At 35.7% G+C, this 54,985-nt stretch overlaps 1 protein-coding gene and 1 long non-coding RNA gene across 2 annotated transcripts in view; both read left to right on the top strand.

The window, feature by feature from the left end:
- Window positions 1-3,749, top strand: part of LOC138171718 (uncharacterized) — a 66,573-nt gene extending 62,824 nt beyond the window's left edge. The window contains exon 3 of the long non-coding RNA XR_011170957.1: window positions 2,201-3,749. This is a non-coding gene — a long non-coding RNA (uncharacterized lncRNA). The remainder of the gene's footprint in view (window positions 1-2,200) is intronic.
- Window positions 3,750-5,468: 1,719 nt separating this feature from the next.
- Window positions 5,469-46,349, top strand: TMEM170B (transmembrane protein 170B). Its single transcript, XM_069101355.1, has 3 exons — window positions 5,469-5,796; window positions 35,777-35,947; window positions 38,833-46,349. Exons 1-3 carry the CDS (start codon window positions 5,469-5,471, stop codon window positions 38,961-38,963), a joined length of 630 nt encoding a protein of 209 aa, XP_068957456.1. The 3' UTR covers window positions 38,964-46,349.
- The last annotated feature ends 8,636 nt before the right edge of the window (window positions 46,350-54,985 follow it).

Genomic DNA, 54,985 nt, shown 5'->3' with positions numbered 1-54,985 from the left:
TCTATCTATCTATCTATCTATCTATCTATCTATCTATCTATCTATCTTGTCTGTGAACCTTTGCATTCTTTCTCCTCCTTACCTCATCCCCTCTAGAATGCAAACTTGCTAGCCAGGACTATCTCATTTTAGGACTTGTATCCTCAGTCCGTAGAATACTATCTGGCACATAGAGGAACTTGATAAATATTTGTTGACTGATTGATTCAATGCTATAAAATCATCAATCATATGGATAGAGAGAGAGGCAACATGACTCATAGTCATATAGTCATAGAAGGCTAGCCTTGGAGTTAGGAAGACTGGGGCTCAGGTCCTCCCTGACAAATTCTAGCTATTAGAATGTAGGCAAATATCCAAGAAATGGATTTGATTAATGACTGCTATAGGAAAGTCTCTGAGATTTTAAATTACAGAAGAGGTATCCATCCAGTGTGAGAGGACAGGGATGTCAGGGGAGGAAGTTTCTCAAAAATTTCCAAATCAGAAGTTCCCCATACTGATGAAATCACAAGTTGACACCAAAACCAAGATGGATACACTGAACTTGAACAACAATCAACCAAGTTGAGCTGACTTTCTAACTCTTTTTCTCCTCCCCCCAAGGTCTGAAGAAGATGGTAGTAAGATAAAAAGAGGCACTGTGGCATGGTAGAAAGACCCCTGCAATAGAAGTTGGGGTGACACAGTTTCCGGTCCTAGTTTTGCAACTAACTGAGTGAACTTACATATCATTACACCTCTGTAGACTTCAGGTTCCACTTGTGTAAAATGAGGGAGTTAGGTCATCTGATCTGATTAGCTTATTGTACAAATGGAGGAAACCGAGTCCCAGAGGAACTAGCAGAGCTGAGACTTGAACTCTTTTCTTCAGACTCCAAATCTAGTGTTACCAAGTCTAGTTTCTTTGGGGCTAGATAATCAATAGAAAGCCTGTATAGAATTAATTACAATAATTCTTTTTAGGGCATAGCCACTCAAAGTTGGTAAAATAGTTATCAGCTCATAAGAGATATGATTGCTTAAAATGCTATTTTATAATAATGGTGTTGAGACATTTGGTTGAATTGCTACAGTATGGGTTTCTTTACTTCCCTATCACCTATTTTGACTGTCAGAGTGAAGAGTAAACACTTTAGAAACAGGAGGGTGGATGACTAGTGGGTGTAAATGTAATGTTCAACACATTTAACCATGGGCTAATGTCCAACATATCAAGAGGACGTCTGATATTCAATGTTAAATTTGAACAAAAAAAGTTATATAAACACACATAAATTCAAATTCTGCTATCTTGAATAAGTCACTTCATCTATTCTGTCCTCAGTTTCTTCATTTGTGATTGTAGCCACTTGATGATTTCTGCGTTATATTCTTTCTATAATTTCCATGCACCTATGAAAAGGCATAATAGTGAATAAAATCTTGGTTTCCATGGTGCAGTGGTTAAAACATGATACTTAAAAATTTTAAAATAAATCAAATTTAGTAAGGCCTATAAATGAAAATAACTGTATATCCTTGTATTCCAAACTATTGGGCACTAGGGTAAAAACTACTCTTTTGAGAATAACAGAATGTTGCAAGCTGGGTCTATTGGAGCTGCAAATAGCAATTCTAGCCTTTAATGCCAATTTTGTTGTGGGTAATGGGAGGAAGGAACCAAAAATACGTTTATGTTTCGCGGGTCACATGTGATCGTGTGTGTGTGTGTGTGTGTGTGTGTGTGTGTGTGTGTGTGTGTGTAGAACTGAGAGACCAGGTATATATATATACATATAAATAAAATAAGCCAGGACATTATGTAACAAACTTTAAGGAAAGAAGAGAGGTAGTTTCCAGATGTTCATAACAGAGGGAATGTCTGGTCAGTAGGAAGTAGGACAAAGGAGTGTGTCAATTCCTTCTCCTGGTCTATATGTTTGGGGAAGTGAGAGAAGCAGCACAGGGCCATAGAACTGGAGCTAAAAGGGACCTCTGAGACAACTGAGTTCAATCCCTTCGTTTTGACACAATCCTAGGTAGATCAGAGGTGGTGGTCTGAATTCTGGCACACAGTAGCCAGAGTGGGTACTCTTGCTCCCATGTCATGATCAAATAAGATCATATTTGTAAAGTCCTTAACATAACAACTGGCACAGAGTAGGTAATTAATGAATAACTGCTATTCCTTCCCTCTCCTTCATATTGCTTTGGTCAGGGTGTGAAGAAGATGTCCCTTCAGGAGAAAATGAAGTTTCTGTGAATACCAGCAAAGAGAGAACATGACAGGAAGACTTCTAAGATCCTGGATTTAGAAATGGAAGTGACTTTAGATGTCATGTAGATGTCCCATTAATATCACAGTTGAAAAAATCCATTTTCTTTGGGATTTAAGTTGCATTTAGTTTTCTCAGCTACATGATGCCTGTCAATATGGAGGGAGTTAAAGCCTCATCCAAAATAATATCATAAAATAATAACTTTTTAAAAATTTTCTAAAAATTAAGACCATCTAGTTGGCTGCTTCCTTTTATACTTTTCTATGAAATTTGATGTAAACAGTTGTTTCCCATCTTGCGATGAAGATACAGCATGAAATGTAAGCAGACTTCTTTGCAGAGGTGAAGTGAGAAGTCAGAATTTCATCACTTGGCTGTTGATACAGACAGTTATAGCTGTAGGAGTAGAGGCCTCTTACTTCAAAAGTAATTGGTAGTTATTTGTAAGTAAACTCTCAAATGGATTCCATACTCAAGCATCTTTGGAAAACTACACCAAATAATATTATTAATGTACACATGTAAAATGCTGGTCACTTATGTTGGACACATACCAAAATCCATTCATTGTCATGTCCAACCTGAAAGAACAAGAGGGAGAGATAGTAGTGAAGCATTGTAAATGGTTTTTTAAAAAGAAGACAAAAGATGGATCATGTATTTGGTCAGTGATGCTACTAGAAAGAAAAAATGTTAAATATGTAAAAAAATATTATCTTGCACCCTTTTGAGTTGTCTTATGTAAAATAAGAATGCACTAGAAGTCCTCTGTGAAGTATGTGTTATGGTGGGCACGTAAATATTTTATAAAATTTTACTACATTTGGTTATAGTTTGCTTTATTTGGGGGTGGGGAGTTGGGGTCATATACAGGATCATTAAAAATAATTAAAAAACATTTCAATCCCAAGTTTTCTGTTGAATCACTGAGTTTTAATACTGGTTTGGAATTGTTAATGAATATTTAAAATAAATCTGATCAAGTGTTTCCATGTGTGTATAAGTGTGCAGGCCTAGCCCCAGGTACTTTGAGTCACAGAAGTTCACTTTCTCATTGTTTAACCTTTTTATAAGTGTCTGAGCAGATAGTTATGTGGTACACATATACAACTGACATTCCATACTATCCTCCTGATTTACCCTCATGTACAGTTATGAAAATGTAATCCTGGAAACTAGCCCGACCTCCCTGGAAATAAGTGATTTTAGCTTGCACTGAAAGTTACATAGGATCATTGTCAGAATGAGTCAGATTGGGTGCAGGTTTGTCAAACTATCCTTTAAAGATATTTTATTCTCTGTTGCTACTTCCCTTGTAAAATGAACAAAAAACCCAGAAGGTTGCACGTTAATGAAAATTAGTCTGAAAAAAAAAATTACAGATGAGGAAACCAAAGCAGAGTGATAAAGTGATTTTCCTAAGGTTCACCGAACTAGTAAATTATATTTCTTGGAAACGAACTCGGGTCCTCAGTTCCAAACCTTGTCATATGTAGCAAAATAAGGAGTCCAAAGGAGGCAGTGGAAATGGAGCCTGGAAGAGGATAGGGGCCAGGAAGGGCTAGTTATGGCTTCTATGAGGACAAGGGGAAGAGCTATAGCATCAGGGGGTGTAGCCAGAAGCTGTTGGGTGGGAGAGGGTAAGAGACCCTTTGTTATTGTTGAGAGTCACACATAGTCTAGGTTCCTGGCTAGGCAGAGATGGTAGGGCAATCTGCAGCACTCTGATGTAAAGGCAACCCGGAGAGGATCATGCCTACCAGGAGAGCCTAGGGGTCGCAACCTAGTAGGCAGGTAGGGCAGCCAGTGCCAGAGTAGGCCCCCATGGGGAGGAATGGCACCCCAGAGATGTTCGCATATGGGGGGCCTCTCCATGCTAGTTCTGGCTTTGCTTTCCATTACATCACCAAGTCAGCTGAGGATCATAGGATTTAGTGCTGGAAGCACCTTAGAGATCATATAACCCTTTCTCTTTACTGATGGGTCACAGGAGAGTACCAGTTTGAATCTAGGTCCTTTGACTACAAATACACGGCCTTTCCCTAGTTCAGGGTCCTACACTTCACATATAAAAACAAAGTCAGATCTTCAAGCTCATCTTTATGGGTTAAGGGAAAGAGGTCTTCGATAAACGCTTCTGCTGCACCATTAGCATAAAAATATGACCCCTGCCAGGTAAGAAATCCAATGAAAACGTGCAGACACCTAGCCCTTCCAGAAAGAACACAGTGGAAAAAATCCTCCGCTGCTCAGGTTGTCTGCATACCCCCCCCCCCCGGCCCCCAAGAGCTTTACGGGAAAATCTTTATTGGAAACATCTTTTTTAGGGTAATGGAACTGAAACCCCTATGAGCGTTACACATTCCCAAGGGGCGCTGGACTGAAGAGGGCAGCTGTTTCTCCAAAACTAGAATTCGCTCACCCCAAAGTCTCAGTTCTAGCTTCCCACTCCTTTTCCACTCAGCGTCCATTTCCACCCCCCACCACCTGCTTCCTCATAAGTAGGAGGGATAAGTGTCAAAGGCTCTGTGTGTGTGAGTGTGCGTGTGTAAGTGTGTGGTGCACGAAGGGGCGGAGTTTCCTTTCAACACCCAATCAGGGATGAGATCTAGCTGGTGGCGCTGGTGACGTTTGCCTCTGCCACCTCCCCTACCCCGCCTACCTCACATACACGCGCTGTCGCGCGCGCTTGAGAGAAAAGAGGCGAGCGGGTTGTGGGTGAGAGCAGAATGAGCATGCGCAACAGCCTCAGGAAGGCGGGGTTGGCGGCGCTAGGAATCCGTACGCGCGGGCGCGCAGGTGCGCGCACAGGGGGGAGGGGGAGGTCGCCGGCCTTGGGTGGAGGGGGCGGTTCCTCGAGTGTCAAGGGCCGGCGGGCGGGCAGGCGGGTGGCAGGTGCCGCCGCCGCCGCCGCGGCCGCCGCGTCCACCTCCTCATTCTCCTCCTTTTCCTCCTCCTCCTCTTCTGCCTCCTCCTCCACCTCTTCTAGCTCCAACGGCGATGAGCGGGATCCCGGCGGTCACAACACCTGCTTGCTGCCTGTCACCCGGAGCTTCCCCGTCCGAGTCTGGCCTCCTCCTGGTCCCGCAGGGCCCCGCGGCGCGGCGCTGCCCCTGAAGAGGAGCGGCGGCCTCCCGGCCTCTCCCCGGTCTTCCAGGGCCTGCGCTCGGGGGCCCCTTCCCTCCCCCGGCCCGCCCGCCGTCCTCAATGTCTCCCCGGCGGGGAGGGGGCTGCCTTGGAGACGCGCTGAGCAGCCCCCCCCGGCGGCCCCTCCGCAGCAGCAGCAGCAGCCCCGGCAGCAGCAGCAGCCCCCGCGGCGCCCCGGCCCCGGCGGCGGTGGCGGCCTGGAGGAGTCGACCCCCAGCCGCCGACCCCCGAGCCTCGCAACCCCCGCCGCCCCGGAGCCGCGGAGAGAGCGGCGGGCGCCCTCCGGAGAAGATGAAGGCGGAGGGGGCGGATAACTCCATGATCAACCTGTCGGTGCAGCAGGTCCTGAGTCTTTGGGCCCACGGGACAGTGCTGAGGAACCTAACGGGTAAAGTCAGCGCCCCCTGTCCCCCAGACCGCCCGCCCCCGGGGGAGCCCGGGTGGGCCAATCCAGAGGGGGGTGGGACCGCAGAGGGCAGTGATGTCCAGCCCCTTGGCTTGTCCGTGACCTATCTCCCTCACCCTCCTGCCACTTTCCTCTAGGACAAGGGGTCTTCTCCCTTGATGGCCTTTAAAAAAAACCATATATATATATATATATATAATATTTATTTTTCATCATTGCATTCCTTTGTGTTTTATTTGGTGCACCTAAAAACATTCAGAGAGAGGTACATAGGCTTCAAAAGACTGTCTTAGGGGTCCATGAAACAACAAAAAAAGGCTTAAGAACTTCTTGGGTTTGTAAAAAGCAGTACCTCCCCCCTTCCCTTATCTCTTGCCTTTCTCCCTCTCCCGAGTTGGATGGCAGATATCCAGTCTTGGAGAGTAATAATAATAACGGTGATAGTAACATTTAGGTAGTGCTCCAAGGTTTGCTTTATTTTTATCATCTTATTTGATCCTTACTACAGTCCTGTGAAGTTAAGTACTGTCATTATTCTCCTTTTAGAAATGAGGAAACTGGCCAGCAGAGGTTAAGTGAGGGTCACAAAACTAGAAACTCTCTCAGGAAGGATTTGAACTCTGGGCTTTCTGACTCCTAAGTCTAGCACTGTCTCCATTTTGAGTGAGATGCATTACTACTCTATCTGGTCTTAGTAGAGTAGAATCTTAATTATCAACCCCAGTCCCATTGACTTGGCCCCTGTTCATTTCCTTAAATTGTGTAGAGTGGAGTTTGTAGCCCTCCTCTTTGGGGTCTCTTAAGGGTAGTTTAGTCTCTGTAGTACTCCTGATAGTTTTAGTTATACGTGGAACTTATTATTAGTGACTGAAGCTTAAAATAAGTAGCTTTTTGTTTCTAGACATCTTTTCTGAGTCGTTGTTGCATTTGGGGGGGATGTAGAGGAAGAAATTATTATTTTTTTTTCCAGATCTTCTCAAGAAATATAATGAATTTAGATGAACAAAGCAAGTTGTCAGGTTGCTTCAACAATTTACCTTGCTCATGATATAGATGTCTGATTAATTAGAATACAGTGGAAGTAGTGCTGGGCCCAAGGTCTAATGAGCATGCACATAAGCTAGAAAGGGAACAGATTTAACTATGTGATTGTGGTATGTAATTTTCTTTAGAAGTATATTTTAAGTTCACATATAGGACAATGAAGTTTGAGTCTGTCTTATTCTGAAGTGCAATAACTTAAGCTAGATACTTTTTTTTTTTAAAGCAATTGGGGTTAAGTAACTTGCTCAAGGTTACAAGGCCAGTTATTTCTGGGTGTGGTGCTAAGTATCTGAGCCTGGATTTGATCCCCAGGTCATCCCAACACTGGGGCTGGTGATCTTACTCGCTGAGCCACCTGGCCGCCCCCAAACTAGATACTTTTGCATTTCAATCCGGAAGTAGTGGTGGAGGGTCTTTCCCTCTCCTCGCTTTGAAATGTAATATTACCACATCATTTTTGCTTTATGCATCCACAGTTTTTAGAAATTAGTTTGATAATAGAATAATGAGTATAAATATATAATAAACATATATGGGAACAAGTTTAGTTTTGTTTTGTGAAGCATTTACTGTTAAAGTCATGTTTTTTGTTAATGTGCACATCTTTAAAAGCATATTTTTTTATTACTAAACGGAGACATAACTGTAGCTATGTGCTTAGCAGTATGAGTGACCTCAGATCCAAAATGATTTTAAGTATAAGAAGTTCAGTTGCTCTTTATGGCTACTCAATATCAGCAATTCAAAGAATAAGCTTGAACATTTAGGATTTAATTCTTGATAATATTTTAGGTGCATTCTGTTTTTGTAGAACGTTAGTATTTCAGAATGTGGGGAAAGGTAGTATAGAGAGTGCTTTACTGATTCTTGAACAGAAAACAAACTAATAAATTTAATATTTGATATTATATGGAATGAAATTCCAGAGAATAGACAGAGGAATTTGAATTGAATTATAGATAAGTGTGCCTTAAAGGAAGTTAGCAGTCTTCAATTTGAAGTTAATAAATTGTTTTGGATTTTAGGTTACCAATTTGGCTTGATAGCTTCACTTTGAATCTGTGGTGTTAAGGGATTGTCTTTGGGCAAATTGGCATTCTGATAATAACTGGTTTTTATAGTCTTAAGCTATATTCAAATAAGACCTGCATGCTATTTTTTATGATTTAACTTTTAGTAAAGAGCCACAACATAAGAAAAACCATATGAACCAAACCATTACAGATTCCTTCTTCTTTTTCTGCAAGGTTGATATGAATGTCAAATGGATTGTCTGCATGCGAGGTTTAGCTATAGGTAACTTCATTTTTTGGAAATTAACTGAGGAACAGGAAAAGAAAAAAAAATATGTCTCAGAACAACCAAAACATATGATCAGTCCTTCAATGGCCTTCAACTCAGAACCTGTTTAATCTTTTTTTTTTTTTTTTTTGCTTTTTGGAGGGGGGAAGGCAGTGTAGTTGGGGTTAAGTTACTTGCCCAAAGTCCCACGGCTAGTAAGTGGTGAAGTGTCTGAGGCCGTTAATCTTTATGTACAATTTTACCAAACTTTATTATGTAGTTTTCATCAGACTAAAAGTAGCATATGAGATGACTCAGGATATGGGCTGTTTTAGGCCAACATACCACTAACAGTAAGAAATGACATGTGATTAGTTGGTAGGGGACACTTAGATTATAGATTTAGAGCAGGGAAGGTCCTCAGAAATCAGCTCATTCAGTCCTCTTTTACAAATGAAGGAACTCAAGTCAAGAGAGGGCAGGTGACTTGCCCAAGGTCACATAAAGACATACAGATAGGATTCAAGTCAAGAAATTCAGTATTTTTCCCAGAGTACTTGGCTGCTTCATGATTGCAAATGTCAGGGATTAGGGTCATTAACTTTGGACAAATAGACTTAAAAATTTCAATAGGTATGAAAGTATATTTATGCACTGCAATAATCAGTATTTGAAATGACCCCGAGTCATCAAGGAAAGGTAAAATTAGATTTAATATATTCTGTTTAAGAAGGCAAAGTAGTATATAAAACATTTTTAGAAAGATTTTCATCCCAAAAGGTTAGAAAACAAACTAGCTAAAATTGCTTATTCTGTAAGTATTTGGATTAGAATTGAAAGGAAGAATTTACTAAGAGCATGTATTTATATACATTCATGACTCTTAGTTTTTAGCATATCTGAAGTGGTTTAAAATATATTTAGAAAAAGTAAATTATTTATTGCTTTGTCTCAACACACTTAAAACATTATGAGTTCACATTTATGGAGCACTTTCCTTACAACAATGCTGGTAAGCAGGAAGGCAAGTATTATAATTTTTTTTATACAAGAGGAAGCTGAGGATCAAAGAAGTAAACTTCCATTCTCTCCAATGTCTTTTTTTCCCTCAATAACTGGCTAATTATAGTATAATTACTATCACACAAAGCTGCGAAATTAAAAGGTTGAAGAGATTGAGAACCATTGGATTCTATTATGTGAGTATCATCGGTAATATAACAAAATAGTTTGTTTATTTGAAGACTATTCATAGATGTCTCAGTCCATGTATCAAATATAAACACAATGGCACTAAACTTGTACAATATGGAAACTACTACATTAAGAAATACTAACTTAAAATATTTACATAGGCATGGATGAATGATAAAAAAGTATTAAGCACTTACTCTGTGCTAAGCATTGGGGATACAAATAGAAAAGCAAGATAAACACTAGTACTCAGTATAGGTCTATAAGGAACTCTAGTTGTAAGTGAAGGAATTGTGGAAATTTATCTAGCATTTTACAGTGCTACTTGAAATTTTCCCCCTTAAAACATCCAAAATAAATCTGGTTAAGTTGTAACATCCAGGGGTTGTCCATTGTATAATTATAACCCTGCTTTAATAATTCTTTGTTTTAATCCTAACACAATAAAAATTATATGCAACTTCAGGTACTAGGACTGTGATGAGCAGTGTCAATTTCCTAGTTCATAGATGACACCAGTTCCTTTGAAAATGTTCTCATTGTTAGAAAACAGTAGCTTTCAAACTGAGTTAGGAAAGTCTGAATCAAATCAATTGTAAATCAGGATACTTTGTTTTTAAAACAAGGCTCTTAATTTGATGTCTTAAGTTATAGTTTAGCATGTCTTAAAATTAGGATTTTTGAATAAATATAGTTCAGTAACATTATTTTAGCCATGATTAACTCTCAAAGGTTTTCAGTGGGTTACTACCTGAGCTGTTAGTGGCACTGATGAAAATATGGTTCTTAGAAGTATATTACCAAAAAATGTCATTGTGGTTGTGTTTTGGAATGGTCTATTAATCAAACAATCTGGTTAATATCTGGACTCTAAATGTTCTTAATATACATTCTCATCCACCAATGTAGATTGTAACTCATCCATATATTCTTACTTTGTTATGATTCACATTCATGTTTTTCACATAAATCCTTCATAGAGAATCTACTCAGCATGGTAAAGAACTTCCTCGTGAGTCATTTAATATTTTATGAATTCCAGTGCATCCCTTGGCTTGTCTGTTGATTCTCTTTCACTTTATGTGAGTAATTCAGCTTCTTTTTAGGTCAGACATGGCTCTGGTGGATATTTTAAAATGTTATTTTGTGTGTAGAAATCTTCTTTGGTAACATGCTATCACTGACTTGTAAACTACCTTGAGTCTTTCCGTATCAGACAGCTAAGTATTACAGTAGATAGAGTGCTGGACCTGGCTTAAGAAATACCTAAATTGTAATCCAACTCCAGACTAGCTGTGTGACCCTGGACAAGTCACTCAACCAGTGTCTACCTTAGTTTCCTCATTTGTAAGAAGAGGTTAATAATAGCACCTGCCTCCCAAGGCTATTATCTGGATAAAATGAGATAATATTTGTAAAACAGTTTTAATGCTATTTAAATACTAGTTATTATTTCCATTGTAATTTTGATTCTTCTGAGATTGTAGTGTTTTATCATTAAATCTACAAAACATACACACACAGACATATACACACATATACATATATACACACATATGCACATAGTGTCAAAACAGATGAATGCTGGTGGCAGGGAGCAGTTTAGGACCTGAAACCTCATCTTCATATTTTTTTATTTACATAGTTAATTAATTAATCACTAAAACTGAACCTTGGTTCCAGTTGATTTTTTTCCCCTTAATCCCAACAGAATGACAACAGATGACAAAGTTAGCATCCAAAAACATCTGGATTAGATTGATTTACACCTCATATTCAGTTCTTTGCTAAGATCAATGTACTTCAAAAATACATTGTAAAATTATTTTATTAAACATTTTTCAGTTAGAAAAAAAAATCTGTGTTTTTCTCCTTCCCCTTCATCCCCTATCGGAAAAAAAAGAAAGTAATAACAAATATGAATAATCAGGCAAAACAAATTCTTTTCTTGACTTTGTTCAAAAAGCTTCTTAGTCTGCACCCATAATCTATCACTTCTCAGCCAGGAGGTGAGTAGCATGTTTCATCATAAGTCCTCAGGAATGATGGTTGATCATTGTTCATAAATGGTTAAGTGACTTTTCAGAATAAGGTAACTGATTGACTTAGGGGTCAGCAAACTAAGTCTAAGGACCAAATCTAGGGAAGCTAGTTTTTTTTATAACCCTTCAACTTAGAATTATTTTTATATTTTTGAATACAATAAAACTTTACTTTAAAATGTTAAAAACATTTTTAGCTTTTTAGGCCTTACCAAAAAAAAACAAAACCAAAAACAGGCTGGAGCCATAATTTGCCAGCTCCTGGGGTAAATCATTTGACTTTCCATTTAACTGCATTTCATAATCTAGGTAATATTCATTTTTGACCCATATGTTTTTTCCAATATGCAGAATAATCATTCTTTTTTTTTGTGTGTGTGGGCATGATGTTAATTAAGGAGGTCAAGTCATGTTGCCAGGGTTTGTTGCAATCAGCAGACTGTACTTTGCAGTCAGAAACATCGATGGAATCATCACTTGAATCTGTATGATAGACTTCTATAGGTTATGTTGGATATCTTTCATGATAATGGCAAACACCCTTCAGCATGCCTTCCTGTTTGTATGCTTCAGTTCATATTAATAGTTAGAAGGTTGTTGAACAGTTATTTCTATGGTTGCATTTATCTCATAATGTACCCAATAGTTATAACGGAAAGCAATAGTTTACTATAATATATTTCAGAAAAGCATGGTTTCATGAGTCTGGGCAGTCTGTTGAACAGCTCAGAAGTCAACCAATCTATAACCTAGGGGATAGTCTTTGAGAATAACTGCAACTAAAATATATAGTTACTGAACTATATTTATATGAAAAATCATAATTTTAAGACCTAGTAAGTTGTAACTTAAGGAACATCAAACTAAGGACCTTGCTTTAAACTTAAGATACCTTGTTTTAAAATACAGGCTTTCAAATTTCTGATCCATTCAGACTATCTGCCTGAACCATCCAGTTTGAAAATTGTTGCTTTCAAGTAATAATGGGAATCATCTTCTTAAAGGTTCCCTGGAGACCTAGAGTCTTTACATAATTTGATTTTTTTTTTTTAGTCAACAGAGTGTAAGCCCACAGGAATCTTGCATTCTTTACATTTTTTTCAGTTGTGCAACTTAAAATGTGCTCTATTTTAAAGAATAATATGTGATAGTATATTTTCTTCTCCTATGTTCGTTAAGGATAGAGTAAATATAAATATAAATCATTCCATAATGAGTTTATAGAGGTGTAAGGATATGGGTCAGTAGTTTCTAGTGTAATTGAAAGAACTAGAAGATTGCTGAGATACTTCAGGGATCCTTAAAAGATCTTAGTTAGTCTGTAAGCATTTATTAAGAGCCTACTATGTACCATACCCAATGTTAAGCACTGGTGATAGAAGATGAAGCAAAAGACAGTTCTTGCCCTCAAGAAGCTCACAGTTTAATGAGTAAAAAGTGGAGAATGGAAAAGTGCTACAGAACTGAAATTTAGACAAGGTGTTTTTTTTTTTTTTAAAGAGACTGGTGCTTGTTCTTGACTTTTGTTATTATTCTAGAATATATTATTAAAGGGATGGTCTCTTAACATGTAGAAAGAAATGAATTGCTAAATGACTTGAGTCAATACCCGATTAACATAATTTTCTTTTCTTTTTTGACAGAGCTATTATTAGATTTGTAGACCAGGGAAATATCATCATAAAAATATTTTACTTAGATATGAACAAAGAATTTGACAGTCTTTTTTGTGGAAAAAATGGAAAGACATGGTCTACATGATGGTACAGATAGGTGGATTCAGGACTTGATGAATGACAGGATCCAAAGAGTAATTATTAATAGGCCTATTGTCACCATGGTGGAAGATCTCTAGTAGAGTTGTACAGGGGAATATCTTTGATCTCATAGTGTTCAACACAGTGATTTGATTAAAGGAATGGATGGCTTGCTTATCAAATTTGCAAGTGTCATGAAGCTGGTAGGTATATCAGTAACACTTTGAATGACAAAGTTCACATCTAGAAACCTCTGGACAAACTAGAATGATGGACTGAAATTACCAAGATTAAGTTTAACGGAGATAAATATAAAGTCAGAAACTTAAATTCAAAAGAATCTACTTCCCTAGTACAAGAAGGGGAATCATTGCTATGCAGCACTTTCTTTCAAAAATAATGACCTCTTAGTACTTGGAGAAAAGACTGTTGTCCATAAAAGTAGAGGTCCACTATACTCTACTCTGGTCAGACCACATCTGGAGTAGCCATTCATTAATAAACTAGGTGGGCAAGGTCTGTTTTGAATTTATTTCATAGTAGAATTAGTTGAAAGAAATGGAGATGATAAACCTTAAGAGGTTGTCCTGTGGAAGAGGGGTTAGACTTGTTCTTGGCTCCAGAGGGCAAAGCTGTGTAGGAGCAATGGGTAGAAGTTGCATATAGGCAGATTTTAGCTGATAAAGGGAATAGCTTCATAGCTATTGGAGCTGTCCAACAGTGGAATGAGCTGCATTGGTCTTTTTACAATTTTATTGGAATGAGCTGCATTGGTCTTTTTACAATTTTATTGGAATTATTTTCATTAGGTTTTCAGATTTGAAATCTCATTATAATGCCTTTTTAGTTTATATATAATCTGTCACCTGCAACTGAACCTCAGTTCCAGTTGATTTAAAAACAAATGCCAATAGCATGCGAAAAGTTTTTTGTATGTGTTTCTTGAAAACATAAAGACATCATTGCCTGGCATGTCCTGTGTCATGGCTTTATTTCTGTAGTGATTAAACTTACAATCACATTCTGGTATTTAGTTTGGGTTTTGATTGTTTAATTATTGGATGTATAGAAATAATAATTTCAGTGTTTATTGTGGGATAAAGCTTACTTCAATAAACCTGACCTGTTATGAAAGCAAAAGCAAAAGAAATATTCCTTATTTAAATACTTATACAGATATTCTCCAACTACAAATCAGGTTCTAAAAGGTTTTTTTTTTTGGTAAGTCATTCATTTGAATTTAGAATTTTTTTTTCTTAAAAAGCTATATGACAGAAGCTTTTTTTAAAAAAGCGCAATATACCTGGAAAGTATGATATTCTGCTAATAGTACTACAGAACCAATTACTTATACATATCAATGTTTTGCTTGAGAAAATGCATTTAGTCTTAAAATTTGCCATACTAGAAACATGTCTACCTTTGCTGAAGTGGTATCAGAGACTTGATATACTTATTAGCCTGTAGCATCAAGTATTACACCAGCTCCTAGTTATTGGTGATGACATTCAAGGACAGCATACAGTCAAGAGTAGAAAGAGAAATGGGGACAGAAACTCTAGGGAATCAATGGATAAATAAACAATATGGTGAAGTGAAAAAGAACAGTGGTCTTGCAGTCAGGAGAGCTTGAGTTCAAGTTTTAGTCTTGGTTGCTCTGCAACTTTGTGCCTCAGATTTTTCATCTGTAAAATGAAGGTTAACTTCACAAGATTGCAAGAAAAAAGTACTTGTAAACTTTAAAGAGCTATATAAATGAGTTTTTCCCTTTTCTTATTACATGTAAGATTTCCCCTGTTGTAAGATTCTTTTCCCAATATCTGTAAAACCATACTTTGTATACTTCTGTTATTAGTTCCATTTCTAAAGGTCAGTAGCATCTTCGTAGGTTCTTTGTAGTTGATTTGTCTATGATACTCAAAATAAATTAGTCATTCACAGTTCTTTGAACAGTATTGCTATTACTGTATACAACACTCATTTCATGTAAGCTTTTTCATGTTTTTCTAAAATCAACTGATTCTTCATTACTTAGAGTTTTCCCCTTTTTAAAAAAGATACCTTATGTGTGTATGTGTGTGGGGGGAAGGGTTTGCAGCCTCTTAGTAATAGTAGCACCCCCATTCTGTTTTATTAGTTTAGTGACAATTCACCTTTTTAGGTTTAGAGACTGATAACTTGGTTTTCTTTTCTTTTTTTTTAATTAAAATTAGCTTATAGCTTAACTATTTGCTTTTAAAAACGAACTCCCTTTTATTATAATTATTTGCTTTCAGTTTTCTTACCTTTTATTTTCAAAATTTCTTTTTGTGTTTATTTGGGAATATTTAATTTGTTGGTTTTCTAGTTTTGTAGTTTCATGCCAATTTATTGATCTGCTCTTTTGTTCTTTTATTGATAAAAATTTATGGTATATATTGGTATGCTGTCTCATTGTTGCCATTACCTTTAATGAAATTATTGATGATTTTTATGATTTGTTCTTTGGCTAACTCATTCTTTAAAGTTATTTAGTCTCCAGTTAATTTTTAATCTGCTTCAGAGGCCCTTTACTGAAAGCAATTTTTAATACATTTTGTTCAGTAAAAAGATGCATTTAATATTTCTGCTTTTCTGTATTTTTGTGTGGTTTTTAATGCCTTTATACATAGTTTTTTTTTGTAAAGGTATACAGTTGGGAAAGAGGCATATTCCTCTTAATTTGACATTCTCCAGAGATCTATCAGATCTAACTTTCCTAAAATTCTGTTTGAATCCTTCATTTCTTTTTTTGTTTATCTTTTGGATTGATTTACCTAGGATTCATAGTAGTAAATTGAGGTTCTTTGCTGTTACAGTTTTATTATTTCTCTCTGTAATTAATTTAACTTTTCCTTTAATAATTTATATTTGTAGAAATAATATATAATAATTAATAATAATTTAGTAATGCCAAGCCATTTGGCATATATGTTTAGTATTGCTATTCATTGTCTACCAGCCCATCTTAAACTATGGATCTACCACAGTTTAAGAAGCACTGAAGGGGTCACTAGTGGAAAAAGTTTAATAAACCCTTTCTTTTTAGCAAAACAATGTTTTCTTGTTTATCTCATTTAATTAAATCTATTTTTGCTATTTCTTTTGTCTGAAATCTAGATTGTTACCCCTGCCTTGATTCAGCTGCAGTAAATAGATTCTGTCCTACACCCCTATTTAAACACTGTGTTTATCTTTCTGTTTCAAGTGTGTTTCTTGTAAACAATCTATTGTAAGATTCTTATTTCTAATCTATTCTGCTATCCTCTTCCTTTTTATGGGTGAGTTTATCTCATTCACACTCACAGTTATGCATGCTAATTGTGTATTTCCTACCATCCTATTCTCTAATACTTTCCCAACCCCCATCTTTCAGAGTATTTTTTCCTTCTTACTAATCCCTCCCATGATCTACCTTCCCTCTCATTCTACGCCTTCCTCTTCCCTTTCCCTTAACCATATTCTTTCCTCTTTCCTTGTTGGATGGGATGTATTTCTGTACTCAGCTAATTTTGTATGTGTGTGTTTTCCTTCCTTTGACCAGTTCAAATGAGGTTCAAGTGTTATCCTCTCCCTCCCTCATTCTTGTATGGACTTCTATTTTTGTACTGCATGTATATAAAATAACTTCCCCTCTTCCTTCCCTTCCCTCTGGGAATGTTTCTTTTCACCACCTTTTCCATTTTTTTCCCCCCTAAAATCATGAAAATAAAACAGGTATTCCCAGGCCCTCTGTCTAAAGAGACTTCCTCTATGAACTCTGATGATGATAGACTTCTGATAAGCTATATGTATCATCTCCCCATATAAGCATGCATATAATTTAACCTTGTTTAGTCCTGTATGATTGCTCACTCATATTTACCTTTTTATGTTTTTCTTGACTCCTGTGTTTCTTACATTTTCTATTTAGCTCTGGTTATTCCACTATAGGCTTCTACACCTGGGCTGGAGGCTAGAACTGAGTCCCTGGTTTGCTCCAGGGATTAGAGCCACTTGGCTTCTGTTTGCTTTTGAACTTGTTTCTTGATCAGTACACAGATAGGGCTCATTAGTGATCCTTTCTTCCACCCATTTTTACAGATTCCTCCCCCCCACCTTCACCCCCCTGACATCAGTCCAGCCAGCTACTAAGGTGCCAGATATTCCTGTACCTTCCTATTCCTGTACCCTATGCTTGTTCAGGTATTTCTGGTGATCTTTTCCTGTCAAAATGCTCCTCTTCTTGGTGCACATCATTAGCTCTCTTTAAGTTCTTAGGCACAGGTTCACATTTCCTGACCAGATTCCATCCTTGGTGTCTACACATCTATCTATCTGTCTCCCTAAGCTTCTTTGGTCCAAAAAATGACTCACTATAGATTTTTCTTGGTTTTCCTAGACAGAAATTAGTCTGGTATTTCGTCTAGCTGTTTGTGGAGAAAGTTTGGTGGGGGAGCTAGGCCATACTTCTTTGACTCTTACTTAACCATATGGACTCTGCCTCCCCTTTTCACTCTCTGTAGAAAGGATTTCAATCTCTCCTATCTTTTTGTCATAGAACTAAGCATAAAAACCTTGTTTTTAAAAACTTTTTTTTTAAAAAACTATGTTTTTATAAAGGCATTTTATTTCCTATGGACAGCTACTGGCAATTTTATAGGACATAACTACTGTAAATGATGAGAATTGATTGTATTCATAGTGGCAAGTGACATCTTTGTTATATATTTCATTTGATCCTAAAAACTCTGAGGTAAATACTTCAGTATAATAGTTATGTAGCCCATATACTACACTAGTATCCACAAACTATTAAAAGAGCCAAAGGATGACCTCAATGGAAAGAAACTGATAGGAATTACACAGAATGAGATAGCATGGAAGGGCTATGAGCTCCATCTTTATAAGTTACCACTGATGCTATAACAGAAAAAGAAAAGGGGAGATAGAGTCAAGATGACCAAGTAGGGTCTGACGAATTTTTTCATTGACTAGTTCATAAATAGCATATCAGTCTTAAAAAGAGGCATTCTTCATTAACAACCTTCGATTGTTAGACTGAACTGTTAAGTGATTGCATGTTTCATTTAGAAGAATTTGTAGTATTCTAGGTTACGATACTATCCATAAATGGGGACATCTAGAGGGCCTCACTATCCATAGGTAAATCCTCTTTCATTTAGACTTTTCAGTAGCCACAGTAAAAACAGCTGTCACAAATTGGGACAATGATCTCAAGCCCTACACTTTATAGGAATGTTTTTATATACATTTATATTTAATAAATATAATGAAATATTAATTGATACAATAATTGATGCTAATAATTATAGTTTATTATATACTGTATATACTCTATCCCATTTCCCCCCAAATAAGTGTATGTACACACGTATACATTAAATTCTTGAATTTCACCTAATTCTATATTTACCTCATATATATATGCATATACATATATACACATTTAAAATACATACTCATAAATTAAACCTACCTGCAAATAGACTTGCATATGTTTGTGCACACCTATTAATACATGCTTTTTAAAGAATACATACACAAAAATAAGACCATTTAAAAATAAATATGCCTGTTTGTTAAGGGGTCTATCAGTCTAGGTGCTCAAGGTAGGGAAAAGAGATTAAAAGTTTAAATCAGAGGGTCACTGCTATAATGGAGTTTGCTATTTACTTCAGTAGAGTGACATGGCATACACATGTATAATTCAATTAAAAATATATGTATGTTTCACTTTTGCATCTCCAATACTTGGTACAGACAGTTCCTTGCACAGTGTAGACTCTTTTTTTCACCACATTTAAAAAAAATTTATACAAATATGAAAACTGAAATACATAAGTAAAGAAAAAAGAAACATTATAAACTTAAATATTAAATTAAAATATAAAAGAAAAAAGAAAAATCATGTAATGTTTACAGCAGAACATAGAAGAGGATTCAGAATAATAGCGATAACTCATCATTTCAAGAAAGCCTATATTTTAAATATTGTGTGTTATGTTGAAAGCTGTTCATCTTTGCTTCCTTATGGATTTTCTTTTTATTCTCTGCTGTACACTTTTTACTTTGTTCTTTTTTCCTCCTACCTCCCCCCTACCAACCACCCCAAGGCCACAATTGAGCATGGATATATTTATATATGGGTATTGATTTATACATACATGTATACATATATACACATACATACATATATAAGCATATACTTTCCCTAAGAGATTCTACTCCTAACCTTGTTATGTTGTGCATATATCTCTTTTTCCTATCTGTCCTAACTCCTCTACTTTGCTTCTGCCTGCTACCTTAACCTACCCCCACACCAGCAATCCCTCCCATTCCCCTAAATCTAAACATCCCTCTGTAACCCCCTTTTAACCTATTCCCTCCCCCTCCTCTCTAAAGATTCCTCCTTTATCCTCTCCCCCCTCTCTATTCCTTTAGAATTTTATTTCTTTCTAAATTTAGAAGACTTTTATACTCTTCTAGATGTATATGTATTTTCCCCTTTTAATACCGTTCCTAATGAAAGTAGGTTTCCAGAACTGATAGCCGCTCTTCCCCATCTTAATTCCTCTGTATCATTTTTTTCCTTTTGCACCTCTTTGTATAAGATAATTACTCTTTTAGCTGTTCTTGAATGATTTTACTTTTTGAAGTCACATCATACTTCGCTCTACCCCAATATTTCTTATAAGCTACTTAATTATTAGCAACAATCTTAGAAGTAGGTTTTACATTTTCCACACATAAAAGGTAAACATTCTATTCTCATTTAGTCTCTTGTAATTGACCATACATACAGTGGTATGTACCTTATAGTTCTCTTGGCTATTGTTTGTCAAATTTTCTATTGAGTTCAGGTTTTCTGTTTTTTTTTTTTTTAACAGAATCCTGAAAGTCTAACCGTTGATCAGATGTCCATTTTTTTTCCATTCAGAATTGTGCTTAGCTTTGCTGGGTATGATATTTTAAGTTGGAGACCCAGTTCTTTTGCTCTTCAATATATATTGTTCCAAAACCTGAGATCTTTTAGTGTTGCCAGTGATAGGTCCTATGTGAGTCTAATTGTGGTACCATCATAGGTAGATTGTTTTTTTCTTGTTGCTCCTTGATCTGAGGGTTTTGGAATTTAAATATAGTATTTCAGTGAGTTTTCCTTGTAGGATCTCTTTCAGGTAGTGATGGGTGGACTTTTTTCTATTTCTACTTTTTTTCCTTGTTCTAATGCTTCTGCACAATTTTCTTTAATTATTCCTTGCTTTATTGTATCAAGATTCTTTTTTTGATCAGAACTTTCAGGTAGTCCAATTATTCTTACGTTTTCTCTTCTTGATCTGTTCTCTAGATCAGTTGTTAGTACATATCTCTTATAAGATGTTTCACATTCTCTTCTAATTTTTCATTTTATATATATGTGTGTGTATACATATATATATATATATTCTTTTTTTTCTTCATCTCTTATAACTTCACTGACTTCCCTTTGCCTAATTCTGATTTTTAAGGAGTCATTTTCTCCCTTAAGATTCAAGATCTCTTTTGAACTCAAACCAAGACCTCCGGCTTCCTGTAAGTGCTCACAGCCAGGGGCTTTCTGCCCCACTGCTTCTGTACTCACCAGAGTGTGCTGGTTCTTTCTCACACCATGGCTTAACAGCAGCACAGCTGAGTATGGGATTCCAGGTCAGCAGAGGTTCCCTGGATCTTCCCCAGCTCCTAAGCCCAACTCACTGTCCTGGGGGTAAAAGTTCCTGTGACTAGGGCTGAGTCAGCCTCTTAAAGCAAGGGGCTTGTCCCTTGTTGTTAAAGCAAACCTTAGCTTGGAGGTATTTACCCTTCATCTGGAGGAAATCTCTTCCTGGAATTTTTCTTCAAGTCTTCTTGGATTGTCCCAGGAAAATACCTGTTCTGCCCCTACTCTTTCTTGTTTTCAGGGCTTTATGTTCACACACAGGCTCTATTTTATCATTTTTATGGAGGAAAATCTTGAGAGTTTGAAATTTTCTGACCTACTCTGCCATCTTCCTAGAATTTTCTCAGCCTTTCACTTTATACTCGAGAGTAGACTTCACAGAATTCCTGATTCTCCCCCCAAAAACTACTTTCCCCTTTAAAATTTTTTAAATTTACTTTTAGTTTAGAACATCCAGTTCCACAAGTTTTTGAGTTCCAAATTTTCTCCCCCTTTCCCCCATGGGGTCATGCAATCCAATATAGGTTCTACATATACCTTCACATTAAACATTAGTCAGGTTGTAAAGAAGAATTATGACTAATGGAATGAACAATAGGAAAGAAGAAACAAAAGAAAAAAAAGAGAGAAAGCAAGTAGTTTGTCTCAATCTTCATTCAGACTCCATAATTCTTTCTCTGGATATGGATAGCCTTTTCCATCGTGAGTCTTTTGGAATTGTCTTATAACCTTGCATTTCTGAGAAGATCCCAGTCTATCAAAGTTAGTCATCACAGATATGATGTGACTGTAAGTGTGTACAGTGTTCTCTTGCTTCTGCTCCCCTCACTCAGCATCAGTTAATATAAGTCTCTCCAGGTTATTATGAAGTCTGTCTGCTCCTAATTTCTTATAGCACAATAGTATTTCATTATATTCACACACCATAACTTGTTTAGTCATTCCCCAGTTGATGGGCATCTCCTTGATTTCCAATTCTTTGCCACTGCAAAAAGAGCTGCTATAAATATTTTTGTGCATTAGGGTCCTCCTCCCACTTGTATGATCCCTTTGGGATATAGCTACTAGAAGTGGTATTGCTGGGTCAAAGTGTATGCATATTTTTATGGCCCTTTGGGTATAGTTCCAAATTGCTCTCCAGAATGGTTGGATCAGATCACAACCGTGATAGTGTTCTGATTTTCCCACATCCTCTCCAGCATTTGTCATTTTCCTGTTTTGTCATGTTAGCCAATCTGACAGGTGAGATGTGGTACCTCAGAGTTGCTTTGATTTCCATTTCTCTAATCAATAGTGATTTAGAGCATTTTTCATATGATTATAGATACTTTAATTTCTTCCTCTGAAAACTGCCTTTTCATATCCTTTGACCATTTATCAACTGGGGAATGACTTGTATTTTTATAAATTTGACTCAGTTCTCTGCACATTTTAGAAACAAGACCTTTATCAGAGACACTGGTTGTAAAAGTTCTTTCCCAATTTTCCACTTCTCTCCTAACCTTGGTTACATTGGCTTTGTACAAAAACTTTTCAATTTAATGTAAGAAAAATTATCCATTTTGCATTTTTTAATGCTCTCTAACTCTTGTTTGGTCATAAATTCTTCCCTTCTCCATAAATCTGACAGATAAACTATTCCTTGCTCTTCCAGATTGCTTACAGTATCAGCCTTTATATCTAGATCATGCACTCATTTAGACTTTATTTTGGTATATGGTGTAAGATATTGGTCTATGCCCAGTTTCTGCCATACCCTGAGGAATGAGATCTTTGAGAAGAAGTCTCCTCAGGGATTAGTGATTCTTGTCGATTAACCTTATCTTTGTAAAAATCTGCACCTGTGAGCTAGGTGACATGGTTATCACAAAGGTTTTTTTTTAAGTTTGATTGTTTGTTCCCCAAAGATTGCTCAGATCTATGAGACTTACAAGGCCCACCCTGGAGGGTTCAGTCCACAAACAACAAACATCTTCTAACTCTAAAAGAATCTGTGTAAATGTGGTCATTTAGATTAGGGACCCTCCTAGCTCCAGGTAGAATTTCCTCCTTTAGAATGTGAACTCTGAAACCCAACAATGGGGATTAGGAGGCAGGAGGCTAAGGAGATGTTGGCTTGAGTTAGAATATAATAATCTTTGCTTTCTGTGACCAATATGCACTCCCTTCCTACACTATTCTGGGCGCTGTGGAGGTTGTGCCCTTTCTTGAGAAAGATAAATAAACTTTTCTCTACTTTCCTAAGCAGTCTCCGAACTCATTTACCATGCCATTGCACACAATACTATTTTCCAGTTTTTGTCAGATAGTGAGTTCTTATCCCAGAAGCTGGAGTCTTGGGGTTTATCAAATAGTAGGTTACTGTAGTCATTGACTATTCTGTCTTGTGTACCTAATCTGTTCCACTCTATTTCTCAGCCAGTACCAAGTGGTTTTTATGACTGCTGCTTTATAATACAGTTTAAAATCTGGTATGGCTAGGCCACCTTCCCTAGCATTTTTTTTCCATTAATTCCCTAGATATTCTGGACTTTTTGTTCTTCCAGATGAATTTTGTTACTTTTTTTTTTTTTTGCTTTTTTGGAGGGCAATTGGGGTTGTGACTTGCCCAAGGTAACATGGCTAGTTATTGTTAAATGTCTGAGGTCACATTTGAACTCAGGTCCTCCTGACTTCAGGGCTGGTGCTCTGTTCACAGTGCCACCTAGCTGTCCCTTGATACTATTTTTTTAGCTCTATAAAATATTTTTTTTGGTAGTTTGATTGGTATGACACTAAATAGGTAAATTAATTTAGGTAAAATTGTCATTTTTATTGTATTAGCTTGACCTAACCATAAGCAACTGATCCTTTTCCAATTATTTAGATCTGACTTTATTTGTGTGAAAAGTGTCTTGTAATTGTGTTCATATAGTGCCTGGGTTTGTTTTGGCAGGTAGACTTCCAAATATTTTATAATGTCTACAGTAACTTTAAATGGAATTTCTCTTTCTTGCTGTTGGACTTTGTTAGAAATATATAGGAATGCCAAGGATTTATGGGGGTTACTTTTCCCTTTCACGTAAAGAAATACTGTTATTTATTTACTTTGTATATATTTATATTAGCTTCACATTTATGTATGTGTTCATGTTTATTATATGTATTTATGTCCCCCATTGCAATGTAAACTCATTGTGAATAGAGACTGTTTCTTTTAGTTCTATCTCCAGAACCCAGCAGTGTTTATTAGCACGTAGTAGCTTATAAAATACTTGTTGATTAATTGAATTGTATCTTAAAGGAAGAGAGAGTCTCAGAGGTTAGAGAGGAACCTATTTTAGTCGTGGGGGACAGCCAGTACTGAGGCTCAGAGACAGGAAATAAAGGTATTTATAGTTGATCCTAGCATTTTTATAAAGTCCCTGAGTTAATTGAGTTGGCAAATGTCATAGTCATAATTGTACTTCGGGAGAACTCATTTGACAGCTATGTAAAGGATGTATTGGAATGGAGAGAGACTTGAATCTGTAAGTCTAATTAGTAGAGTATTTTGCTAGTCTTTGTGAAAGAGAGGTAACCTAGGCCTGAACTAAGCTAGTGTCTGTGTAAATAGAGCAAATGGGGTCATATGTGAGAGAAGTTTCAAAGTTATAGGAATGACAAAATTTGACTTCTCACTGGGGTGGAGAGTGAAAAGTTGGGGAGAACACGCAGGTTATGGATCTGGAAGTCTGGAAGAATGGGAGAGCCCTTGACACGAAGAGGGAAGTTTGACAAGAAGTGGCCTTGGTTGGGGGAGAGAATGAATTCTGTTTTTTACATAGTGAGTGTAAGATGTTTTCCTGGATGTCCAGTTTGAAATATTCAATAGGCAATTGTTGATGTAGAATTAGATCTTAGCAGAGATCAGGGGGAGTGGGAAAATGGAAAGAGGCCTTGGATATGCTCTTTTAATTCCTGTCAATGTGCTTGTTGATTCTATTTCTGTTTTCCTCTGATGTAGTAACCAGAACCAGGGGCTGTCAACAGAGGATTTTAGAATTGAAATGAATCTTGAAGATTATTTAATACAACTCCCTATTTTAACAAGCATTTATTAAGTATCTCTTATGAATAAATATTCCTTTGGGTCAAAATATTAAAAAAAAGGATCTCCCATTTTAGTTATTATTTTAAAAAAGGAAATGAAGTTAATTTGCTATGATGTATCTTAAAAGAGCTCATGCTGATTCTTAGCAGTAGGTACAGGGGGAAAGGAGGAAAACTATATTTTGGAGATATTTTGTCCATATCAGACTTAGAGAAGGAAGAATAAAATATAGACTAACACAACAGTACAACTAGGTCTCAAATAGTACTAATAATCTAGTTCAATCCAGTAAACCTTTTTTAAGCACCTACTATGTGGCAGGCACTATGCTAAGCCCCAGGGACACAATTAATTGAAAAAAAAAGACAGTCCTCACACTCAAGAAACTTCTAATTTAAAGGAGTGAAAAGCACACAAAAAGAGGCAAAAAAGGGGGCAGGGAAACCAGAAGGTACCTGGTAGGGGGGCTTCTTGTTTCATGGAGTTGAAACCAGGCAGGGTTGCAAATGCAGAGTACAGTGAGCCAAAAAGTTCAGTTTCTGTATTCTATAAAGGAAGGCTTTTGGGAGGTGTATGGTACTCTACCCTCTCTCTAGCCTTCCAGTCAAAGGGGAGGAGAAGGCTGGGGGAGTGATATCAAGGCTTGAGTTAGCATGGTGATGAGATTTTTCTTGTTTTTCTTCTGTCCTTTTCTACTCTTTGTGACACCATTTGGTTTTTTTTGTTTGTTTTGGGTGTTTTTGGCAAAGATCCTGGAGTGGTTTGCCATTTCCTTTTCTAGCTCATTTTACAGATGAGGAAACTGAGGCTTACAGGATTGAGTGAATTGCCCAGGGTCACACAACTAGTAAGTGTCTAAGGCCAGATTTGAACTCATGAAGATGAGTCTTCCTGACGCTGGCCCCATGTTATTTGAGTTTGAACTATTTGTAATTACAGTTATATATTAAAATATGTTAATGGTTCCAACCCAATGAAAATATGCAATGAAAAATATAAAAATAAATTTAAAAAATTATTTTAGTATAATATAATGGCAAATTTATTACAAAGTAATGAAATAGTTGTAGAAAGCAAAATTGAAAAAAATTATTCAATATCAACTACAAAATAGTTTAAAATTACTCAGCAATATGTATTGTTTACAATATTTTATCAACCATCATAGAGTGATCTGCCATCTCTTTCTTTAAATCTTGATAAATTTGCTGGTAGGTAAACACATCTTGGCAAAATTGAATGCTCACATTTTCACACAGAGCTATTGTAGTTGTGTGACATGGAGCATTATCTAAAATTATTAATTCTTTCAACAAGATAAAATAACAACAATATCATAAAGACAAACAACTTTGAAAGACTTAGGAACTCAGATCAATAATCGCTAATCACAATTCCAAAGGACTCATGATGAAATATGCTACCCATCACCTGAAAAGAGGTGGTGGACTCAGAGTGAATATTGAGATAACATTTTTTTTTTGATGTGGCCATTGCAGAAATTTATTTTGCTCGGCTATACATGTTTGCAGCAAGGGTTTGTTTTTCTTGCTTTCTCAATAGGCCTGGAGGATGGAGAAGGAGATTTAGGAGGGGGAAGAAATAAAGGCTGATGTTTCTTTGAAAAAAAAGGAAAGAAAATTTTAAAAATTATCAAGTTTCCTAAAGCTAGGTACAGAACATGAAGGCAATCTGAAAGGGGAAAGCATTAGCAGCTGGAAGGACCAAGAAAGGTGAGATAATCTCTTAAAGGAAACCAGGGAAACCAAGAGGCACAGGTGAGGTATTGAGGACAGACCTTGCAAAAGGGACTGAGATGAAGTGTCATATTTGAAGAACTGCAAAGTAGGCCAGTCTAGCAGTAGGCAATCTGTGACAAGAACATTTTACTTTTCTGAATTCTTCTTTAATAACATAATCTAGAATTTTTTTCAGGAATCAGTGTCAAGTTTACTGGCCTATAGTTTAAAGAACCTAAGTGCTTCCTTCTTTGAAAAGAGTGACATTTGTCCATATGAAGTCCAGGATGGTGAGCAAGAGCAAAGAACCTGAAATATAAAGAACAACCAGGTCAATAGTAAGTGGGGTGGACCTTATTTTTTTTTTTGTCACAGTGTTCTCCTGGAGACAGCATAAAATATATCCTAAGAAAAACTGATTTTATTCTTTCAAAGGAACAATTATAACTAGAGGTTCCATTTCCAAAGGACTCAGTATCATGTAAAACAGCTATGGCAGTGTCAAAAAAGCAAAGCCATAAATATCTCTGTGATGAATTTAAATTGTTTTTTTAAAACACAAAAAATTATTTAAAATTGACAAATTGAGTAGTATATAATGATTATACAGTTCTTGATATATAAGGTTAAATGATCTCCCCTTCAAAAAGAACACTGTGCAAAAGGTATAAGTAGAAATATGTAATTAAGGAATAATAAAAGCAAGTGGTAAGGACCTGTAAGAATAGAGTCCCAAATGATGATAGGATTATAGATTTAAAATTGTCAAGGAACAGAGAGATCATCTAGTCTAGCCCTGCTGCCTCTCCGTGCCGCCCCCCTCTCCCCCCAAACCAAGTTGTAGAGGTAAGAACAAAACTGGGCTTGAGGAAAATAAGACAAAAAGCATTTAAAAGCTATCTTCACTAAAGATGTGAGACAAAGAATGGGCTCACTTTACTGTTTGTGGCAGATGGTGTAATGTTATTAGATGATAGAGAAGGCAGAACCACACAAATGGTGTTTTGCTCTCTATTACCTAGAAATATGATCTTCGGACTTGAAAAGTTAGAATAAACATGATTAAGAAGAAACTAGGATGGAAGGAACACTGACTGACTACCACGGAAGTACTGGATTCTTGATTTTATTGGTGGAGCTTGGGCAGAGGGACCTATTGTGGTCTAATGCATGAGCTTCAGAGTGAACTGGGTTTAAGGTTTTGTGGAAGAAGAGAGAAAGGAAGGAAGGAAGGAAAGAAGGAAAGAAAAAAGAAAGAAAGAACCTAGTCAGTGAACCCCAAGTTAAGCAGGCAGCTTCTGGCCATTAAATTTTACCTTGTTTTGGAGAGGAGAGGGAGAGGATGAGCTGAGTTATTCAACTAGCTGGGTCCCCATTCAGGCAGCTCAGTTTCCTCTTAGGTTGTGTTTGTCCTTCTTTTTCGAAGAGGACCATGGCATCAGGGAAATGACATGACTTACAGTTGACTTTGATCTGAGTGAGGGAGGGCTGTGCAAGGACAGCAGCCTCACTTTATTCTTCAGAGCCATCTGGACAACCTAAGCTCCACTTAATGGCTATATTTTGGGGCCTCCTGGCCTAGAGTTTTTCAGGGTCAGAGAGAGAGAGAGAGAGACAGAGAGAGAGAGAGAGAGAGAGAGAGAGAGAGAGAGAGAGAGAGAGAGAGAGAGAGAGAGAGAGAGAGAGAGAGAGAGAGAGAGAGGGAGAGAGAGAGAGAGAGAGAGAGAGAGAGAGAGAGAGAGAGAGAGAGAGAGACAGAGAGACAGAGAGAGACAGAGAGAGAGAGAGAGACAGAGAGACAGAGAGAGACAGAGAGAGAGATTAGAGCAGTTACTGTTACTCCATCATCTTGGCTCCCAGAAGTTCAGATAAGGTGATTTTTAAACATCTAGATTGTGGGCTGATAGCTCCAGGAGTAGCTGTTGCTGCTGCTGCTGCCGCTGCCGCAGGCCCTGTACTTGTCTCTTACCCAGCTCTTCCAGACCCCTGTTCTATAGTGAGAGTTCTGGGAATTGCCCCTGCCAGGGTGTGTCAGTTTGAGGCTTTGCTGGTGCAGCCCTCCGTGCTTCCCCCCTACCCAGTGCAACATTTCCACACTTTGCTGGACTGGAAATCTGTTACACTGTCTTCCAGTGGATTCTGTCATGCTCAAATCCATTCAGATTCACTTTTTAGAGCTTACTGAAGGAATTCGTGGGTGAGTTCAGGTGAGTTCTTGCTTTCACTCCACCATATTGGCTCCCTAGTCTGTTATTCTTACTGTATGCCCAATGCATTTCCCTTATTGGTCTGGAATAAAAGATCTTCACAATGCATGTGAAGTGGCAGCAAATTAGTCTTTTCCATTAGCATATTACAACCCATTTGTATCCACTATGCATCTTTCTGCTATAATTTTAGTTGCTTTTAATTTTGATTTTCCAAGATCATGATGTTCTATGATTTGCAGTCACATAGCATCCATGGTAGAACGTTGATGTTAAAGAAATGAACTGTTCCAGCAGTGGGCAGTTAGAGATCATTGAAAGTACTATGCAGATTCCTCAGTGAGAAGCAGTCAGATAATCTTCCTAATTATCAATTCTAGGTCAAGCTTATTGTTATTTTTGCTGTCCAAGATATATACATTGATGAACTATTTTGGCAGACTGCCCCAGAACCTAGGCTTTTAACTGTTCTTTCTTTTTTTCCCAAAGAAAGAGCAACCTTTTCTTCCCTCTTCCAGACCTCTTTCCCTCTATCCCCCAGGCCTATTGAAAAAGCAGGGGGGAAAAAACAAAACAAAACAAAAAAACCCTCTGTTACAAACATGTATGGCCAAGCAAAATAAAGTTATGCAGTAGCCACATCAGAAAAAATGTTTCTCAGTATTCATTTTGAATCCATTACCCTGGGTAGCATGTTTTATCCTGAGTCCTTTGGAATTGTGATTGGCAATTGTGTTGATCTGAGTTCCTAAGTCTTTCAAAGTTGTTTGTCTTTATGATATTGTTGTTATTGTTTAAATTGTTCTTCTGGTTCCGATTACTTTACTTTGCATCAGTTTGTACAAGTCTTCCCTGGTTTCTATGAAATATATCCCCTTCATCATTTCTAACACCACAATAGTATTCCATCACATTCACATACCATAGCTTTCAAGTCATTTTTTGATGGTTGTGCACTCCCTTAGTTTCCTATTCTTTGCCACTGCAAATAGAGCTGCTTTAATAATTTTTGTTCATATAATGCCTTTTTCTTTGATCTCTTTGTATTTTAGACCTAGTAGTGGTATTTGTGGGGTCAAAGGGTATATGCAGTTTAATAATTTTTGGGGTATAGTTCCAAATTGCTTTATAGAATGATTGGAATAGTTCATAACTCCACCAATAGTGCATTAATGACCTGTTTTCTTATAGCACCTTCAGCATTTGTCATTTTCCTATTTTTATTGTAAGCTTGGCCAATCTGATGGGTTTGAAATGGTACCATAGTTTTAAAAAAAATTTACATTTCTCTAATTATTAGTGATTTAGAACATTTTTCATGACTTGGTCATTTGAATTTCTTTCTTTGAAACTGCCTATTCATACCTTTCACCATTTATCAGTTGGGGAATATACCTAGATATTTACATGTTTTCTCCTCTATTAGAATGTATGCTCTGTGAGAGTAGGCACTGTGGGGTTTCGTTTTTGTTTTTATTCATATCACCAGTACTTACCACATGGTAAACTTTAAATAGATGCTTGTTGATTTGACTATATTATTGATATAGCCTCTACTATTATATTATTATATTTAATGTAGTATTACAGCTGGACTCAGTGCCTTACTTCTTTTCCCTCTTCAAGCTTTCTTTTACACAGCTGCCAAACTGATTTTCTAAAATCACAAATATGACACAGTCTATTTCACATTATTTCTATGTACATCATAGCCCAGTCACACTTGCCTCCTTGCTGTTCTTTGTAGGTTGTACTACACATCTTACCTCGATGCCTTTTTACCCCTTATCCTTAATGCTTGGAATGCATTCCCTCCTCTCCGACTTCTCTCATTATCTTAGGTTTCCTTAAATACTTAGTTCAAAGTTCAATTTCTATATGAGGTCTTTCTATATATACCCTTTCCCCCAACATTCTAGTCTCCCCCCTCTCACCCCCCATCACTTAGCTTTTGTTTATGTAGGTACATATCTTCCTTAGCTAGATTATAAACCTCTTGAGGGGAGAGACTTCTCATATCTCTCTTTGTTTTGACAAGATGTCTTATCATTAGGAAAACAATTAGCATAATCAAAAACAGAAACAACATAAAGCCTCATGATTATTATTTCAAGTGATGCAGATAATAACTCTTGGCAAAATTACAACACTTATTTATGTTAAGCCCCTTTCTCCCCCAAAGTCACTCATTAAACCAAAAGCTCATTATTATTTGTAGTGGAGGAATGCCAGAAGCTTTCCAAGTACAAGCAAGAGTAAAGCAAGGATGTTCTCTTTTTATTCTTTCTTATTATTTGACTTATTATATAAAAGAACAAAATTAAAATAGGAATTGACAAAGAAGAGACAGAATTGTTACTATTTACAGATGGCATTATGGTATACTTAAAAAAATTCCAGAAGTCTTCTAAGAAACTAATAGAGAAGGATGAATTGGTAGAGAAATTTTATTACAAGTTCTTTATAAAGTGTATAAAATGTCTAGAAGCTAGCATATCAAGACACAGTATTTACATGATTACAACTAGAAAACTAGAAATAAAAAAGCTTACATAACTGCAAAGATAGATACTATTTTTGCTTAGACTGGGCCATTATAAAATGGCAATACAAATTAAATTAACTTGCATTTTTAATGCTATATTAGTTACATTTCCAAGGGAATACCTCATGGAACTATAAATAATATTAAAATTAATTTGGAGGTACAAAAAAAAAACATTTCAAGGAAAATGAGTGTATGAAGGAGACATTACCAGACCTCAAAACTGATACTGATTAAAAACAGAAAAGTTGGAACAGACAAGAAAAAGAAGAAACCAAGAACAAAAGCCCAATGTTTCATAAAGTTAGAAACAATTACTGAGAAAAAGACTGACTTTTTGACAAGAATCCATAAAGAAACTGGAAAACAATTCTAGGGAGGGATGCTTAATTTCGAGTCTGTGAACTTATTTTTTTATTTCTGTTATAATTCTGTGTATTTTTATTTTATGCATTTAAAAGCAATCTAAGAAATGATCCTTAGGTTTCATCAGACTACCAGAGGGGAGCCATAATACAAAAAAGGTTAAGAACAAAGGTTAAGAACACCTAGCTTAGACCAATCTCTTATCCCATTTATCACACCAAACTGAAAGTGGATTTGTAGCCTGAATTTAAAAAAAAAAGCATAAAGAAAAGGTCATAGGATCATAGAAGCTTAGATTTAGATCTCGAAGGAGTTTAGAGTTCCAATTCTCTTATTTTGCAGAAGAGAATACTGAGGCCACAAATTGTGGTGACTTGATAGTTGTCACACAAGTAATAATTAGTAGGGCTAGAATTTGAGTGTAGGTTATCTGGCTCCATTTCTCTGACTTAAAGTGTGCTTCCTACCTTTCCTAACTATGGTTAATAGAATTCTTAAAAGAAATAATAAAGGAAAAAATACACAATTTTAATTACATAACTTTTGAAAAATTCATGAAGACAATGAAGATCGAATAAAAACAATCTGTGTAGTTAGGAAAATGGTTACATTATCACCTATAAAATCATGGAATTCAAAGTATATAGGGATTTGATCCAAGTGTCAAATAATGACAGCTAACAGTTAAGCACTTTATAGTTTTTTTTGTAAGCAAAACAGAATTGCAGTAGCTCAAAAGAAACGTGAGATGCACAAATTTAGAGCCATCTCCACTCCAGGTGTTCATATAGACTATTTGTGCCTGACCTGTTGTCGTGCTTCCCAAGTTCATATTGGTCTGCTTACCCACAGTTGGACACATCGTACCTTTATCTCGACTTAGGAAGGTAATTTTGGTCCGCTTTGAGTAAAAACAGGAGGACAACGACTAACCAACTTTATAATTATTATCCCATTTGATCCTCAAAACAACCTTGGGAAGCAGGTATACCCATTTTACAGATGAGGAAACTGAGGCAAACATAAGTGACATTCCCAGAATCAACATAGCTAGCAGGTGTCTGAGGTCAAATTTTAATTCAGGTCTTCCTCACTTAAGATCAAAAACTGTTCCCTTGATAAAGGGTTCCAGGGCTATGAACAAATACCTTTCAAAGGAAATGCAAATTATAAACAAGCATTTGAAAACATACTCCAAATCAGTAAGAATATGAGAAATGTAATTAAAAGCACTCTTAGGGAGTGCACTTAAAATCACACATAATGCATGATGAAGACTAGTTAAAGAAACTTTGGAATAAAAAGTTATTAGGGGTACTTGGTAGGCCTTCTTAAGCCTTTGAAGGGATGGCTACTGGGCTATGCTGGAGCATTTTTGGTGTGAGAATTTAATGCCTCAGGAATTGGCAAATGATATAAATCAGGCCTTGATTTATTGGGCCCTTTGATTTTCTGAGCTAGTGGTGTCAAATTCAAATAAAATCATCAGTAATGCCACATATTGACCTAGAAAATCACATATCACCATTATCTATATTATATATTTATTGTGTTGAACATTTTCTAGTTAGTTACATTTTATTCTAGTTCTTCCCCACTAGGGAGTGGGCCTATGGTCCTCCTGTTTGACATCTCTGTTCTTGGTGATCATGGCTTTTACTACAGTTTCTGTAACTGGTTTGTTTGATGTTGAGAAAAGAGGGGAGAAAAGGAAGTGTATTTTATGACTAAAAAAATAATTTTGGTATCATTTAAGAGCTATATATTCTGATCATCATACAAGCATGCCCACTTAAAAATACTGCATTTGTCATGGAAGACACAAATAAAACAATGACAAATGCCAAGGGTGCTGCGCTAGCAATAGGAAGCAAAACTGCAGTTGATAGAAATAGATAAAGTGCCAAAATCTTAATTATATTGATGAATTTAAAATATTTCACACAATCTTTGGAGGTTTCTTACAGTAGTAAAAAGCAGAATGCCATTGATATGGCAACCATTCTTAAACTCTTAGAACAAATAGCTCTTTTTGGTTTTAATACTTTCTTAGCATTTGAATTACTGGGTGATAGGGGATGATCATTTTTCTAACTCATACTGCATGCTGCCAGATTGCTTTCTGAAAAAGATGCTGCAAGTTTGTGATTTCATTAGAAATGTACAGGTGTGCCTGTTTTCTTTACAAATGTACCAGATTCAAGTTTTATTTCTTTTAATTATTTTTGTCAATTTGATGAGTATGAAGTAGTACCACAGAGTTGTTTTTTATTTTTATATTTTTCATTATTAATGAAATTGACCTTTTCCCAAATGCTTATCAATATGTCATCTCTTTTTAAAGTTTCTTGTTGCCATTTATTCGTTTTATACTTGAATTGCTAATTAATTTATGGAATTATGAAATAGGTCAGGCACATTTGTTTTTTGGATACTTGCTGGGAAAGACCATGATGGCAGTGGTCATTAATGCTTCTTCATTCACACTTTAATAAAGCACAGAGGGTACAGGGTGAACAGCTCAAAAAGTACAGAGACAGTTGACAAAAGGGTGAGGGGTACTGAAGCAGATGGTATATTGGAGGGAGATGGGGTCATGGAGTAAGGCAAGGCAGTATGGAGAAGAGAATGAGAGGGGGAAAATCACTTATGATGGGAGCACTGGAGCATTATGGACCCTTAGAAGACAAAAGAGTGCTCAAGGGGCAGGAGTTTGGAGTCTTTTCTAGGGTAGAACAAATTTCTTCTTATGGTATTTCCTTCACAGTGCTCTGAGGAAAGTACTTTGGCAAATCGTAAAGCACTTTTGTTCTGTGAGGTTTGGATTCAGTCAAGGACCTAGAGGGTCACATATCACCTCAAGGCTTCAGGTTCCCCACCCCTGTAGGGTTTTGGTGGGGGACAGACTTAACTCTTACCCACATCTACCACACCTGGGATTAGTTCGTTAACATAGCTATATAGTCTCAAAGTTATCAGCAACCTTGGAGTTCTGCTTATTTTACTGCAGGTATCTGGAGTTTATCTAAAGTTTACACATTGTAGGACCAAAAAAGGCCCTGACAGCCAGGCTTACATAGCTTTCCCTGTTTTAGCACATGGTCTAAGGATGGAATTTTTGGGAATTTGGGATTTTGGGGAAACTTTGGGGAATTTAGGGAAATATTATTTTCTGTAGGTTTATGAAAAAATCTTTTGTATTTGTTTGGTTGGATGGATGGCATATCTATTATTTCATTGATATATTTCTTTGTTTTCCCCATATCCATATAGTTTTGATAATAACCACTTTGTAATACTTTTTTCTTTTTCTTTTTCTTTTTGGAGAGGAGAAGGCAGGGCAATTGGGGTTAAGTGACTTGCCCAAGGTCTCACAGCTAGTAAGTGTTAAGTCTAGGCTGGATTTGAACTCAGGTCCTCCTTACTCCAGGGCCAGTGTTCTATCACTGTGCCACCTAGCTTCCCCATAATACATTTTAAAGTGTGTATTTTAAACCTTCATTAACTTTTCTCTTCAGTGTGTCTCATGACATTCTTGTGAATTGGTTTTTCTATATAAATTTTATTAAGATTTGGTCAAGTTCATTACTGAAGGCCTCTGTATTTTGATTGACATCATAGTAAATATGTAGATTGATTTATGGATTGTTGAAATTTTGCTATCCAATAGCATTGACTGTCCCCCCAGCTATTTGTCTTTTATTTTGTTTTTTATACTTGTTCTTTTATATTCTGAAGTAGGTTGATTTCCAAATATTTCATCATTTCTATTTTTGTAAAAAGAGAACAAGAAAATAATAAAAAAATCTACTTTTACAGTAATAGAAATTAGTAAATAAGGATGTATATGGTAATAATAACTAACAGTTTAAAATTTGAAAAGCGCTTTACATATATTTTTATTTGGTACTTTTGAGTTAATTTTGTATCTTCAACTTTAAAATACTTATTTTGTATCAGATCATTTAGCAACATTAACAGTGTTTTGATTTTCTTTTCAGAGATGTGGTACTGGATTTTTCTGTGGGCTCTCTTCTCTTCTCTCTTTGTCCATGGTGCTGCAGGAGTGTTGATGTTTGTCATGCTACAGAGACATAGGCAGGGAAGAGTCATCTCTGTCATTGTGGTCAGCATCGGATTTCTGGCTTCCATAACAGGAGCAATGATAACCAGTAAGTTGGTTTGTGTAAAAATACAATTTAACCTTACAATTTTTTTTTAAATTTTTCTTTTTTTTTTTTTTTTAAAGCAATCGGGTTAAGTAACTTGCTCAAGGTTACAGGGCCAGTTATTTCTGGGTGTGGTGCTGAGTATCTGAGCCCGGATTTGATCCAGGTCATCCTGACACTGGAGCCAGTGCTCTTACTTGCTGAGCCACCTGGTCGCCCCTTAACCTTACAATTTAAAAGATTTTGACATGACTATAATGTTCAGTTTTAATGTCCTTCTAATAGTACAGTATTTTACATATAATTTATTTTTTAGCTCTGGAGTAGGGTTGTTGACCTCCCAATAAACTTTGATCCTAGGGGAAATAGGAACATTGAACTGGGGCTATGGCTGTATATATTTGTTATTCCTCCAGACCAGAGATGTTTAAACCCGAAACCTGAAACTTTAGGGGAGCTCAGTAAATAGTTATGCTTCTGGGAGAAATGTTAGATCAGGAATTCAAGGATTTGTGCCACTGATAACTGTGTAACTCAGAATGAATCACTTGTTTCTGTGAAAGATACAAATGCACATAGAATTCTTCTTCCAACTTTTGTCTTAAAATTAAAGTTTCATGTTATAATGGGAAAGATAAATTAGCTCATTGAATTGTAGGGACTGTCAAAAAAAAGCCTTTATGTTATTTGTTCAAATCAGATATTTATTGAATATCTGCATTGCAACACATTATGCTAAACACTACCAGGGGTACAAAAATAAGACACAGTTCCCATCCTAATGGATGTGAAGGAAAGAGGCAGGAATAGAGGTAGGAAAGAGGCTCAAATAACTACAATGTTAGGAAGAATGTGATAAGTGGTAAGAGATTATTATAGCATGCTGGAATAGTTGATGGCAGTGAGGTTATATCCTGGTACGGGCAATCAGGAAAGACTTCACTAATTTGAGATGGACCTCCAAGGATGGCTTAGTGTTCTACAAATGAAAATGGGGGATTAATGCCACTATAAGCAAGGGAAGCAACGTCTGCATTGCCTCAGAAGCAGGAAAACATATTTGAGAATGGTGGAGTTAAGCCAGTATATGACATATTTCAGCATAGGGAGAATAGTTAAAGTTTGGTTGGAGCTATATTGTTTAGTGTTCTTGAGTGTCACACTAAGAAATTTAGACTTAATTGAATAGAAAGTGGAGAATCATGTTGATATATTTTTAACTTATGTAAAACTAAACTTTGCTTAGTTTTGTTACCTGAATTCACCTCAGTATGCTGAGTTCCTTGAGTCACCTCTTCAGAAACTTCATTGAAGTTTCAAAAACATACTGAACTTGATCATGTTTTACTAAATTACTATTGAGCTTATACTAATGCTTGAACTACCGCTAGATAGCGAGATACCTTTAATAAACAAATCTTTGGAAAAGTGAAAACTGCTCACTTAAATTCTTATCCTCTAAAGGAGCCCCATCTTATTTTTGTCTTGAAGAGGCAGGGAATATGGTTACCAGTTGCTCCGAGTTCTTTATTGGATTTTTTTTAAAAAGCACAAAATATTGTTTTCAGACTTCAGTTTTAATTGAATTTGATGCTTTAGGAAATTTTAATATAGTAATTATTCTTTCCTTGTGTAACTTGGAGAGGGCATAGGCCTAAGCAGTGGCAGTGTGAGGGCTAGCAACAACCTAGGTCATTTGACTCTTAATTCACTGCACTGATACAATACTTCTTGGTTATGAAGTTCTTTGTATGCATTACTTTAATGGGTCTTATAACTCTGCAAGGATTAGAATCCTCATTTTTGTCAATGAGCAAACTTAGGATCAGATGAGTTGACTTGCTGAAGGGTCACACATAGATATCAAGTAAGTCACAGAGCAGATATCTGAACAAAGAACTGCCTGACTCAAAATCCAGTGCTCTTACTGTGACACTCATGTGGTTAGTGGAATGAATGTTATAGTTAACTAAGCTGTCACAGTATATGTAAATTATCTACTTTTAAAGAAATATGTGATATGAAGTATTGTGATACTTAAAATTTACTCATATTTGAATGAGTAAGCTTGAGGCACTTGAAGACTATATGTCAAATGAATTAAAAAATTAGCAGGTCCACTTAACTAAAAAAGTCTTCTAATATGGACCTGGAAGCAAATTGTCATTAATTCTACCACTTCTCTTCCTCCAATGTTCCCCCTTTAAGGAGTAGCTTAAGTTCAGAGAGGGTGATTGGCCATCAGATAGACTTTTTTTGCCATAAAAATTCGTGAAGACTTTCTACTAAGGCATTGATTTTTGGTTGGCATCAGTAGAAAGATTCACCCAAATCAGTTAAATCGTAGTTTCTTTTTAACATATATAAATTTCAAAATGTTTGAACACTGTCTTTGGTAATGTAGTATTCATTTAGGGTTTTGTTTGTAATGACAATCCAAAACTACTACATCAGCTTTTATTTAAAACAGATAGTGTGGTTTAGTTTAAATAGCACTAGATTTTGGGAATCAAGACCTGGGTTCAAATTCTGGTAGCCACTTTGTAGTTCTGTGACTCTGTGGGCATATCAATTAAACTCATTGGGCCTCAGTTATAAAATCAGGGTGGTATGCTAGATTGTCTCCAGTCTTTTCCAATTTAAAATCTATGGTATGGTTTTGTAATCATAGGTCTTGAAGTCTAGGAGAAAAACTTGTCTTTCGAACCTGTAGAGTTGAAACATTAGTAGAAAGATTAAGGCCTTTTGCCAGTTATTTACGGTTTAAACTCTAATTGGAAACTAATGTTTTGTTCTATGAATGAATAAAATTAAATTAAATTATAATTGGACCTACATATATCATTATTTAATAAATTAACACATCATTTTACTTCTTTCTCTTGTAGGTGCAGCAGTAGCTGGCATTTATAGAGTAGCAGGGAAAAACATGGCTCCCTTGGAAGCCTTGGTGTTAGGGGTTGGACAGACTGTACTGACATTAATCATCTCCTTTTCGAGGATCCTTGCAACACTTTGAACTTCTCAGTTGATATAAGGAAATGCACGTGCAGATTCCCTGAAGATAGTTCCAGTGGCAAGTGGATAAGAAATTGTATGAGAATGTGAATTGTGCCCTTCCCGTCTAGAGGCCTGGAGCTGTGGGAAAAGACTGCCCTCTAGTGTCCAAACTGTGGCACTACTTACTGCATCGCACCTTACGTGCCTCTGTCCCAGGCAAGGTGCAACTGTTCCACTGGATGTGAAGGAAGCTACAAGAAAACAGCACCTTGTTTAGCTGCCAATCAGGGTAACATGGGTGATGATCATTATTCTTAACAGTGTTATGATAAAGTCCAGGGACATTTCTGAAGAACTGATATGTGCCAAACTTGAATTTTTTTTAAACATTTATCATGTGGATGATTTGCAAGTGTAGAAGTAGGATCGCTGTGAACATCTTTCACATGAATTCAGGTAAAATAGTAATACTAACTTTTCTAATACTAAATCCCAATAAGAATGCTGAATACCCATTCAATATGGGTACATATTACTTGATTTTTAATATTGAGCATTACAGAGATGTAGGGATCTAGTATAACTGTCTAGGAATAATTGTGATTTGCGTTAATTTATGTGAAAAAATACTTCATGGAAAGCTCTAAATCACTTTGAAGACTCATAAATTAGATCTGTGTGGTACATTTTTCACTATCTGAAATAAATCTCTTTTAATGGTTTTCCCTCACAAATATATATGTATATATATACATATATATATATATATATATTCTATCAATTTATATCCAGAAGTTGGAGACTTTGTTAGTCAGACATGGATTACAGTTTGTGTATGCACAAAAATATAATTTGAACTGTTTCTTATAAATTTTGTAAAAAAAATCTGAAATGCATGTTGCATACCTTCACCCTTCTAAAGAAAGTATTTGCTATGTATCTCATAGGAAAGCTTTTCTTTCCTAGTATTGCAGTGGGATTACACTACTTGTTGCAGTTAAATCTTTATTTTTAACATCATTTTAAAAGTTTTTCATTCAGAAGCATTAACTGTAACACATAGCCTAAATTAGGCAGTGGGGGAAAAAGACCTCATTGTAGATGAGTAAAGAATAGAGGTGGGAGGTGGGGGTGGGGATCATGTTTGGACTATATGGCAGCATCATAATTCTGCTAAATACAATATTATCAATAATAGAATTGAAAAATTGTGATTTCTGTCTGCTTAACCCATTATTGAATTGAGCTTGTATTTTCGGTGTGACAGTCAAGTGTTTTAAGATTTGTTTCTTTTTTCAAGTTCAAGGATTAAGGTGGTATGCATGTGAGACATGTCTTTAGTACAAAACAGTTTAAAAGACTTTAGAATTTAAGTGATTGTTTCTAGGGGGTTAGAAAATAAGGAAAATGGGAAGATGACAGAACTTAAATCTGCCTCCTACTGAAATATTCTGTACCATTGAAAAGAGGTAAATTCTAGGAGATATAAAATGATCGATAATCTCCCAAATTATTTAAGCATTGCATTCTGACCATGATGTAGTTCAGTTTGGGTGTAAGCTTAGTAGAAACCCCATCCAAGACTGAAAAAAGTGATCTTTATTCTAACCCTCCTCAGAATCCAAGTCATCAAAAATCTGAGCAGAAGGAAGATAAATTAGAAATTTAATAATTTATGTGAGCATAATTGTTCGGGGGTAGAACTGTCTTAACCCTGTAGTTTAGGAATCTGTAGAAATGGAACATATGAGTCTGATCTATAAATAGAAATACTTTAGCATAATAGTAGATGAAAATTTATTTTGATAGATTATTAGAGCTAAAAGGAATTTAATGATCATCTAAGCAAACCTCGATTATTATAGATGAAAAAATTATGTGACTTGTTCTTGGTTGCAGTTACCATTAATGATAAAGCCAGAACTAATCCAGGTCTTTTGACTCCCAGTCCAGTGTTCCCTGCTGCCTCCCCTTATATTCTCTTAATTATAGAGATGTGCCCCTTTTAGGCATACTAACCTAAAATAAATTTTCTAAGTACATTAGAAAGGGCTTTTCTTCTCTTTAAGATAGAATATATGTTGTTTATGTTTGTGATTCTAAAAATGAATGAAAATAAGTCCCCAATTTTAATAGATATCACAAGTCACATTTTGAAGTTAGTTTTTCTTAAAACATAACACAGAAAATTAGCTTGTTTTAATGCATTTTCACTTTTAATTTAAGGATGATCACATGTAACATGCTTATTAAGGTCATATGCTCTATAATAAAAAATAATATTAATCTAGATGAATTTATGAAACAGACCAAAGAGGTTTTCAAGTTCATGTTTTTATTGTAGTGTAGAAATATAATTGGATATGTTTATTGTATAGGGATATTGTGGTCATCTCATTACCAAGATGTTTTAGATATGCTTTTTCCCCATTTTTAGTTATGTTTATTTTGCTATATCATCAGTTGTGATTTCTGCTGTGATTTTGTGAAACTTACGTTTAGTGTTTTTTAAAGCAGATGATTAGTGTGTTTGTCAGCTGTCCTAATAGCCATTTGTCTGTGGTGACAGTTTTTAGCTGTTTGTCTCCCATAGAGGTTTTAATGTGTTATATAACAAATTAAGGCTGCTGTAATTGAAGAGTCTTTTAAAAATTGTTTCTTAAACACAGGAGCATGTTCTAGTGGATAATTTGACTAGTGAATCAGTTGAGTTAAAACTTTCAGAATTGCTTGAATTTAGTTGAGATGTTTGTACTTTGAAAACATTTCCTGAATTAGTAGTGGCAAGAGGTTGTTTTCATGATAGAGCAAAAGCATCTTTATTTTACTTGCTCACATCTTCGTTTTCCTACAGCTTGTACCTTTTAAATTGAGTATCTATGTTTCCCTTATTCCCACTCCTCAGAGATCCTCCAATTTGAATTGTATTCTTTGCATTTTACACTCCCTTTTCACAAATGTTTGGAAATTTTGTTTATTATGAAGAGGGTGTTCCTATCTAAGCAGTCTATTATTACCAAGTATTAAATCAGTCTTTCTTCTGCCCCATAGGCAAAACTCACTCTATAAAACTGTTCTAGTTTATTGTTGTCTATTAGGGCTGATGATCAAGTTAATGATGAGTTACATTAAATAACTTACCCCTTGGGAAGGTTCTTTTTGGTTACCAATGATAAGGAAAGGTCAAAGGGTTTGTAATAGTTATGCTTTCTGTATACTTTATGGCAGATATAATTTTAGTTCATGAATTTCTCTTTATCTCACTAACTTATTCTTCAGTTATTCTATTTTTAAGTCAAAATCTACTTTATTAGAGCTTTCTTCATGATTTTAAGTGAGGATTAAAGAAGTTAAACAATTTGTATAACCAGCTTCATAGAGTTGTGAGGATAGAATGAGGCAGTTTACAAAAAAGTGATACATGACTGTTAGCCATAATTGTTATTTTAATTTGAAAAGAAAAGAAGGAGGATGATTTATTAACCATTACTTTCTTTTTAAAAGGGCAAGTCCATTGAAAATACAACAAGATAGTTCCAAGTTCAAAAAAGGTGTGGATGATATCCTGGAGTCCCACTCCTTTTTGTCTCCAAATTCTCATTTTTCCAGTTTATCTAGTATCAAATATAATTCCACATTCTCATTATAAGTGAGATAGAGGCATTGCCAAGAATTAATGGTCATTTGTAATTTCCAAGAAATACCATTTGGGTTTGTTACAACTTTTTCAAATTTAGTTGCTTACCTCCTTTTTCCTTTTGGCATATTCTTCCCACAAGCATCTCGAGAAGGATCTGTTTATTCATTGACACCTTTCCCTTCTAGCTTCTAATATTACTTTGAAGGACCCATCATTACCAGCAAACACTCTTTAAGTAGAATGTCCTTTTCTTTTTTTCCAGGGCAGACAAAAAGTGAAATAAGGGTTGTCCACTGGCTGGAGTGGAAGGATTTTAGAACTAATTAACTCTTAACCCTACCATCTCCTTGTACTTTTATCTCCTTATCTCTGTTTTCCTCCTCACTGAAGGTGAGATTTTATAAAAGCACCTTCGTATGTACTGCCAGTTATGAAGGAAGACACGAGCAGTGAATTGGGGGTTAGGAGCTACCTCCTTTTCCTGAATTAAACGTAGTTCTGTCAAAAAAAAAAAAAAGTAGTTCAGTCCTAAGCTTGACACTTGAAAGGAAATAGATTATTTTTGCGCATCCAAAGGAAACATTATTTTAAAAGTAAGTTCTAAAAATAAGCATGATTTTGCAAATTTCTTTTGCTTTTTGACTAACCTTACTTAAAGCAGTATTTTGCCCTAAGCAGCAAAGAACTGATGAAAAAATATTGAGAGGATTATATCCCAAATAAGTATGACACTTAATTACCCTTTAACTGTGGGTGAGTAAATCCATGTTTAATATAAAGGAGTAAGAATTTTAGACTGAATAAAAATTGTTGACAGTAGCAATGAACCAGGATCCAAGTATTCTCAGAATTTCCCCTCACCTCCAGTTCTTAACTCCCTAACATTTTAGAGTGAAATTGAGGGGAAAAGAAGAAATTATGTGAGTAAATATACTACAATAAAGATTTTCAAATGTTTTGTACTATTTTGTAGCAAAAGGAATCATTTTGTTTTTCTTTGTGTTATTCAAATGCTCCTAATATATTATATACATCAAATTAAATTTCATTCAGCCTTTCCACAGAGTCAACACTAAAGACTTGTACTAAGGTTATAGACTTTAAATATGTAAGCAGTGGGAGGGATCTTAGATTATCAAGTTCTACCTTCTAATGATATCAAATGTCACATTTCCCTTTGATAGTCTCCATTTTTAGGGAATACAGTATTTTTATTGTCAAGATTAAATACGGATACTGATTAAGTTACTTGATCTATTATCAAATTCCTTTTGGGGAATAATACTTAATTTTTTAATGTTTCACTATAATTTGTTAGATATGCGAATACATTTTACATTAATTTAGTGGAAACACTGAAGTTGATTTAATGACTATAATTTTCTTTTGCCCTAAAATTAATGAACTCACTTTACTATTTATATAAGTTTACACAGGTACAACTTTTTATACCCTTTGAGGGTATTATTGAGGTCAATTTTGCTATTTAAAGTCCCCTAGCTGGAAATTTTGTTTTAATTTGATTATGTGTAATTATATGTACCACATAGCCTTCTTGCTATGTATCTGTTGTTTTTAGGACAAAAATACTGTAGGAAAATCAATTTTGTGAATCATTTATATATATTTTAAATTTGCATATTAACCCAGTATATTCTTTATGTCCAAATGACTGCATCCTTTTCAGGAAATATGTATTGTAAGTGAAATTAAGAATGCGATGCCTAAGCATAGAGCTACTGCTTGTAATTTACAATTATCTAAATTTCTTAATTGTTATGCCTCTAATTGCATTATTTTATATTTTTATTTTCCCAATTATTACTCTCTATTGGTTTTTCTAAATTTTCACTGGATCTACAACAATTGAAAATACTACTGATAAATAAGGAACATTTTTATTTTGTGTGTAATAGAAGTTGTTAGTAATCATTGTCATGTGTCTTTGGAATGAAATATTTTTAAGGATCTTCATAGAAATCAAAATATATTGACTTCCCTGAATTAAAAAAAGATTACTTTCTAAGTTGAAAGTTTTTTGAATGATGCTTTTACAGATGGCATTTATCTTTGATAAAATGCTATTCTAAGAAAGTGATTGCTGGAAATATTTTTTAGAACTGGATTTTTTGTACTGGATGAATTTTTGCCATGTAGGATTGAAAATAACTTCTTCCACTGTTAGTCATTGCATTAACATGCATGTAGTCTTCATTAAGCAGAACATTATTTAGGTGTTTGAAATTCTATACAATTTTCATTTAGTAACATGTTTGAATTCAGATTATTGTAACAGTAAGTGCTAGTCTCAGATTTTAATCATCCTAGAAAAAAAACTAAACCTTACGTAGCTTCAGTAAAAATCTATATATTTAAATTGTAACAGTGTAGAAGTGCTGATAGGACCAGTAAAAGGCTCACTTTAAAACTGTGTTAATTCTGAGACCACTAAAGAATCATTTAGCAAATTATTCTTCTGTTTTCAGTGCTAAATGGTGTCTTAGTGCCTTCTAAGAGTTAGGACATATTTGCAAAGTGAATTTACTGGATTCAGGACCAAGAAGGGATTAATAGGACTTGCTCAAGTTACTTGTGCTTTAAGATAGAATAATGAGGTATGATATCAAGAAATTGAACCAAATCTGTAGAGAATAAAATCCTTGGCAACATGATTCTTCTACTACTACCAATCTGATTTGGGGGTTATTAATTATCTTTGCCATTGTCTATAATGTAAGGACCATGATAGTGGAGAGATACTTTCTTTGAGTTTTCATTTTTTTACTCTTTATCTTTGTGCTTTTCTCTACCAGGTTGATGGGGAAGAATGTAGCCAAGAAAATCAAATGTAGATTCTTATTTTATTCTTATTGCCAATGAGAGAATCTAGTGTGGCAGTGTTAGTTTTATATTGAACTCCTGGGGCAGACATTTTATGTAACCCTTAGAAATAAGTTTATCATCAGGGATTTATTTTTCTTATAAAGATTTTTGATGTACTGTGAAGCTTATGGATAGGGACAATAAAAGCTAAGAAGTAATTTAATGCTGTAAAAACAAATACATCTTTGGAAATACCCTACATTATGTGAAAATGGTTTTCCCCTCCAGTTAAGAATATAACCTACACTATATGAGTGTATGTATACTGCATGTTTACATATACAGTTTAAATTAATTTGAAGGATGGTAAAAGTTTATGTTTATGATACATAACTGAAGTTGTAAATATTGTATACTATTGATTTTTAATTTTATAAAAACAATTTTTTAATTTCCCTATTCATGTATAAACCTCATTATGTATATAGTATAATTTCTTGGACAATAAAAATTTTGCAGTGAATTTTATGTATTTTAATTTCAGTAAACATCTTAGTATGGTCTTAGATGTTCATTTTAAGTTCTTTGCACTCCCATTTTCTTCAAAGGGCAGCAATAAACATATGCAAATTATTTTGGTTATAGAAAGTTGTTCTGCAAAGACAGGTTGCAGGTTGTACTTTATTGCTTTAAAGCAAAGATGCACAATTTGTATCACCCAGTGTCTAATCATAAGACCATTTCTGGGATCCATATATGGTACTTGTCATTTGTAATATACAGGGTGAACTCTTTAATAACATGGACAAACAACTGTTATAAATGAATCCAGCACTTAAATGTCATTACAGATTTATTGGATTAAAACTTTGTAATATACAGTATTTTAATAAACTTTGGGTATTCAATTTCATGCACTTATAAATAAACCTGTCTTTAAAAGCCTTATCTGGTACTTTTATTTTCATGTTAATGTGAGGGAAAGGAGTAAAGCTTTACTCGGCAATAATGCACTGAGACATCATTTTTCTATCCCTGCCATTTTCTGAGTTTTCTAGAACAAGACATATTGACTGGATTGGGAATAACTAAAAGAAGATGTAGGGTTAGTTTTGACAAATATTGGCTCAAAGTAAATTATGAATAGGCCAAATTGGTCTTCACTTAAGGATTTCATTAAACACGTACTACACAATTAAAGACTTCTATAGCAGTAGAGGCTTTGTTAGCTTGTTGTTGAGCCTGACTCTTCATGACTCCATTTGGGATTTTTTGGCAAAGATACTGGAAGTGGTTTACCATTTCCTTTTCTAGGTCATTTTACAGATGAGGAAATTGAGGTAAACAGGGTTAAGTGACTTGCCCAGGGTCACACAGGTAGTAAGTATCAGGCCAGATTTTAACTCAGGAAGATGAGTCTTCTGACTACGGGCCCATCTCTCTATCCACTGTACCACCTAGCTACCCTGCATTGTTAACTAGCCCTACATTAAATCAAGATAGTAGTAAGATGACTATGTGTACCCCAAAGAAATAACTGAGATTCAGATAAGAAATGTAAAAATCACTTCTCTAATTTGCCATGTAGGAAATTTTTGTGTATTGGAATAGCCATATTATTATACCTATATAATTATTGGGCATAGATTGTAGCTAAATATGACTATTGAGACAAACTAGGATTTTGTTATATTTTTTATTTATGAACATTCTGGAAATGCAATTTTCCTACATGTATGCATATATGTTTTACATATGTGTGTATTCCTTTTTACCTAGGTTTTAAAAATGTAGAATATATTTTGGGAATTGAGAATTAGAAAGGTATTAGAAGTCACTCATATTTTACGAGCGATTAAATAACCCCAGAGAAAAAGTTATTTAACCAAGTAAAAGAGCAAGCCGAAAATAAAGCCATGACTAGAACCCATATCTCCTGATCAGAACAGTGCTAATTTCATCTAGGAAATGATACTGTTTCTTATTTCAGATTCAGAATTTATAGAAAGATCATCATCAAAATTGGATTCAGCATGGTTTTTTACTGACTGCATAGATAAAGCCTTTATTAAATTATTTTGAATTAACTTAAAATTGAGAAAGCAATTGAAAGTAAACATTCAATTGAAGCAACTTTTAAGTTTCACTTTGGAGTCTTTGTTTCTCATAAAAAAAAAAAACAACAAATCAAAAAAAAGCCTAGCAAATCAGCATCACATGGAATTCACTGTGCATGTAAGAATGTTTAAGAGTGGATTGATTAGGTAGACATGCAATGACAATACAGGTTTGTGGGTAGAAAAGCAGATAGATGAATTAGTATTGGCAGAGAGACAAAAGTGAAAAGATAGAACAAAAAAGAAGACAAGTTGAAGAAAGCAAAAAGGAGGTGAATAGAAAAAGGAAATGATTGTGGAAAGAAAAAATAGAGGGACATGGGAGGCATTGAAATGGAAAACAACGACTAATAGGATCATAAAATTAGAACTGGAAGGAATATTGGAAGCCATTGAGTCTGACTTCATTTTATCATTGAAACACCCAAGTGAATGTCCAGGGACACAAAGCTAAAATTCATAGGATTGGGGAATGAAATGTACCTCAGAGACTTATCTAATTCCATCCTGTTCTTACACATGGAACATTTCCAGACTAGAGTGGTTTGTCCAGAGCCTCATGGGTAAATAGTAGAATGCAGATTTGAAACCAGGTCCTCTGATTCTCATGTATTCATTACACCATGTTTCTGTAAGGGTTTCCCTTTACAACACTATAGATGTCTATGTATTTTCTAGGTTGTTTTTAAATACTAGAATGACATTACTATACACTTGAAACTTAGGGTTATCCAAATTAAGGTATCCAGAGCTCTCAAGCGTATGTTTCACAGAATCTAACAATTGTTTAGGACTGTTAAGGCTATTTTGTCTAACTCCTACCTGACCTTAAAATCCCTTAAAATATTCTCAGAAAGTGGGCATTTAACCTTTGATTCAAGACCTTCAAGGAAGAAGAATTAGCTGCCTTTCCACTTTTGGAGTCCTTGTAACCACATTTGTTGTATGGTTCAGTCTGATTTTTTGTAACCCTGTGAACCACAGCACTCCAATATGGTCCATGGTGTTTTCTTAGCAAAGATACTGAAGCAGTCTAATATTTTCTTCTCCAGTGGATTAAGGCAGAGGTTAAGTGACTTGCTTAGGGTCACATAGCTAGTTAAGTGTCAGACCTGATTTGAACTCCAGTCTTCGTAACTCCAGGCCCAGCGCTCTATCCATTGAACTACCTAGTTACCTCTGTGACCACACAGTGAATGAACCTCTCCAACTTCCCCTCACTGCTTCTTTCTTATTCATTTCTTTGGAATTGTGTGTTGGTAGTGTGGAGGAATTCAGTGAATCATGGGGAAGATTTGTATGACTTGATGCAGCAAGGGAAACTAGAATGTCATACACGATAAAGACAACAAAATTAAGGTATATTATGCTGATTCCAGAAAAGTATGGTAAAAATGCATTTACTTTATGTTAAAAAAATGTCATAAGAGTGAAAAGTTCTATGTGCTGTTCAGTTACATATTAGATGTTTTTGCTTGTTATGAGAAGGAACTGTAGAAGATTGGTTTATTAGGAAGTAACTGATAATGTCAAAACAAAAGCATGATTCCTTGATCAATTAAAAAATAATAAAAACAACCGTTCTTCTACCCTTCTCTGTTATATGTCTTGGACAGAATTTTTTTAAGTCCTCTTTAATTTTCACTGAGTTTTTTGACAAATGTGGAGATTAGATTTCCAATTCTCTAAAGATAGAAGGAAGGGTCACTGAATTCATTCTAAGGTTAAATAGTTTTTTTTAGAGTTTTTACCCCTGTATAAAGCTCTATCATCCAGACTGACATCATGTGGTAAGGTTTCCTATCATGTAGCATTGCAAAGACAAAACATTAAAAAGGATTCAAGACCCCAAAGAAATTAGGGTTTATCTTTTAAAAAAAAATCTATGGGTTAAGAATTTAGATAATAAAAAAAAACATAATTCCTTTCATCATTATCATCATCAAAAATGCAATAGTAATTTAAAATTGTGCTAGAAAAGTCACCAAACTATTCATATATATTTGACATACTCATCACATTTGGAGTACATATCCCAAAGATGTCCAAGACAAAAATTCGTTTATATATCAAGATAGTCATATTAACTCTTTTTGTAGTTGGAAAAAAAAGGCTGGAAGCAAGGGTGCCTGTTAATTAGGGAATAACTAAGCAAATTGTTACGCATGAATATTCTGGACTATTGCACTATAAGAAATCACAAATACAAGGAATTAAGAGAAGCCTGGAAAATTTTGCAATAGGTGGCAGAGAACAGAACCAGTAGAACAACATATATAGTAACTACAATTATTTAAATAGCACTAAAGGCATTGTAACTCCCCTCCTGTTAAATGCTGTGAGCAATCTCTAACCTGGAGAACTGCTACAGAAACACAGTTCCCTCTTCCTGAGGTAAAATCTGGCCTCAGACACTTATTAACTGCATGACCCTGGACACGTCATTTAACCTTATTTTCCCATTTCTTCATCTATAAAATGAGTTGGAGAAGGAAGTGGCAAACACTCCATTATCTTTGCCAAGAAAACCCTAAATAGGACACAAAGAGTCAGACATGAACGAAATGACTGGATAACAACAAGAATAAAAATAAGAATGACGAGTAAGATAGTTTCAGAAAAACCCAGGAAAATCTATACGAACGGACTCAAGGTGAAGTGAGAACAATGTAAACAGTAATAGCGGTATTGTAAGAATGATTAATTACGAAAGGCTTAGCTATTTTGGTCAAGGCAATGATCCAAGACAATTCCAAAGGATCCTTGATGAAAAATGTTGTCTACCTCCAGAAAGAGAACTGATGAATTGTAAGTGCACACTGAACCATATAGTGTTTTCACTTTCTATATATTTCTTGCCTTTTATTTATTTACAATATAACTAATATGGAAATACAATTTGCATGACCTCACATGTATAATTGATAACATGTTGTTTGCATTCTCAAGGGGTAGGGAAGGGTGGGAGTGAGGGATGAAATTTGAAACTATTTTTTTTCTTTTTGGAAGGGCAAAATTGGAGTCAAGTGACTTGCCCAAGGTCACATGGCTAGTAAGTGTTAAGTTTCGGAAGCTGGATTTGAACTCAGGTCCTTCTGACTCCAGGGCTGGTGCTGTATTCACTGTGCCACATAGCCACCCCAGGAACTCAGTATTTTAAAAAATAAATGGTCAATATAAATTAATTTTTAAAAATGTGCTATTATTTCTTGTGTTAAGGCTTATAAATAGATGTGGTACCCACTAGGAGTTCATAGTATAAGATAAGATAAATAGTAATAATACATAGAATTCTGGAGTTGAAAATTACCTCAACGGCCCTCTAGTTCAATCCATTTCAGAAAATGAATTACCCCTATGAAATACCTGAAAAATTAACATCCTTTGCTTGAAGATTTCTAAGGAGACCATTACTTGTTATGGCTCTTGTAATCCACTGAAATAAAAATGGTTCTCAAAGAGTGACCTTTGAACCCTTTCAAGGGGTCCATGAGGTAAAATTTTTTTCACAATGAGGCTAAGCTGTTATTTGCCTATTAAAATACCACTTCCTTTCCCAACTACATATCAATGTAAGACTAGACTTTTTTTCATATATTTCAACCACAACAATATATCAAAACAGATTGAATGCAGAAGCAGATGTGAGAATCCATCCAGTCTTCTATTAAGTTAGACATTAAAGAAATTTGAAAAAAAAGGTAAAAATATGCCCATTTTATTTCTTTCAAAATTTTTTTTCTTAAAATATATTAACATGTAATGGTTTTATTATTATTTTTAAATGAAATAAGTATTTTTAAATGTGTCATTTTCATTTCTAGTATGGTCGAGATCTGTAGAAATAATTTATATAAACAAAAACTTTGTACTCCTAAATAATTTTTAAGTATAAAAGGGTCAGACCAAAAAGTTTGAGAATGATTGCTCTAAAATAATGGCATCATTGAGTGAATTGGCCTTGGAGGAATGCAGAATAGCTATATAGTAATCAAGAAAAAATAGCAATTTAAGGACTGCTTGAAAAGAGGATAAAGAACAAGGTTGGAAGTGACACAATATAAAGAAAAGCACTAGGAATTAGGAGATAAGAAACCCGGGTCCTACAAGTTGTGGTATATAGTTGTAATGCAATGCAATTTTGATTTAAGTAATGATGAACAGGATACTCTCAGAAAAACTTGGGAAGACTTACATGAACTGATGCAAAGTGAAATGAGCAGAACCAGGATAACATCGTACACAGTAACAGCAATATTGACTTAGCTTTTCTCAACAATACAGTGTTCCAAGACAATTCCAAAGCACTCATGATGAAAAATGCTATCCACCTCCAGAGAAATAATTGGTGGTGTCTGAATGAAGATCATATTCCTACTTTAATGTGTTTGTGTTTGGTTTTGGGTTTTTTTTGGGGGGTGGGGTGGGGGGACTATGTTTTCTTATCAGCAAGACTAAAATGGAAATACGTGTTGCATGATCACACATGTATAACCTATATCAAATTGATTACTAATTCAGAGAGGGTAGAGGAGAGGTAAGGTGACAGAGGAATTGGAACTCAAACTAAAAAAAAAAGTGTTAAAAATTACTTTTAGATGCAATTGGGGAATTTTTTTTTAAGAAAAAAAAAAAGGAAACAAGTTCTAGTGCCAGTTTTCCCACTCTATCACTATGTGATCCTGGGGATTAGACTGGGTCTCTAATGTTCCTTTAAGCTCTAAAATTCCATGCTTCTATATTTTGTGAGGCAGCTAAATGGCACAGTGCTAGATTTGTACTCATGTAGATATGAGATCACATACTTCCTTAAATGCTTACTAGCTGTTTGACCCTGGACAAGTCACTTAACCTCAGTCTAATTTTTCTCATCTGTAAAATGAAGTTAATAATAGTACCTCCCTCCCAGGGTCAGTATGAGAATCAAATAAAATAACATACATAAAGCTCTTTGCACACGTTAAAGAGCTATGTGAATGATAGCTATTATATTATTATTGTTGTTACATTTAAGCTTTCTTTAATATAATGGAAAGTCACTTAAAGTAGTGCAGTGGAGAACAGACTGAATTTGGAGTCAGAAGACCTAAATTTAAATTCCAGCTCGGTTACTTTCTATTACTATTCATTTGGATAAGTCACAACTTCCCTGGCCCTCAGTTTCCTCATTAGTCAGATAGATTGACAGTGCTGGACTTGGACACTTAATAGCTGTGTGACTCCAGGCAAGTTACTTGACCTCTGTCTGTCTCAGTTTCCTCATCTGTAAAATAGGAGTTTACCTCAGAGTCAGGAAGGACTGAACATTAATCTTTCTTATACATATTGGATTGTGACCTTGGGCAAGTCACTTAAGCTCTTAGCACTCTTGAAAGATGTCGAAGTTGAGGGGTGGAGCCAAGATGGCAGAGTAGAAACATGACTTCCTCGCGGCTCCTGCTTGCACCTCCTCCAATACATGTAAAAAATGACTCTAGACAAACTTTGGAGCTACAGAACCCACAAAGTGACAGAGAGAAACTAACCTCCTGCTGAAGACAGCCCAGCAGGCTGGCAGGAAGGGGCCATCCTAGCATTCTGGGAGCAGAGCCCAGCCCTGTGTGAGCCCGTGGTTTTAGCCTCAGGGCAGCTACAAGCAGCTGTTGTCTGCAGGGACTTCAGGAGAGTAGATCACCAGCAGCTGTGGCAGTTTCCAGAATTATCAACCTATAGATGATAAAGGACAAAGTGAGAGGTCAGTGTGAACTTTGGGAACAGGGAGTCTGGGAGTGCGGTCCAGACTCTGCCCCAGAGGGAGAAGGGGCTGAGGTGCCGCAGCCATGCAGCTGCCACTGTGTGGCTGCTTCAGAGTTCCTGGCCTGCAGATCCTAGGGGGACCAAGCAGCCAGTTTGAGGGGTAATCACTCTTGCTTTCATGCTTGGATCTGGATCGCTGTCTAGGTGGAGGTCCTGGGTTGTGTGACCAGTGATTCAGAGTGTGTGGAGGCTTCAGAGAGGGAAGCCTATGAATAGCTCCAGCAGCTGAGAAGACCCTAGTGATTTGGGACAAAGCCCTTCTCTATGGAAGTAAAGTTCTACTGTGGCAAAAAGTTCAAAAGTCAAGTAATTGAGTGGCAACATGAGCAAGAAAAGGAAGCAAAGCAAGCACAGCAATCCGACTTTAGACTCCTATTTTGGGGACAAAAAGGATCAAAGCATGGAACAAGAGGAAGACAATGAAGTCAGAACTCCTGTACCAAAAGCTTCTAAGAAAAATATAAATTGGTTACAGGCCATAGAGGAGCTTAAGAAGGATTTTGAAAACCAAATAAGAGAAGTGGAGGAAAAATTGGGAAGAGAAATGAGAATGATGCAAGAAAATTATGAAAAGAGAGTCAACAACCTGACTGAAAAAAATAACACCTTAAAAAATAGACCAACTCAAATGGCAAAAGAGGCTCAAAAAGCCAGTGAGGAGAATGCCTTAGAAAGCCGAATTTGCCAGATGGAAAAAGAATCTCAAAAGCTCCCTGAAAAGAATCATTCCTTCAGAATTAGACTGGAGCAAATGGAAGCTAATGACTTTATGAGAAACCAAGATACTATAATACAGATCCAAACAAATGAAAAAATAAAGGCAATGTGAAATATCTCATGGGAAAAACCACTGACCTGGAAAATAGATCCAGGAGAGATAATTTAAAAATTATTGGACTATCTGAAAGCCATGATTAAAAAAAAGAATCTAGACACCATCTTTCAAGAAATTCTCAAGGAAAATTGCCCTGATGTTTTAGAACCTGAGGGCAAAATAGAGGTTGAAAGAATCCACCAATCACATCTTGAAAAAGATCTGAAAAAGAAAACTCCTAGGAGTATTATAGCCAGGTTCTGGAGTTCCCAGATCAAGGAGAAAATATTGCAAGCACCAGGAAGAAACAATTTTAATATTGTGGAAACACAATCAGGATAACACAGGATCTGGCAGCTTCTACACTGCGGGATAGAAAGACTTGGAATATGATTTTCCAGAGGTTAATGGAGCTGGCATTAAAACCAAGAATCACTTACCAAGCAAAACTGAGTTTCATTCAGGGGAAAATATGGTCATTGAATGGAATAGAGGACTTTAAAGCATCCATGATGAAAAAACTAGAGTTGAATAGAAAATTTGACATTCAGATACAAGAAGAGAAGCATGAGAAGGTAAACAGGGAAAATAAATCATAAGGAACTTATTAAAGTTGAACTATTTACATTCCTACATGGAAAAATGATAATTGTAACATATGAAACTTTTCTTAGTATGAGCATAGTTGAAGGGAATATAAATGTACATATATATGTATACATACATATACATGTCTATATAAGAGGGTATATGGGCATATGAATACTTTTGTGAGTGTGTGTATATATGTGCACTGGAATACATAGACAGAAGGCACAGGACCAATTGAATAGGAAGGGATGATAATTAAA

This window comes from Petaurus breviceps, unplaced genomic scaffold, assembly GCF_028583685.1.
Source record: "Petaurus breviceps papuanus isolate PSGF00001 unplaced genomic scaffold, PetGlider_PUasm1.0 458, whole genome shotgun sequence".
NCBI classification, from domain to species: Eukaryota; Metazoa; Chordata; class Mammalia; order Diprotodontia; family Petauridae; genus Petaurus; species Petaurus breviceps.
This window is presented reverse-complemented; position numbering and strand designations above follow the sequence as displayed.

Coding starts and splice junctions, on each gene's coding strand:
- TMEM170B (XM_069101355.1), top strand. CDS start 5,469: ATGTCTCCCCGGCGGGGAGGGGGCTGCCTTGGAGACGCGCTGAGCAGC. Junction 5,797..35,776: donor AGTGCTGAGGAACCTAACGG/GTAAAGTCAGCG, acceptor TTTTCTTTTCAG/AGATGTGGTACTGGATTTTT. Junction 35,948..38,832: donor AACAGGAGCAATGATAACCA/GTAAGTTGGTTT, acceptor TTTCTCTTGTAG/GTGCAGCAGTAGCTGGCATT.